The following is a 64415-nucleotide window of genomic DNA, read 5'->3' on the forward strand; positions in this document are numbered from 1 at the left end:
GTCTTGAAGGGATGGGAATGGGTACGAAAAGAACTCAGATATTGATGACATTGTGGATTCACTACAATATCCCTGCACTTTCTACTGGACTGAATCATGGGGGAGCAGGGAGAAGACTCATTATCTGATTTAAATCAGTATACTGGGGAATGTGGGGAGGGGTCCCTGTTACTTATAGCCAGATACAGTTCCTAATTGATGTGACTTCTATGTACGAGCTATTGACCTGCGCATCAGAAAAGTAAATTTGAGTGAGAAAAAGGTCCCCATCCTCTGGTTCAACAGGGATAAATGGTGGGCAGCCTATGACAGAAAAAGAACCCTTTCTCCTACAAACCAACAGCACTCAAACGAGGTTGTAGAGGAAACTCACCAAATGGAAAGTAAGCCCCACGGAGCTGTGATCTTGGTCTGTTATGTTTCCTGCTTTATCTCTTGTGCTTAGAACAGAAGCAAAGGTATTCCAATAATATGGACTCAATGAATAAAATGGAAACAGAGCGTGTCTTCAAATTAGAAGAAAATGTCTTCTGTAGGGAGAAATGATGATGAAGGAACTTCTTGGATTTCTGGCTGGGCTGGAAGACAAAGCCAGTTGGGCGGGGCACTTAGGAATTGGGTTCACACAAGGACCCTCGGGAGGTGGAGGCGAGCTGGGCACCTGCATCCTACACAGTTACCTTTGTAAATCGCTTTCCAAGCATATGGGGCTTATTGTGACATTGATTACGGGAGGCTCTGGGTGCTCAATTTGCCTTGAAAATGCTTCTCCTGAAAATCAGAATAGCAATTAAGGAAAGCATGGGAGAGTATTAACCCATTTAATTAATGAGGTCATTTGTTTTCCTGAGAATCTCGCCAAGGTCTTTGAGGAGGACTCTTGCAATGGATTACACCCCCAAAGGATGGACATTTTCTGTGTATCCCATAGAGTCACCATCCTATCCTGCAAAGCCAATTGCTGATTTTAATTGACATTCACTTGTCCTTTTATACTAATTTCTCTGTGGGCCTGTTGGACTCAAGCTGTCCTCCCTGGTGAGGTTCTCAAAATGGATTACACAATTTCAGTCAGTCTTTGTAACATCCTGGACCCCTGTCCTAAGAATAAGTATGAAATTAAAGAGCTATGCTGTGCTGCTTCCCCGCCCCCACACTCCAATGTCACAGAGGACACAACCTTGGAGTATGACCCCTGCATTTGCCAAGCTAGCAACTTTTGAACACTGTCTCTTTCCATCCAATCCAGATGGGTGGACTCAGCATTGTAGATGCATGCCCAGGGCCTTCTCCTGGGTCAGGGCCCTACAAGTTTCACCAGGGCTTACAGAAATAATTGGAGTTAAAAAAAAAAATGTCTCCAAAACACAGAAAGAAAAGATTAATTAAATCTTTGCCAAGGTAACATTAAATCATTGAGTCTACTAAAATACAACTCGACACTTACATCATTATATGTGAATTATGTTCAGTGTGGGCATAGCTTAATATGATGTAAAATCAGGAGCATCCAAACAGGAAGATAGCCAGTGCCTTTGGAGGTCCTCAAATGTCCTTGGGTCTCCTCGCTCCTTGAAATCCAGGTGAGATTATTCTAGAACGCTGTGGAAACCCAGAGCCCTCCCTATGATTGCTGCTATCAACTGTGGTTCTGCTGTGGGTGTGATTTATGATCTTGCATGCCCCCGCCCCCCCCACCCCCAGCTCTTGGAGTTGCTTTAGCAGATTTAATGCAGCTTAGTGGTCTCTCTTATTCTCCCTATACCAACTCAGCTGCCAAACTCAGCTTGCCCCTCAGTGTCCACAAATCCCCCACCTAAAGAATAACCTTAGAGAAGCAAAGGCAAGATATTACAGAACAGCAATGCTGACAACTTCAGACCATGCTCATAAATCCCTTAGCTACCCATAACTTAGCTCAAAATGCTTCTGAATCAACTGTGGGATATAAATAAGTATATAAATTACCCCTGGGATCATGCAGATTAAAGTTAACCTTTGAGGAGCACCCTCTGAGGTGTTTTGCAACACCAATAGCCAATTCTCCAATTCTCTGGACATCCAACTGGGTGTCCGAAAATTCAATTCAATTCTGACGCTGAGTACCTAGAGTTGGTGTCAGATTCCATAGATTTAAGAGCTCAGTCCCACTAGACTGACCCCACCTCAGACACCAGTGACAGGTCTGGTGCCTCTCATACCTCTGACCAACCAGTTATAAATGGTGGGTTCCCATGACACCCTCCTCGGGTTCAAAATTTGTTAGAATGGGTCACAGAGCTCACGGAAACACTGTACTTTCATTTACTGGTTAAAGGTTGCAATTCAGGAATAGCAGGATGGAAGAGATGCACAGGGCAAGGTGCGGGCATGTGGGTTGGGGGCAAGCAGAGCTTCCATACCTCTCTGGGTGCACTATACTCCCAAACCTTGGTGTGTTCACCAACCCAGAAGCCCACTGAACCTCTTTGTTTCAGGGTTTCTAGGAGGCTCCATCACACAGATGTGATAGATTTAATCATCCGGCATTGGTAATTGAACTCAACCTCTAGCCCCTCTTCTGTTCTGAAGCTATCTGGGGGTTCTTTTTTTTAAGATTTTATTTATTTATTTGAGAGAGAGAGTGAGTGAGAGAGAGAGAGAGAGAGCACGAGCAGGGGGAGGTGCAGAAGGAGAGGGAGAAGCAGACTCCCTGCTGAGCAGGGAACCCAATGCGGGACTCGATCCCAGGACCCTGAGATCATGACCCGAGCTGAAGGCAGACGCCCAACTGACTGAGCCACCCAGGCGCCCCTATATGAGGGTTCTCAACCATTAGCTAACTCAATGACATACAAAAGACACTCTTACCACTCCAGAGTTTTCAAGAGTTTGGGGAGCTGGGTGCCAGAAACTATGATCAAAGACCAAATATGTATTTCTTATTATGCCACACACCCTAACTAGGAATCTATACCCCAGAGGTAGTAGGTAAAATGCTTCATATATTGCTGTATAAATCTACACCAAAAGGTTGACTGATTGAGCATAAAGGGATATTTTATATTTATATGTAGATCTATACAGACATATATGTATTTATACAGGCACACACTTGTGTGTGTCTGTGTGAAATGCATGGAACCCAAGAATGTGGCTGACTACTAAAACTCCTGGCTTGATTGCCCTCAAGTAAACAAGGTCTAAGAGCCTGCTGAGCCCACAGACTGGGTGTCCTGCACCCCAGTATCTTCCCAATATCTGGTCAGGAAGGGTCCCGGTCCTGGGCTTCATGCTTGAAAGCAAGGCTCTGCAAACTTTTTTCTGTAAATATTTTAGGCTTTGGGGGCCTTAATGTCAGCGTCACAACCACGCACGTCTGCCATTGTGGCATGCAGCCAGCCATAGGCAACACTTAAAATGGATGGGTGTGGCTGTTTCCAATTAAACTCTGAAAACAGGCCTGGGAGGGGGGTGGGTTTGGTCCCTGGACTCCAACTTGCTACCCTAACTAGTGGCGCCAGATCTACTCACGAATTATTCAATAGCATAAGCTAATAAATCCCCTTTCCCCCTTTAAACCAATAATGTTTGGGTTTCTGTCATTTGGATAGAAACAGCCCTTACTAATAATAATACACAGGGAAGCAGGGAAGAAAGGTGAAGGAGCCCCTACATGAGAGCAGTTCTATTCAAACTTTCGTGCACATAAGAATCACGTGGAGAGGACATCCAAACATATGGCTGGGTTCTGCCCTCATCAATTCTGATGCGGGTCTGTAGTGGGGCCCAGAATTTGCATTTCTAACAAGCTCCCAGGTGGAGCACACTTGTGTAGCAAGATCTGTGTCCCAGATCAGTGGTTCTTGAGGCATAGCGAGTGTCCGGATCACTGGAGAGCTTGCTAAGACACAGGTTGCTAGGGACCATGTTCAGCATTTGTCTGGGTCTAGATCTAGGCTGGGGCCTGAGAATTTGCATGTCTAACAGCTTCCCTGGGGATGTTGGTGATGCTGGTACTTGGACCCCACTTTGAGTAATGAATCTTTGGAGGACCCTCCCTTGACCCTTTTCCAGCTGTGCCCCTCCCCAACGAGGAGGAAGTCTATGGGGTCAAGGGCTCATGCTCCCTGCCCCTAAACCATACTCTTGGTACTCAGGATCCCAGAATTCCATATCAAGCAGCCTTGAGCCGGATTCCAGAGCCTGAATGGGGTCTTTTATGGGGAGTAGAAGAGACAGTTGGAGGAACAGGTTGGGGTGTCCACACACTGTGTGAGGCCCTTGCAGTTTAGGATGGAGCCAAGTCTGGGAAGAATTGGAGGGAGTGTCAGACCAAGGCCCAAACATTCTTTCCCCAAAGGAACAAGTGAAATTTCTTCCTTCATTTGGAGCCATCCTGATCAGGGACAAGGGGTTTGAGCAATTAGGAGCATGGGCTCTGGAGTCAGGCATACTTAAGTTCAATCTTTGAGTCTGATACTTAGTGACTAATGACCTCAGGCAAATGATTTAAGCTCTTGGAGCCTAGTCTCTGCATCCATAAGAATTGGAATGATGCCGAATGCTTACTTCGTTGGTATTTTGGCAACAGTAAATGCAGGAAGGTGCATAAAGCATTTAGCGTGAGCCTTGACACATAACACATACTGTTCCTGTTGTCGTTATTGTCGGTTGCAGTTTTAAGTCCTTGGGGGCTATGTGTTATTCATGACTGTCCTTTTCTTGTATCACACCAAAGCCTGCCAGGCACCTCCGAGCAGGGGACTAGCTGCTGCAGCCATCCTAGAGCTACCCCCCACTCTCTCGGGCTCACAGTTTTGAGTCCTCGTCTTACAGAACACGAGTAAAGGATATTAGAATCCAGAAGATTACATGCCTTTTCATAAATGGCTAGTCTGAATGAGTCATCCTATAGAAAAATAAGGCTCTCTCTCTCTTTCTTTTTTTTTTTGCCACTGTAATTACAAGGTTCACGAAGCTGTCTACTGTGGTCCAGACAATGATGTTTGCCAAAAGCAGTGCACGCATGATTATTTGACCCTTGCTCTTATTTTTTTCAAGGGTTTAATTATGTTTTCATTGCTTTCGCGATGGCCTTAGATGCAGCCCCATACTCGGATGCTTGTTGGAGCGTGGCTGGGGGCCCCTCCTTGTGTGTGTATGAGAGTTCCAAATTCCAGTAACAGCAATCATAACATAACTTGTTTTTTGTGTACCAGGCTTTATCCTTGAAAACAGGGCTGTCAGTAGAGCTTTTATCAATGAGAATGGAAATGTCCTCTACGGGTGCTGTCCCACACACAGCCACCAGCCACATGTAGTTAGGAGTTCTTGAAAGGTGGCTAATGTGGCCGAAGAACTAAAGTCTTAATTTTCTTTCATTTTAATGAATTTAAATGGAAAATGCGGGTTAAGGCAGCACATGTTTATTTGATCTTCACAACCCCTCCGAGAGAGGAATAAAGAAAGGTATCATCTTATGGACAATGAAACCGCACACCAGATACTCACCTGTGTAGGTAAAGCAGGTAGTCATCACGTCGTGTGATTTAAAATATGAGTCATATAGGGCCCCTGGGTGGTGCTGTCGGTTAAGCGTCTGACTCTTGGTTTCAGCTCAGGTCATGATCTCAGGGTCATGGGATCGAGCCCCACGTCAGACTCCACACTGAGCGAGGAGTCTGCTTGGGTTTCTCTCTCTCCCTCTGCCAAACCCCCGCTCTCTCTCTCTCAAATAAGTAAATAAATCTTTAAAAAATAAATAAAATACGAATCATAGAGGGCCTTCCCCACATTCCCTCAAAATTATTCTGTAATCAGGCTACCCCAGGGGATACAGTTTTAAATGATTTGAGTAAAGACAATGGCAAGAATTTGGTTTTTTTCCTGTTAGAGGTCACTGGTCTGCTTGACCTTTCCAAATAGCTGATTGTTCCCTAGGTAAAAAGTAATCATATTAAGTAAAGATTGTATTCTTCTTGCCTTTGGAAAGGAATAACCTTTGGACTAATGCACTATTGAGGCAGAAGGTAGATCATCAAAAAGGGGGACATAATCTGAAATGCATATGATAAGCAAGAGCTGAAATATTCCACGTGGAAAGAGTTCTCTTACATTACTCCAGACAGGCCAAGCAAGTTGCATGCTGGACACTCGATCCTCATTTCAGAATGTCCGTCACACTTGAAGCCCCTCTCAATGGTGTGTCTTAACTTTTACTTCATTATGCTCTCAGCCAATGGGGCGGGGTGGGGGGAGGTTGCTCCCCAGAGGACATCTGGCAACCCTAGCAGATAGTTTAGTTGTCACAACTTGGGGTAGAGAGGTGACTGGCAGCTAGTGGGTAGAGACCAGGGACGCTGCTAACCATCCTACAATACACAGGACAGCTCCCTATAACAAAGAATTATCTGGCCCCGAAAGCCTGATTAATACATGAACCAATAAGAAAAAGACAAAGACTCCATTAGGGGGAAAAAAGGACAAAAAAGCAACATTCAAAAATTCAAAAGTGTTGGGGCTCCTGGGTGGCTCAGTCGTTAAGCGTCTGCCTTCGGCTCAGGTCATGATCCCGGGGTCCTGGGATGGAGCCCCGCATCGGGCTCCCTGCTCCGCGGGGAGTCTGCTTCTCCCTCTCCCTCTCCCCCTGCTTGTGTTCCCTCTCTCGCTGTGTCTCTCTGTCAAAAAAATAAATAAAATCTTAAAAAAAAAATTCAAAAGTGCTCCTTATATATACTATATAGTATATAGATACTAGGAGTGATCAATTAGAAAAAGTCAGACTTTTAATATGAAGAAAAGCTATATAATTGTCTAGAAGGACCAAAAGGAAGACATGAATGAACAAAGGCATGTTATATTGCTGGTGGGAAATCCCATCCTTAATACATTGATTCTATGCAAATTAACCCATAAACACAAAGCCATTTCTTTTTTTTTATGTTATGTTAATCACCATACATTACATCATTAGTTTGTGATGTAGTGTTCTACGATTCATTGTTTGTGCATAACACCCAGTGCTCCGTGCAGAACGTGCCCTCCTTAATACCCATCACCAGGCTAACCCATCCCCCCACCCCCCTCCCCTCTAGAACCCTCAGTTTGTTTTTCAGAGTCCCTCGTCTCTCAGACACAAAGCCATTTCAGTAAGAGCTCACGGGATTTTTCACGGAATTTTTCAAACTGAGGGGAAATAACCCATCTGAAATAGAAAATGTACAAGAACAGCCTGGACATTTTAAAATAAGAATTAGGGGTTTGGAGTGGTAGAGATATGTAACAAAGTTATGATAAGTAAAACAATATGGGATTGATGTATAAATAGCTGGAGAGATGAACGGAACAGAACGGAGTCTAGAACAAACCCATGTTATCTACGGGAATGTAGTATGTGATAGCAAATGCATATCAGAGCAGAAGACAGATGTTCAGCCCATAGCAAAAATTTGAAACATATGCCCCACCATAGAAGATTAATGGCATACCTTTCAAGACTGTGCATGCACTGGATGGCCAAACAAAAAAACGTCGGGACAGAGAAGCTCATGATATACTGTTAAATGAAAGAAAACACAACTACAGAATGGTAAAAGGTATAGGAATGATTAGCATTTTCTAAACATGCACATATCGATGTACATTTGTATTTACAAAAGCCACAAATGCAAATGTCCAATGCCATCCCATTTTTAAAAAAAGATTTTATTTATTTATTTATTTTAGAGAGAGAGAGAGAGACAGAGAGGGTGCAAGTAGGGGGAGGGGCAGAGGGAGAGAGACAGAGAGAATCCCAAGCTGACTCCCCATTGAGTGTGGAGCCCAACATGGGGCTCGATCTCACAACCCTCAGATCAGGACCTGAGCTGAAATCAAGAGTCGGACACTCAACCAACTGAGCCACCCAGGCACGCCCCCCATCCCATTTTTTTTAAACCAACGTTAACTGAGGTACTAAATATATCAGCAATGGCTGCATGCCTCCACCTTTCCTCCCAATCTTGGCTTCAGTGTCCAGTCTTGCAGACTGGGCTCCACATGGCTCCGGGAACCACCTATGAAGCTGACCACATTCCCATTCTCCAGGGAAGAGCCCCACGGTCTATTTTCCCTGGGTCACAACTCCGTGATGCCCCTTCTTTCCTTCCATCATCATGTGCTAGGTTTAGCACTCATAAATCAGAGAAGTATCGCAGCAAGTAAACTCCACCATCATCCTGAGCGAAATGGAGTGGCCTTGCCTGAGAAGTAAGACCATGGAAAACTCTAGAAAGGCAATAGGAGAGGAAAATGAACCATTGAAACCATCCGCATTCCCATCTCTTAAATGGGCAGTCGAGAAAAATCCCCCCAATCCAAGCAAATTATTCACCCTTTCCATCGTCCCCCCAAATATCTGGAACTGAGGTTGAGTTCACCTCATTGTACGAACCCTGTGCTTGACACACCCAGCCTTACCTTCACGGCCGGTCCCCACCTGGACCAATTCTGCCTCATCCTACTGCAGCCAAATCATGACAGTTTACCAAGATTCACTGCCTCATTCCTGACCACCCTCCAACCCATTCCTGCCGCAAAATTTTAGGAACATGAGGTTAGGGACCCAGGGAGGTGGGACCGTGTTGTAGCTGGATACATTCTAGAACAAATTCCTTACATTGTTTCTGAAGAGCTCCCCAGCCTGGTGGTGAGGAAGCAAGAATTAACTGGCAGCAAAGGAGCTAAATTACCACCTATTGCTCTGCTCTTATAATTGGGTTATTAATTAAAACATAACCAGCAGCAGCCTCATCCACATAAGGAAACATTATGTGAGTCTTTTTCAGACCATTGTCACAAAATATGAAAACTACATCTTGTAAGGTGAGTGTTCTCAGAACTGCTTAGCAACCTCAGCTTTAATTGTCACCCAGTTTATAAAAAACATGCAGTTAATTATCACGTCTCGTAGCTAGACTATCAGGTGCATGAAAAAGTCACCGAGGTGGGTCCTCCTTGTCGTGAAACAGACAGATCACCCTCAGTGGGGTTCACCCTGGGAGGATAGGTCAGAATTTGTCTCTTGGGAGATCCTTGAAATGGTCTTCATGAGGACGCATATTCTATAATAAAAAGAATTCCAAGTGGGTTTTCCATGAAGGAAAACACCTCTTGCTAGCCATATGGTACAATTGGTACAATTGTTATAATGGTATAATTATAATGGTTATAATGGTACAATTGCTGAACAAAGCCCAGTTTAGTATACCCCTCAGTGACAAGTGTTTGTGTCCCATAACAGTCATAGGGAAAATTTAGAGGTGATGACAAAGAATCAAGCTTTGGGTTTGAGAATAAGGAGACTTGAGTTTAATGCCAGGTCTCCTGCCACTGGCTTATGAACCTTGGTTCCAACTTTTCCTCTTTGAACCTTAGTTTCTTTATCTGTGAAACAGTTGGGATTTTCAAAGAATGAGTTGGTAGGCTTTGGGCAGTGGTCAGCGAGTACAAGGAGATACAGACATCATGGTCTTTTGATAAAATGCAGGAAAGTGGGGCATCTGGGTGGCTCAGTCGGTGGAGCGTCCAACTCTTAGTTTCAGCTCTGGGATCATGGGATCGAGCCCGGAGTCTGGCTCCGGGCTCAGTGTGGAGTCTACTTGTCACTCTCCCTCTGTTTCCTCCCCCCCCGCTCCCTCTCTCTCTTTCTAAAATAATTAAAAAAATAAAATCTAAAAAAAAAATGCAGGAACGCTTTTGTACAAGTGGGGTTACCCACCACTCAAAGCCCTCCTGCCAACACCCCTCACCCACAGTCTCTCCACTGCTCTGACTGCGGGTTCCCTCACCTGGATCTCCCCATCATGCATCCAGTAAGGTTTAATATCTGGTCCAGCAGGGACCTCCTGACATGACACATCGTTGTCAGGGTCTTTACTTGAGTCCTCTGTACCTCCACCATGCCCATGGCTAAATAACTTACATATTATCTCTGATGGTAGCGACGTACTCAGAGAAGAGCATTACCCACGTTATGAATCAGTGGCTGTTTGCATTTCCAGCAAACAGAAAGAAAAGTGATTTTCAGAGTTTTCCAACTGTCTCTTTGGTTTGAGCCAGCTGGGGTTGAGCATTGATTTCCGGCTGTGTCTATTGATACACACAGTTGTACCTGCACCTCATAAAGAGAAGAACATCCTATTAATGGCAGAGTTTGGATAATTCAAGCAAGGATTAGAATGAAGATGACCTTGACTTTGGAGATAATTAGATTTAATTATGCAAATACAATTTGAATCCTAAAAGCTGATAAATAAGATTTTTTTCAAGCATCCAAGTCGCTCTTTAGAGGTGGCCATCGAAGTGATGATGATGATAGCTAGACAGTTCCCCGCAAGCTATACTTTATCCATGTAAAGGGCAGGGTAACACTACACTTCTTTTCACAAATCCTATTGGCAGCCCTGTTTATTAATGGTGCATTACTGAAGACTCGTGATAGGTTTTCTCTCTCACCCAGAAATGATTTTTTAATATCTTTGAATGCCTAGGACATACTCGTCATTCATTCAACAGTTATTGAGACTCTACTCTTGTGCCAGGCGTCTGGGCTAAGGGCTGGAATAAAGGCATAAAAGCCTCTTCACTAAAGGAGCTTCCAGTCTAGGAAAGAAAGAGACACACTAACAAAAAATAGGATGCAGTAAGCAAGCTGTATTAAGGGACACTTTTCGGTCACTTCCCCTGGCCTCTTGCATTTCCATTCTTCCCGAAACCCACTTAGCAGGACCCCACTGCTTTTCCTTGTGTCTCTTGGCTGCTCCTTCTTAGTCTATTCTGTGGGCTCCTTTTCCTCTCCTCGGACAATTAGAAGCTGGAGACCCTTGGCACCTGTCCTTAGCCCCTTTCTCTCCTCGTGCTCTGTGCTCTTCCCAGATCGTTTCTTTCACTTTTGTCATTCTAATTACCACCTCTCTGCCAGTCTCTTAAGGGCAGCCCTTTCTTCTGGACCTACATATCCAACAGCTCATGGCCATCCCCACTTGGATGTCTCAAACTCAGCATGTCCCAAACAGCATTCATTGTTCTTCAAACTGTGCCCACCCCAACCTGCTTCTGTTCCAATGTCCCCCATGTTTTATAAATGACGTGACTGTCCATCCAGTTGGTCAAGCTGGGAACCTGACAATCACCTGGCAATCTTCTCCCTTGCACTTCAGGTCCCACAATTTACCCATACCCTCTCAGCATTTCTTGAGCATTTTCCCAGTTCCGCAGCCACCACCTGAAGTCGGTCCTCACCTTCTCTTGCCTGGATGGGGTAACTTGTTGGTGTCTCTAGCACCACCAGCACACCTCTGCAGGGCGGATGTGGTGATCTGTGTCCGATTTGGATCCGAGTGGGTCTATAATAGCCACCATGTGAGGTCTGCTGTGCCTATGAGTCAGCGTGCCTCCTTCTCAAAGACCCCCGTCCCATCTCCCAGAAGCCACGTTTGTATAATGAGATCAACACCTGTTTTTTTTCTCTTTCCCTTTCTCTTCTCCTTTTTCTCCAGTTTTTCTCCAGTTCTCTTCTCCTAATTCAACCCCGCTCATTGAATTAGGAGTAAACGCTCTGATCCAAGCTGACTCAGTTGAATTCCTTCTCTGGGAATTGTGAATTGGGATGAACAAGCACCATTTTGTGTCTCTCTATAGGGCTAGGACGATAATTTATAACCTGAGGGCTGTAAGGGGGCTGTTGTCTACCCTATTTTTGGAGAAGCAGAGAAAGCAAAGCGTGGGTTGTTACTGCAGCCTCACCCCCTTTGGGGGAAGGCCGGGGTCAATCAGGGACATCACTGCACTAGTGCAGACCAGGTGACTCCCGATCGACTGGTTTAAGATTCCATTTCTGGCAGAGCCGAGACAGTAATTAAGTCTTGGTTTGGTGATGTGGGCTTAGCATCAGCGATGCCATTTTGGGGATTTTTGTCTTGTTTATCATGCATGTAAGCTGCCTTGAGCCCATTTCTATTCCTCCAGCTGAACAGTTTTAGCTCATACCGTCATGTCAATGCCCTCCACCCCCTAGGCTCCCCTTGACTTTAAGATACAACCCCAATTCCTAAGCCAGCCCAAAGGCTTGGACTATCATTCCAACCTTCTTTTGGCCTCAAACCCCTTTGTTCCCCATGCTCCAGGCACCCCAGAAAACTCCCAGTTCCCGGTCATGCCATCCTCTCTTCTGTCTCCGTCCCACCACACTCCTGCCTGGAATGCCCCCTGGCCTTCTCCCCACCTACTAGTGCTATGCTCCTCCTTCAGGCCTCACCATAAAAGCAGACTCCTCAGGAAGCCAGCTGTCTGGCCTTCCAAGCTGGGCTTCTGCCTCTCTGTATTTCTTTGTACTGCTCCCTACACCTCCCCCCGCCTTCCACGCTTTAGCGCTGAGGGCAGGAGCCATGTCTGCTTCATTCCATCATCCAGCTATATGCTCCTCTACCAGTGTGGGGCCTGGCACGTGGATGGCCATCAAAATATGTCTGTGAGTGAATTGATCACTGGCGGGACTTTGGAGAAGGAGCTGCAAAGACTGCATATGGATCGCTGGGGAAGGTTTTACAAAGGGGCTGGTGTCTGATGTGAGCTTTGAAGGATGGAATAGGAGGCTCTCATCTGAGACACTCACTCCTTAGGGATTTAGGGACATGGATGGGACCCTTGGGGATGGGCCTGGGCTTTTAAGTCAGATGCTCCTATAACTGTGGGACTCTACCTGGAAGGACTAGAGTGAAGATTAGAAATAGCAAATATCAAGTGGCCGGCATTACTTTCCAATAAATGAAAACAATCTTTTTTTTTTTTTAAGATCAATTCCACAATGCTATGGGGCCTTGCATAAATCATTTCAACTCTTAGAACCTCATTTTCATGATCTGTGTTATCACTTACCTTCTCTCCCACATTTAATTATTGTCAGGAGTGCATTTCTGGACCTCTGAAATTTATCATCATCATCATCATCATCATTGCTAATTATTGTAATCATCAGATCTTGGGGTCCACAGCGAGGTGGCTCCTTCCTTCAAGAATCAGGCAATCATTCTTTGCCTTTGAGAGTTAAATGGTGCTGTATGCAAAGTCACCAGAAATATACAGAATGGTTCCCAGGCCAGCAGCATCTGAATGTAACTTGGCTGAATATATTAACATATTTAAAAAGAGTACGTCAATCACAGAATGGAGGAACTGGAAAAGTTGTCACATGGGCAAATGGGGGCTTAGCCAACAGAAGTGCCGCATCTCTGTTTCCAAAGATAAGGCCATCCCTAGAGTGCGTCAATGTCCTGAAGATGCCAATCATTTCCTCCCTGCTCCCCGATGCCTTCTTAAAGATGCCACCCAAATCGGCAGCCCGAGATGTGGCAGGCCTTTGTACGAACGCACTTGCTCCCAGCCCCTCCACGCTGACCATGACTGATCGAGTTGGAAGTGAAGCCCAGATTAGAGCCCAGCTTATCAGTTGATTGTTCTGACCATATGGAGCACGGATGGGGAGACTGAATCAGTTGGCTGTGGGGTGCCCCGAGCTGGAAGTTGGGAAGGTCACCAGGATAGAGGCTGTCCTCTTGGGATGGCCATGCTGAAGCCTTGTGCAAACAGAGGATTTAGCAAAGATGTGTCTGCAAAAAGAGAAAAACTATGATGTGTGGAAGAGCGGAGAGAGGTGGGGTGGAGAGATGTGGGGCAGAGAAAGAGACAGAGACGGAGAGAAAGCCACTGATTTTTCTGGCTCTATGAGCCTACCTCTGCTTCTAAATAGCCTTCCTTTCTAACTTAAGCCTCAGTGGGCAGGGATAGGTCCATGCAACCAAACCGTCCTAACTAAGATGGAACTTTAGCTAACAGACTTGCCTATTTCAGTTCTCTCTGGCAAGGTCATCCTGCTGTGGGTGGGGTGGGTGGATAGAGAGAGCATGAGCAGGAGGGAGAGGGAGAGAGAATCTGAAGCCGACTCCGCGCTGAGCGCGTAGCCTGATGCAGAACTTGATCCCATGACTGCGAGATCATGACCTGAGCCAAAACCAAGAGTTGGATGCTTAACCGACTGAGCCACCCAGGCGCCCCAAGCAAGCCCTGCTCTGCTTCTAAGATGGACAGCCCGCCGTTGCTCTCCCGCACCACGAAAGCTAGCACCCCACCGCACAATGATCTGGTTTTCATGTGCTCTATTGTTTTTCCGTTGCTGCTGGACAAAAATTAACACAGATGTAGTGACTTAAAACAATACACCTTTTTTACCTGCAGTTCTGTAGAAAATGTGAATCCACACTTTGGTGGAAGGAAAATGGGTTTTCCAGTCCTCCGGGGCTGGACTCCCTCCTACCACGTCTAGGACTTGGGTGCATCTAGCTTCTTCCTCCATAAAATGCAGATAGTAGTATTGTTTCGGGGATTAAATGAAATCAATTTTTTTTTTCAAAACTTGATCAACACCTGTTTTTTTTCTCTTTCCCTTTCTCTTCTCCTTTTCGTTCCTGTCATGGTGGCCTGGAAGCCTGAACTCGATATACTAGGGATTCTTCTAAACGAGGGAGCGCTCACTGAGTCTTGGCTGCGGAAGTGCCCTGGGGCCAGGACTCTGAAACAAGCCTTGTGCCATGATGGCAACCCATAATCATCTCTTGCTTCTTTCCCTCCCCCATATATGGGATCTTTTTATATCTGAGAGTGGGAACCCCTGCAGGGTTTCTTTCTGTCTTTCTTTTCTTGCAACATAAAATGACAAGGGTCAGAGAGCCAAGTATGGGATGTGTTGGGGGCTGCCAAGTAGGCAGCCATTGGGTGCAAAGGACCCACAAAGGAACGATGAATATGAACTCCCAAATGCTTAATAAGGGAGCTGCCAGGACAGTGATCCTCAGGGCCTGAGTGATGGGGGTATTGGAGAATTCCCAATGGATTGCTTCCTGGCCGTGACCTAGAACAAGCTTCGTCCTTGTACCCTTTGAGCAGCTTATTATTTCTTTAAAGTATTCGCTGTCTACCAGTGTGGGCAAACTCTGTGCTTGGCTATAATGACAGTCACGGGCTTCTCACGGGGACATTTTCTTCTTTTATGTTTGAAGGAGCTTGGAAGCCTTTGGCTTCATCGCCTTAGTCTTTCAGGATGGAGTTAAGTGAAGGACGTGCTAAGCTGGTTTGTAGTAGGGAGACTCAATCTGGCTGGATTTAAATGATGCCCTTATGGAAATGCAGCCCACTCAGATATCAGAGACTCTTTGCAAAACATTCTGGAAAGTTACTCCTGTTTTAGCTGAAAAAGCAGTGTGCTAATTGGGAAGTGTGGTTCCTTTCAAACCTTCCTTTCCTTTCGATTTCAGACACAGTACCCATGTAGACCTCTGTGACAGCTCACAAAACATCGTCACGCAGGTTGGCACTTTTGCTGACTTTTGAGTTCCGCGTGGAATCTCTCAGATTCAGACAAGGCCAGTGTAGAAATCCCAGCTTTCGTGAAACTATCAGTCACTTGGTCTGAGTCTCCTTTCTCTCAACTGTGACATGGGAGCATTGATACTATTTCACAGGATTGTCCTGCTGATTAAAAGCCCCTCACACAGAACCAGATCATTATTAAGCATTTGGGAGTTCATATTCACCGTTCCTTTGTGGGTCCTTTGCACCCAATGGTTGTATGTGCTTTAATTGAAACTAGCTCTGTCTGGGGGTGCGTGGGTGGTTCAGTCAATTAAATGTCCGACTCTTGATTTTGGCTCAGGTCACGATCTCAGGGTTGTGAGATCAAACCCCACGTCGGGCTCTGTGCTCAGCATGGAGTCTGCTTGTCCCTCGCCTACTCTTCCTCCCCCCACTTTTGTGTGGTCCCCCCAAAACTAGCTCTGTCTCTCAAAAGTCTAATATTCAGGAATGGAAGATGCTTCAGAGACAGAGACCGTACCCACCTCTCCCTCCATCATTCTTCCCGGAGGGGGTAGGCATTTGCCTTTCCAGATCTGGAAATGAAGGAAGTAAGACTGCCCCGTGGGAGTCAAACTGTGGGATAACAGAAAAGATATGCAAAGTCAGCTGCAAGAGAGGGCACAGTTCCCAGGCGGGCAAGCCCCCATGGTCACCAGATGAAGGCATTACCACAAAGAAAGGATGTGTCCATCAGAGGAAGGACTGGTTAACATTGAAAGCAAAGAGCAGCAGAGGCAAATGTTGGCAGGGTCCATCCTAGGAAACAGGGAGACTTAACCAGTGTCCGGAAGAGTTCTGGTTCCATGGAGGCAGACTGTGGAGCTCACACACTTTAAATATCTCTGGTCCCATGGACAAGGCCTCTTGTGAGATGGAAACATCAAGCTAGGTCAACTGGATGCCTTAAGCACTGAATTATCAAACTCCCCTTGTTCTGATTCTGGGCTCTCCAGAAACTTCCAGATGGTGGTTTGGCTCCTCTGGGAGTCTGTCTGGGAGGTGAGGATGGACTAATTCCATGGAATTCGAGAGTTTAGGTCTTGATGTCAATCATTTCATACTGTGAATGAAGGAATTGGCATTTGGGTTTTTATAGGTCAGTGTTCTGTGCTTGGTTCAAGTGTCTCCACTGAGAGGTGAATCCCTCTTCAGAATGTTGCATCTCAGCGTCAGATGTCAGACCCAGGATCATGGGAAATTCCCCAAGGTAAGAAACACCTGTTTAGGAGACGTCTTGGAAGACAGTCTGTTGGCCTCTCCTCTTGGTGACAACCCTTTGGCATTTCAGAAGAGACAGAGTTTTGAATTTCAGTACTAACTGTACTCCCCCCTGTCACTCAGTAATAGCTCACAGTGGCAGTGTTACCTGGCGGAAGGAATCTGGGATTTGGAGCCGGACAGTCCTGGGTTTGATTCCATCCCTTCTGGTTTCTGTCTACGTGAACGTGGGCATATAATTTAACATTTCTGAACACCAGCTTCTCCATCTGTAATATAGGCTACGTCCCAGGGCTGTTGCAAGGGAGGAAGTGACAAGACTCTTAGGTACGATTGTCCTGGGCATCGAGAGGGACTTACCAGATGGGGAATGGTGATCAAGTATGGATCTTTCATTCCATTATAGACCGAGAATCTATTTTGTGCAAAATCGAATCCAGTCTAATCTGTAAACCCCAGACTGTCCCTTCCATCACCTTGGCCTATTCCAGGTTTGGAAATCAGCAGTGGGGGATAATCTGGACACTCTTGCCATGTTCTAAACAGTCTTGACCTTCCACGGAATGCTTGGTGATACAGAGAGGCTTTGTCCATGGCCTTGAGTTGAGCCCCTGAAGGTATCAAGAGATGACTTCCAGCAAAGCAGGTTTGCTTTTAAGCTATGAGCATGCGTGTGTATGCCCACATTTTGATCTTCCTGAGAGAAGAAATTGTGGCCTCCTGGTACCATTTGGTAAGAACTTGGCAACTGGTTTCTTGAATGAGCTAGACTCAAGCAGAAGGCAGCTTCACTCTTACATCTTTCCATGCTTTTTTTTAACGATTTTATTCATTTATTTTATTTGAGAGAGAGTGAGAAAGCAGGGGAAAGGGCAGAAGGAGAGAAAGAGAATCCCAAGCAGATGTCTTGCTGAGCATGGAGCCCTAAGCTGGGCTCAATCTCATTGCCCTGAGATCATGACCTGAGCCGAAACCGAGAGTCGGACACTCAACCAAGTTATCCAGGTGCCCCACATCTTTCTATGTTTTCCCTGCTCTCTGCCCCTGGATAACATTTTAGGTCAATGCAATAGCTTTCTGGTCACTCTTAGACAACAATAAGGAAAAAAGTTATTAGGCTAGTTTCAGGTCGTAGAAAACCTAATCCAGGCTAATAAATAAACCCCCTACTTTCCTTCCATCCCTTTGGCCTATTTGGTGTCCAGAAATCAGCATTGGGGGCAAGCATTGTCATTGCTTCTTCTCTCATTCCCACCTTACCTCCCCCGACCTCTGAGCAGGCAATGCAGGAGCATCCTGTGTGGGGGCTAGAGGCCGGGAGGAGAAGAAGAAAGAATAGGTCTATCATGACAGTTGCAGCTGGGGGCTGGAGGTGTGCACAGATGACGTTCTCCAAAGGACACTTTTGTGAGTTCCTCAGCGAGCCCTCTGACTGCAGCCCCCTCGAAAGCTGGTGAAGCCACCACAGATGGCTGCTTGGGAATCACTTCCCTCAACATCTCTGTGCCTCTTGGTACACCCTCAGCTCCTCAACTGAGGTCACCACCCCTGCCAGGTAGCCCTTGTGGCAGAGCTGACTTTCTTCCTCTTCACTTAAAAAAAAAAAAATTTACTTGTGCCCCCGATTACAAAAGCAATACACTCGACAACAGACTATTTCTAAAAACCATGGAGCGGAAGATAATTAGTCAAACTCCTTCAACCTACAACCCAAATCGATGAATGGAGACACAAATTGTGGGACTGGAGTACGCTCCACCGTAAGAAGGAAGCACACAGCAACACGAATGAATCTAAAGATAATTATGCCGAGTGAGAGAAGGCAGGCAAAATAAAAAGGGTGCATACTGTATGATTCTGTTTATATAAAATACTTGAAAGTACAAACTACTTCATGGTGACAGAAAGCAGATCAGTGATTGTTTTTCAGGAGGGAGGTAGGGAGGGCAGGAGGGTTGGACTCCAATTGAGCAGAAGGAGACATTTGGGGGTGATGGATATGTTCATTGTCTTGACTGTGGAGGCGGTTTCCTGTGTGTAACCAGTTGTATCCTTAAATATGTGCAGCTTACTGAGGTCACTTACATCTCAGTAAAACTGAAAAATTCTTACCATCTGACATAATGAGACAGGGTCTCCTTCGAGAAGGTCCATGGCTGGCTCCTTCCTCCAGGCTTCCGTGTGGACCGCTCAACGGTCACAGGCTTTTTGTTTCACCCTCAATGAAAGTGCAGTTTGCCCTTTGATTCGGCTGTAGCCTCCTGACTGTAGACTCTTTTATTGTGAGCCTGGCTCCCGTCCAGCCATCTGGAAGCTTGAAGTGCCGTGAGTAGCTCTTCCAAAGCCCGCACCCTTTGTCCGTCTTGAGGAGGTGGCCGCGAAGCACCTTTCAACTTTGTCCCACCCACAGGTGGGAAGCAGCCCACGCAGAACGTCCATACCTCTCCTCAGAGACCCCCATCACTTCTCGTCCCCTCACCTCCCGTGACTCTTGACTTCCTCCCACATAGCTTGGAGACAAATGATGGCCTAACGGAAGTAGCTCTGGGCGGTAGGCACCAGGCCTGCGTAGATAGCCCAGCACCTCCATGTGGGTCTACCTGGCACCCATTGTTCTCAGCTCTGGGGCCTCAGCTAGAACTCTGAGACAGGAAAAGTCTCATTTTAATCCCCTCCTATACTTCGTTTTGCTTCATTAAGGTACAAAGAAATTAATTTCTTCCCAACGTATGTGTAGAGGCATATTTATCGGAAGAGACAACAAGCAGCCTCTCTGAGCACCGAGGCCCTCAGCAGGGACTTGCAGGTGATACATATGCTCCTCTCCCTGGAGGATGCACAGTGTGCCTTTTGGAAGATGCACTTGTCCCTTTCATTACTTTGTTTAAGAACACCAGTCAGTGGTCACAGATACGGATCCCATCTGTTTCCTGTTCCGGAGAAGGGAAAAATATGACACACACCGTGTAGACCCACATATGCCAGGCACTGTGTCCAGAACTGATACCACACCGGTGACCATAGTAACCTCTGCCAGAGGGCACCCCGTGGTCTAGCAGACCAGGTGATAAGAAGCAACCTGGAGAAGGAGGTGGGATGTGAACTGGGGCCAACAGGCTTCGTGGCTCGCTCTCAGAGACATCCTTCGGGAAGGAGTTGGGAGTAGACAGTGTGAGGCTTTCCATGGCAGCCGGGAACACGACCTGTGCCGAGACCCTGCCTTCACAGAGACCACCAGCATCTCGACGATTCAGATATAATCCCTTTTAGGATTTCGAGTCACACAGGGTGATGGAGGAGCAAATTCCAGGAGATAAGAAAGAAACAAGCTGACCAGATGCCCCCTTCTACCCACCCCCTTCCCAGTTCCTAGTGCCCTAAATGGTTGGGGAAGGCTGAATTAGATATTAGAGTGAAGTTTTAAATGGGGTTGGACCGAACTTTAATAATGAAAAATGCCCCAAAGCCCGCAAAATTGGACCCGGATCTCATGAAGAGTAAAACAGTAAAAACATGGAGGGTTTGAAGTGCCTTATATAATAAACTCACTCAACCATTGCAACAGCCCCACGGGGCAGGTGTGGTTGTTAACAGTTTCCTTCTCTCCCATGAGGGAAATAAGACACAGAGAGGTCAAGTACCTTGCCCAAGGTCATCCAGCTTGCACCTTGACTCCAGAAACAGTGCTCCCAACCCTGTCTGGCCATCTGCCTCTCCTGTAACTCCATGAATCATCCCATCACCCACTGGAGGCCAGGAGCTCTCCAAGGCTCTGGAGAGAGCCTCAGAAGCCCTGGATAGAGGCAGCTGGGGCCAGACAGCATAGGATCACCCTACAGACCACGATTTTATTCCGAGTTAAGGGAAACCACAGGCGTCCAAATGAATCTTTGCTACTTTTGTGCATTCGTAGCCAGCGCTCCAGCTGTGCCTACGCTTAGTGCATGAGAGCTGCCTACGTACGTGCCCACCTCTCCTTCAGCCTGGGAGTCGATGACAGTAGGGACCACATCTCAGCCGTTTTTATGTCTTCCTTACTCTGTCCCGGTTACGTGGCATGGTTCTGGCAGCTGTTAAACATTTAGTACGTGTTCATTGAATGAAAGTAAAGGGGGAGTGGATTCTTAATTATCTTCAAAAATTTCATTTTCCCACAGCCCAATTAATTTTAAAGAGACTCAAGTATTTCTACAGCATCATGGCAATAATAATGATATTATTAATAATTGCAGTGGCTATGCGTGGAGCGTAATGCGCCAGGCTCTGGGCCAGGGACTTTATGTTGACTCTGATGTACCTATGATACAGAAACTGTACATCCTGTCAGTTCCCAGCAGTTTTTCCCCACGCGAACACCCAACCCGGTCTGGGCTCACAAATCCCAGAGGTGAAGAAGATGGTTTCTCAGGAGTGGCCACGAGGTGGCGGTGCGACACCATCCTCACCTCTGTACCTCGCCTTGGGGTAGTGAGCAACGAGGGGCTGGCCAGATGGTTGGGAGCCTCTTGGGGACCACCATGGCCAAGGTGGGGCCCAGGCACTGAGCCCTGAAAGTTGGCGTTTCCAGTGTATGCCCACGAGGGGGCCTTTTGAAAGGACCCCCGCTGAGCCGGAGAGCATCTTCTTGCTGACATCTGAAATTGAGTCCCTTCATTTTAATTCATCATTTTAATTCAGTTTATCAAGGAACTATGGAGTCTCATCTCTGGCCAACAGCTCTCCGTTTCCCTCTCTCTATTTCAGACAAGGTTGGGCAGGAGGGCAGGAAGGCCACTGGGCTCCACTCATGTCCAAGGAAGGCCTGCTTAGGCATTTAATGTTACATCCAAATTAGGCTGTACCTAGGATCGTTGTATTTCTCCTGGTGTCAAAACTGTTCATCTGTTCCATGAGAAATACTTCAATTATACCATTATTTTGTACTCTCTTTTAGCGTACCTTCTTCTTCTTCTTCTTCTTCTTTTTTAAATTATATCAGCATCTTCAAGACTTGGAAGTGTCCAGTGCTGTTCTCTCAATCTTTGAAGAACTTCAACTAAAATGCTTGCAGTCCCAGCAGAATGACTGACTGGTCATGTTTTCACTCATCCTGTGGTTTTTGTCCTCACAAATTCCCTCTTCTGAAACTCTTTCCTCCCCCCTGGGCTGGCTAACTCCTGTCTGTTCTTCTGATCTCGGACTGGACATCAGCTCTTCTGCAAAGCAAGCCCTTGGGTGCTCCTAAAGCACCCAAATTTACCCCCATTGTAGTGTTTAATACGTTATGCTGTTATTCCTGTGTCTTTCCCTGTGTCCCCTAAGGGATGAAAGTTCCTTAATTTGAGATCTACAGACCTGTAGGCCATCCATCAAGCCCCTAACATTTTGAAATATTTACCAACTGCCACAATAATAGTAGATCCAAACAACCACAATACCTCAATGGCCTCCCATGCTAAGTGATTATTACTAGGGGTTCTTTCAAGGGTTCTGCTTAACTTGATTGGGCTTGTTTAAATCTTGGGCTGCCTGGCTGTTGGCTGATCTAGGTTGGCCTTTGCTGGGGAAGCTGGGCTCCGTTCCCCATGTTTCTCATCTCCCTTCTGGGCGAGACAGCTAGCCCAGGCTTGTCCTTCTCGCAGTGACAGTGGAAGGACGAGATATAAAGCCCCAAAGTGCAGGCTCGTTTCAACCTTCAGCCTCAGTCATTCCTACTAATACCCCACTCACAAAGCAAGTTCTGCAAATAAGCTAGCTCAAAGCAAAGTGGTAGGGGCAGGTCTTGCCAAGCTACATGGCCGAGGGCATGACGCAGGAAAAAAAAAAGGGGAAGGATTAGGGCCGGTGCTGCTGTCTACCAAGGATTAGATGCCAAAATACCGTATAATTTCTGGGAAAGATGATCTAAGGTTTTCGCTAATTTTTCGCTGTGACCCACATCCCCTGGATTTCGAGAACTTCCAGTATCTACTCATCCTCGAATTCAGGATTCTCATTGACTTAATTTTTGTCTTTAAAGCCTAGAGTAAAACCTGGAGCATAGTAGGTACCGAACAGCTATTTGTTGAATGAATGAGTAGTGAATGAATGAATGAATGAATGAGTAAGTGCCTTCTGTATGCACACCCTATACGAAATTCAAGGGATAGAGAATTGAACCATAGGAGGCTTTTACCCTCAAGGAGCTTCTGAGAGAGCCTTTGGACGGGATTTGAAGTCAGGAGGTGGGTGGACAGCCCCTCAGCCTCAGCCAGAATAAAGCGTGCATCATTAGGAGACCTTAGGGGTGGAAGTCAAGGAAAGATTATTATTCCTGGAGGAGACAGAATAAATGAATACACTTGACTTCTTCGGGCGCCAGCATGGGTTATCATACAGAAACCATACACTAGGCAAATAAACATATACATGGGCTTAAAAAAATGCAAGTGGAGACCTTATATTTATTGGTGTCAAAAGTGAATAATGAATTTTCTTAGCAGCTCCTTCTAGACTCCTGACTCTCAGAGGAGGAAATTGGCTCAGTCCAGGAAAATATCTTGATATGCTGCTCAGGGCAGAAGGTGAGACCCCCCTCACCCAAAGTCATGGCTGTCCAGTACAATGAATTGTTTGTTTTCTCCTCACACAGAAGGAGAGAGAAAAAGGGATAGACGAGCATGGGGTAAGGGAGGAGATAAAATCTGGGGTGGTAATTCACAGCTGAGACCCACATAGGAGAAAAGCGTAAGAAAACTGGTAAACAATGCCTGGGTCTTTGCAGAAAATGTCTAATAAGTGTTTTTCAGGGTATGGCTGGGACATGTTCTGTGTTTTGTGACCCCGAGTTTATGGCACTCTCAAATGCCTCCTGCATTTTGCTTGTCCTAGCTTTGTTGGTTGTTTTTGTTATGCTGCTGTAGGAATTGGGGAAAAGATTGAGTTACTCGGTAGGATCAGTGTGGTCCCAAAGAGATACAGCAGACTTGGAAGCAGGAGCTTTGAGGCGGACGTGCCTAGGCTCCTCTTTGGAACCTGGGGATGGCTTAGGACACCCAGACACTGTGGAGCCCAGGACTGGCCCAAGCTCAGCTAGATGGTGTGTCAGTCTGTGTCTGATGGACGCTCTATGACATTCTCTGCTTGCATAACTGTGGGCTGACTTCTTCAATTCTCTGCCTCTGTTTTCTCTCCTCTAAGCTGGGGATAAGAGTAGTGCCTCCCCGAGGTCCTAGGAAGAGTTTAGCAAGAAGGCAAAGCATAGCACCGGGCACATATACTCATGCATGTCAGCTATCCCTGGTTTATTAAGTATAATAATAATAATACTATTATTATATAATAACACTATTATTATTATCATTGCTTTTCTTGTTATTAATAGCCGACATCTGAGGAGCACTGGCTCGGTGGGCTGGAAGTCACACAGGACTGGGAATCAGAAAGCCGGTGTCTAGTCTCGGCTGTGCCCCGGGGGCCATGTGCCCTTGAGAAAGTCACCAGGCTTCCTTCCTTTTCTCTATTAACTGGGGGGAGCATTTGATAAGGCTCTTTCCAAGAGTTGATTTTTCTCCTTTCAACCTGCAGGAGGCGCCATGGCCCCACAGCTCAGCCCCTGACTCCCCACCCAACAAAGCCCAACTTGACATTGAAGGAGGAACCTTAGGTTGCAGTCCACTCGGAAATCCATTTTCCCCACTCAGCACAACACCGAAATGGGACTGACTTGGTGTGTTTGTTTACACCCCTTGGGAACTTATTTCCTGTTCACTTAATTACCTGATACTCAGACATTGCTGTGCAAAATTCGCCTCAGATAGATTTTGTAAAGTCATCTAGAAGCGCTCATTTGGTGCTTTGATTAAAATGTGCAATCTTCCCCAGGCTTTGGCACGTCGTTAAATAATTGCACCTCCAGTGAAAAAGTAAACAGCACACTCTGGGGCACAGAGAACAAGATAAATGTGGTGAGCATCCAGCAGATATTTTATACTCCATCCCCCAGACAAACAGAACGAAAGCTGGGTCAAGTGCTGTGCGGATGGATGCTGCCTTTCGGTTGCTTCCTTCTTGCTATCTTGTTGGGAAGAAGCATGATCCAAAAGCAGAGCAGAATCCCCCCTGCTCGACCTTTCCTGCTTCCATATCTGCTTGACTTGGACCCAGTCTTGGAGAGCGAATGACCAAGGTTTGATCGCCCACTGGAAACCTGGCTCAGCCCCAGGCTCTTCCGTAACTGCTTGGCACTCACTGTGCAGGGGTCAGGGGGCTGGACGCGGGACCCCCTGCTTAGAGGGCAGATGATGCCCTTGAGAAGTTGCCAACTTTGAGCCAAGCCCCCGCCTTTCTCAGTAATTAGTGATATTGACCTTCAGCATTTCACTTTACATTTCTTCCTTCTTTTTCTTTCTTTTTTTAAAAAGATTTATTTATTTATTTTAGAGAGAGAGAGATCAAGTCGGAGAGGGGCAGAGGGAAAGACTCTTCAAACAAACACCCCGCTGAGTGCAGAGTCCCATGTGGGGCTCTATCCCATGACCCATGAGCTATGACCCGAGCTGAAACCAGGAGTCGGACACTCAACTGATTGAGCCACCCAGGTGCCCCTCTTCTTCTTCTTCTTCTTTTTTAAATAAAATGAGGAAGTTTGGCATTGCAGATAGCCCTAGGTGAGATTCACTTGCACAATGACCTTGAGTAGGTAATTTATAAATACCTCCCTGAGACTCAGTTTTTTCATCTGGAAAAAGTGGCTGAGAGTTGACATGAGAATTAAACCACTTGAGATAATGTGTTTAATGCATGGCACACAGTATCAGGCACAGAGATTATGCTTGTTGGGGTGATAGTGTGCTGGTTTGGAATGAGTAAAGGTCAGATTTGGGTTTGAATCTAGGTTCTGTCAATTTTTAGCTGTGACTTTGGGCAATTTGCTTATTTTCTGTGGGTCTCTGTTTCCTAATCTGTAAACAGAAGTGATAAATACTCATAAGGCAAGAGGAAGATGACATTAAATTAAATGAGATGATCTATATTACATACACATCCACCTGTCTGTGTAGAGTAAACGCTCCATAAGCACTATATCATCAAAGTGATGATGATGACCAGCGGCATAATGAGCTGATTCTGCACTCCAGAACCTTTGGGAAGTCTATCCAAGATGATGTTCCAACCACTGTGGTTTAAGAAGAAGCTGAAGGAAGCTGGCTGATGAGGGTGTTTGTGGAAAATTCTTTTCCCTAGTGTTCTGACTCCAAGGTATGGGAATTGAGAGTCTAATCACCAAACTGACATAGGTCCTTCTTGAATTTTCCTTCTTGTTCCACAGGGCATAACAAGGAACCTAAGGAAGTAGGGGGGAAAGAGGAAGACCATCTGATGCCTTCCCAATTTGCTATATCTATCTATCTATCTATCTATCTATCTATCTATCTATCTATCTATCTATCTATCATCTATCTATCTATCTATCATCAATCATCTATCCATCCATCCATCCATCCATCCATCCATCCATCCTTGATCAAGCTCTCACTATGTGCTGTACTGTACAAGGCACATACTTTCTAGTTTTGAGGTTTTAATTTAGACAAATGGCATGGGATTTGCATTTCTCCTCTCCCATGTGTCTACTTGCATCTCCAAGCTGACACAGGAAAGATTTATTCCAGGCCCAGGATGCTGGAAGCTTTCCTGTCCCAGCCTCCCTAGGTCTGGGGGAGACATGGTTGTATCAGGGCAAACTGAAAGTGGATCTCCCCTGCCCTTCACCATCTACCCTGAGGTTGCCTTACATGTAGGTAAAAGCAGAGGCAAAGCGATTTGAGAAAGAGAATGCTTGAGAATATGAAATTCCGAGGACAAATTAATTTGGGCATGACTACAACATATTTTTTCCCCAGAGCTAAGTAAGACATAAATCTGATCCTTAAGGAGTTAACATAACTTAGGATCTAGAAGCCATGTTCCTTCTTATCTTGGGACCTTGAACATGCTAGTAATACACCCTTAATTCATCCTTACTCTTTGCAACTTTTATCAACAATGTAACAGATGATATATCATGAATTGCTCAATGTTTGTCTGTTCAATGGAGTGTAAGCTCTAGGAGGGCAGGGATCATTCATACTACAAATAGCTTCAATCCACCTATATACATTCCAGGCACTGTTCTGAGCCCTGAAGATGCACTTTGCCTCATAGAACTTTCCGTCTCATTCCAAGGATGGGAATAAATGGTATTACTACTACTTAATATGGTGGTTGGGTGGCATTCAAGAAGATTTCTGAAAGATGTGAGGGACCGTGTCATGAGGATATCTGGAGGAAGAGCATTTGGGGAGAGGGAATGGAAAGTGCAAAGGCCTTGAGGCTGGAACATGCTTGGTATGTCCAAGAAATAGCAGGGAGACCAATGTGGTTGATGCAGAATGACCCAGTTCTAGAGTGGTAGAAGATGAAATCATAAAAGTAGCAGGTGGCCCTGGCTATTATTCTGAGCCAGAGGGGAAGCTGTTTTTGAGCAGAATTGGTAGCATGATCTGATGAACATTTCAAGGATTCCTTTGGCTGCCATGTGAACAGACTGCCATGAGTGGAGGCAGGGACTTATTTCCTATTACACAATCCAGGTAAGCGTGGCTCAGACTAGGATGGTAAGAAGCAGATGGTCTACGTATCCTGCAGGAAGAATGTTGAGCAGAGTACCATGTACCAGTTATCAATCCCGGGGAAGAACTCCAAACACTTCTGCCCACTTGGGCATCTTGGTTTTGAAATCACCAAGGAAGACACAACACAGTCTAGCACTGCGTGGAATGATGCTTTACTTATGGAGACAAGAGGCAGAGCAAAATCAGCTCCAATAGTGTGGATCAGTCCCTCATGGCAAGCAGGGCCCCCCAACAGCCAGCGCAGGACAATTGCCTATGCACACCCATGTAGTGCTGCATTGGAAGGACCTCAACCTCTCTCCCATGGAGCTGGAAATAATGGAAGCTGGGGGCATGCCTGAGGACCATTGATATACACACTTAAGCAGAATAAGGGAACACTCACTGTGCCTGAAACAGGGAAAGCTATGCCCACATGAGAAATGGTAAGCCTGCCCAGGCTGTGTGGACTCTGTAATCTCTTGGTAAGGAAGCATTCCAGACCCAAAGCCCATTCTTTGAGACCAAGTGGGGGTAGAAAGACTGCATGAACTTGCCTTTCCCAACAGTCTGTAGGACTGGTTGCTTGAGTGTTGGGACCGAGGGGGAGGAGGTAAGAAGGACTCCAAGGCTTTTAGTTGGAAAACTTGAGGTACTAGTTACTGAAGACTGTGGAGGGGTGCATGTGTGTGCATGTGTGTGTGTGCGTGGGGGTGATCAGGAGCTGGGTTTTGTTCCTGTGAAGTTTGAGGTGCCTATTAGAAATCTCACTGAGATGCAAAGCTGAGTTTTGCAAAGTTGAGTTGTCTGGAATTCAGAGGAGAGGTCTAGCTGGACGTGAGTTTTAATGCCCCTAGACTAGATGAGATCCCTCGACAAGAAGGCAAATAGGTACAAGGAAGCTGAGGGCTGAGTCTGGGTCCCTCCAAAGTTTAGAAGTCTGGGATACGAGCCAGGACCAGGAGAAAAGACCACAAAGCAGTAGCCAGTCATGTAGAAGGAAAAGTTAGAGAGGAAAAAAAACAACATTCTGGAGGCAAATCATAGGAGGGTTTCAGAAAGGAGGGACAAACTTTGTTGAATGTTTCTGGGATTAAGTAAGATGAAGACTGAGAACAGACCATGGGATTTGGCAACCCAGAAGTTATTGAGGACCTGGATAAGAACTGTTTTGGTGGAGCAATGGGCAAGCCAGTCTGGGAAGATTGGGTTCAAGAGGAAAGGGGAGCAGAGAAATGGTAGGAAATGGAAGGGAGTGAAGAGTCAGGAAGGCTCTCCCCCCGCCCCCCATCTGATAGGAATGATCAAGAAGAGAGGGGAAAATGTGGTGATGCAATGGGAGGGAGTGATTGGCTGATCAATGACTTGGGTATTGAAAAAGAGAATGAGGATGATACAGGTTTAAGCAGAGGGGTTGGCTTTAGACAGGAGCTTTTTGGTTCATCTATGGTAGTGGGAGGGAAGGCAGAGTATATAGGCCAGATGCCCCGAGGCTAGTAGATGTGTTGTTGGGAGTCTGCAGAATTCTCTTCTGATTGCTTTTACTTTCTTAGCTGAGAGTGAGGAGCAGGCAAGAGAAGTTATAACACGATTGTTTAGTTCTCAGATCGGATTTCCTCAAAATTATACCGGGCAGGAAAGTTGATGAATGAATGACTTGGGAAATGTAGTAGGATCGCAGAGAGTGTTTGGGCCCATTGAGCTTGGTTGTCACGCATTCCAAGGGAGCCAGTCAGAATGCTTGCGTATTTTTCTCCCACCAGGTTCAGCCGCTTGGATGAAGGCTTAGAATGGTTAAGAAAGTGAGATTTGGTAAGGGTTGTGTTTTTCTCCAGATGTGTGTTAGGGAAAGAGGAAGAAAGGATTTGGAGCATATACTAGAGAGTAGTAATAACAATACATATCTAATATAAGCAGGGTAAGAAGAAAAACAAGGAAATAAAGGGATTAAGGGATAGTAAGCAAGGGGTAATCACCATTGTATTTAGATTACAGAGGGGTCAGTAACTTTTGGAACTGACTAACTAAAGATAAAAGACAGTGGTTGGAGAGTAGGATCTTCCAAATTAAGATAATGGCGTAGTGAATTACCCGTATGAAGAGGTCTAGAGTATGGCCATGGGAGGGAGTGGCTGAGTTAGGATGAGTTAGAAAGGGACTGAAGGCAGTCATGGAACTGTGCATCCAGGACATTACAGGGGTTTTCTCTGTGGAAAGAGAATTCACTGAGAACCCAACCTGAAAAACTACTGGAGAAGGAGACAATGAGCCAGGTGCTCAGCTCTTATTAAGAATGAGGGGAATGTCCGAGGGGTCTATAGATGGCTCCCTAACCAGAGAGTTTGGTCTGGCAGCATGACCTTGGAAGCCAAGAGTGTTGTGGGGTTAGGGGTAGAGGTATGGGAGATTGATAAAGAGCAGGGAAGATTCCTACCCCACCTCTAAGCCCAGTGGAACAAGGGGTAGGAGAATGAAAAGAACCGCGAGTTCTTGAGAGGACAGCAGAGGTAGAGCTTTGAGATTTTTTTTTTTTTTTTTTTTAAGGTGGGTTCTAGACCCATAGGGATCTGGCCTCCTCCAAGAGCTGCCTCCCTGCTGCAGTCATGTGGCCCCTTCCTGGAGCTGTCTTCTCTTTGGCCACAAACCCTTCTATGACGCAATATATTACAGTGGTTAGCATCACACAGGCTTTGAAGTCCGACTGCCTTGATTCAAACCAAACCTGCATTCTTGCTCCACTCCTTATTAACTCTGTGAACTTAGGCTAATTGATTAAACTTTCTGTGCTTCAGTTTCGTCATCAGAAACACAGGGGTAATAATGGGCTTAATTATGGGGTTGTTGTGAAGATTAATGGAATCAATATAAGCACAGTGCTTGGAATGGTGCCTAGAACATGGTAAGTGCGCATATTAGTTCCTGCTATTAATATTATTATTTTTAAAATTAATATTCCGCTCCTGGTGGGTTCCTTATTCTGTTGGGACAGAAAGGGGAAGGGACCATTTAGGGATGCAACTGAAGGTATAGGGATTTTGCTGATAATGGACTATGGGTTCCAGAGGATCCAATCGGAGGATCTGAGTAGTTAAGGGTAGCCAGGTTAGGTCTAAGGGATGATATGAGATGAGCTGAGGGAGTCTTAAGGCTTCTTAAGCAGAAATGAGCAGAGATGAAGAGCAAGATGGAATCAGTCCTGTTGGTATCTCAGGTAAGAAGGGAAGGGAGGACAGTGTTGTGAGGGGCAGGGAGCCCTGCATTTCCCTTCAGGTCTGCTGCTGGAAAGGCAAGGCTGGGTGAAGGGCCATCTTGCCTGGAACTTGGGGGCTCCCTCTTCACGTCTGCCAATGGACATGGTTAGTGTGGTTTGCAGCTATATCCCTGGTGTCTAGCATGGTGCTTGGCACAAGGAGAGCCCCACAACATCCTTGCTAAAGTAATGAAAGATGCTTCTGGAGATGAACACACTGTCATGAGCTCCCCATCATCTCGGCCTCTGCTAACACTTCACACTACCTTTTTTGGAAATCTGTCTAATCCCTTGGTCAGATTCTTTCTGAACTGCACCAGGCATCCTGGTACACCTCTGTACCTGTGATGGTCTTGCCTGTAAAATAGTTGTCCTTGCAGCTCACCTCACCCAGAGTTGAGATAAAAGGTGTCATACAATGTTCCCAAAGCTGGGTTTCACATTGCCTGAGCAGATGCTACTGCTGCGGAATAACCAAAAATGTTGAAATTGAAACCAGAAGGACTTGTTGAGCCTTGCCTTTTTCTGATGGGACAGATAGTTTCTTTTTTCCTTGGCTCAGTGCTCAAGATTTTGTGACATGAAGCCATCCTACTGCTGTCCCCCATGGCTGCCCATCCTTACCTGCTGTGGCCGTCTGCTCTTGGGTTATGGGCTGTGCTGATGAGCTCTGATGAGCTCATCGAGGACCTGGGTCCTAGGAGACAACACGTTGCAGACAGTAATCTGGGGGTCGTAGACTGGATGGAAAATTACCCACAGGCATATGCTGTTTGGCTCACATACTGTCTTAGAAATCAGAACATTTTGTGTAAAATTCCAGATTTATGGCTTTTTGGGGAAATCAAAAGGCTCAGCCACACTGACTCTGGGATCCTACATGGCAACTCTTAGCTGGAGGTGAGTCATGACGCCCCCTGCAGGCAGAGCACTGGCTCTCTGAGTCAGTAGAGACCCCTCCATGCATGCTCCTTGTGACTCTAACATTTATATTGTGTGTCTGCTTCTCATTGGGCACTGGCATTTAAAACTTGAGCTGCCCAACCTAAATAGAGGGGCATTTGAGGGCACTTGCAGAGTGTAAAGTAATCCGTGAAGGATTAATGACTATATGGAATATTGATGTGCCGGCCACAGAACGGCACTTGGACCCTTTCTGGCTGTTTGTGAGAGTAAACAACTTATATAATCTCTAGAAAGAAAAAAAAAAGCAAAGACCTAACTAATTGACACATTCTGCTCTTCCTGGAAATTTTAAACTTAAATCAGGAGCATGGGAAACGATTGCGTAATATGTTTGAGAACACCGTGGTTATCAAAGTAGAAAAATGCCTGATTCCTTCCCAGCATAGTGGAGAATTTCACAGTTCTCTTTACTCCTTCGTATTGAAACAACACCAATTATCACCTGCTGGACTCTTCATGGATTTTGTCACTTCGGAAACAAGTCGTGGAGTACTGCATTTTTTGTGTGTGTGAGCAGTGCAAAAAAAAAAAAACTGAACAATCTCGTGACCGAGGTTATTTATTTTTTTCCCCCAAGAACAACTCAGCCCCTGACTAGCTGTGATCTTGGGTGAGTTGTTTAACCTCCACAAACCTCGGTTTTCACCTCTATAAATCTGAAAGTAACAGTTTTATCTTACAGTGTTTTTGTGAGGATTAAATCAACGGTCTACATAAAAGTGCCTGGCACAGAGCTTGCCACTGAGAAGCTTTCCACTGAATCTTTCTGTTCATGGCATTCATAAGGAAAGACCCCTAGCCAAGGGAGAACCCCTGGGAGGCCCACACAAGGAATCTCTGAGAAAGATGGGGAGAAGGGGGCTGAAGTCCTGCCTCATGGAACCAACCCAGTCTGGAGAGAGGGTGGCTGTTCATCTGCTGGTCTGAGTTACCAGCTCTGGGAGACTTCTCTTCCTTCAAGAACCAGGTTTATAACATTTCTGCTCAAAACAATACTTGCCCCTGGGGAACATGCAAGGAAAAATTCTTTGGCCACAACTCTCTGGCTCTGATGTCTATTTCTTGGGGCCATTTCCCCAGGGAGGCAGGCAGGCCAGTCAGCCTGGATTTTCTAAAACAGCCCAAAGCTAAGCTATTCCTTCTCCATTGGTCATTAACCTTGTTGAGGTAACAAGCATTCACTGTGCACCTTTTAATTGCCAGGCACTGCATTAGGTTTTTGGGATACAACGATCAAAGACGTGCCTCTGCCCTCAAGTAGCTGACGGTCTAGGGGAGGATGTGGATAAGTAAACAGATGCTAAATATAGTGTGACAAGCACTACAACTGGGGTATACTCAGGATGCCACGGGAGTTCATGGGAAGGGCAACAAAATCACTTTGGAGAGATTTGGGAAGTCTTTCTGGAAGAGGTAAGTTCAAATTGAGACCTGAAGGATAAATAGGGGTTTTCAGGCCAACAAGGAGGGAGAGGACAATTCAGAAAGAGGGAGCAGCTTGTGCAAAGAGCCAGGGGCAAGGCAATATGGCAGGCTTAAGAGTCCACCAGTGCTCATCAAGACCAGAGTGCTGTTGGGAACTCCCACCATCACGTAGGGCTTTGTTTGCTGTACTGAGGAGTTTGAACTTGATCCTTAAATTATTTCAGATACCCCAACATTTTGGGGCCCAGCCTGCATCTCTGAGACAACTTTGCATACCCAGAATTGACCACATAGCTCCCCTTTTGAAATGCACGGTCAACGTAGTTGTTACCTGGATGACATAGTCCATGTTCCTTAGCACACACACTTTACATTTTCAGGGACAGTCCCTTTTACACGTGTTCCATGGTCAGAACAATGTAACCCAAATTTTTGTTTGGACAAATTAGAATTCACGTATATAACATAAAAATGGCCCACTGCTTCTGCTCCTAGTGCTGCCACCACCAATGAACCCATCCTCATATCTCTGAGCTTTTAGGGATTTCAAATATGTCAAGTGCCCATTTCATAGACTTACAACTCAGGTTTGCAAAATCATGGGTAATGTGCTTTGTTTTGCCAAAACTCAATTTGATTTCTATCTTCAGCTCATGCCACTGGCAGGGGAAACTTAATCTTGGTTACATCAGGATTAACTGAACCAATTCAAGGGTTTCTCAGTCAGTTCCCCCTCTCCTATTCCCTCCATGATTGCACCTAACTTCCAGGAGGCTCGAGGGCTGTCCGTCAAGCTTTGGGAGTGGCATCTGGCTCTTCGTCATCACATCCTCTCTTAGCTTCTACCACTACTGCTCAGTTGTTTCTGCCCTCCTTTGCTGGCCTCCTTTGGGTTGTCTGATCCCTCATCTTTTCCCTGGTGGTTGGTTCATAAAGCCCACTCTTATCTCCACAAGAGGACCTGGAGACACCAAATATTGAATGGAAAGCATTTGACCTCTTACCTCACCACATGGTAAGACCCTTGACTCAATTTCTCTATCACTCTGGCTCCATGGTGGGTGGAGAACCCTAAGGCCTTATTCACTTTCCTAGGCCCTGCTTAGCAGGTGAACTATGATTCCTTCTTGGAATGAGAGAAGGAAGGCTCTTGGCCTTATGATTCTCCCCCAGCCCTACAGACCTGACCCCAAAGGAACAGGACACAGAGCAGACCACTCATAGGACCACTCATCACTTCACCCTTTTTCCATTTTAGGAGATTTTAATCTAATATAAGTGTTCATTAAAACCAGCTCTAACTGATCATGGGTTCTTTTTGCCTACTTTTTTTGGAAATAAACTTTCTGCTTGGGGTCTTTATGGGTTTTGCTTTGGGAACTCCAGTACCCCTTTCTCTCAAACTACCCCTTGGCCACAGGTTCGAACATTCATTTTGAAATACAAAAGCTGAGCATGACTTTATTTATTTATTTATTTATTTATTTTATTGCTGTAACAAGAAACAACCTTCCCCAAGGGCAGTTGGAACAGAACAGTCTCATTGTTGGTTGATGGAAGGTGGGAATAAAGGAGTATCCAGGCAAAATTCTCAGGGATAGAATATTCTTCCCCCCAAAATGTTACTCATTTTGAGTAATAAACAGGCAGCACTGTTGGGTCTCAGAGTGGGCTGTAGTAGAAAGAGGGGGAGTAGAGTCCATAGTCCATGTGACCATGACATATGTCCATAAATATAGTCCATGCTGCCCATAGTTTAGAGTACTAGGTGGTACTAGTCTAGAAACTAGGGCCTGTTTACTTTCTTCCCTACTGAGAAGCTTTATCAGAATGCAAGTGAGTGATGGAAATGTTCGGCTAACAAAAACATCCACTTTAATCTCCCTCCCCTCCCCTCCCTTCCCCTCTCCCTCCCTCTCTCTCTCCCCCCCCCCCATATATATACTCTTTACAAGCCTGTGCACCCAGGAGAAAGTGATGGCTGTTGCTTACCGTGTCCTCAAAGTGCAAAAGGATGGTAACCTAAGTTCTGTCCAGTGAACTCACTGCAAAGTTAGACCAAAGCACACTAGTAGCTTCCTGGTTGTTTGGATCTGGAAGATTCAAGCCATGGAGCTCCCAGGAACACGATTCCAACATATGGCATAAAGAGGAAATCTCTGGTCCTTATTGCGCTGTGTTTATAAAGGCCTAATGGGTATCAGGGACTTCTGATCTCTCTTTCCAAGGTTGGGCATTAAAGTTGTCTGTTTATTTGTTGGCTTGCTTCTTCTAATGTTAACTGGGAGAGTTGAGCTGCCTTGAGCAGAGATAGCATAGACTGTCCACAGTATCTATATCCTTCGATTAGCCTCAGAGACTGAGCTCATCATGAGCCCCAAACTCAAAGGATGACATTCTAGCTTTGAATGAAAAGTTTGAAAAATTTAAAAGTTTGAATGAAAAGTCACCTTCAAGTGACTAGGACATCCTTGGTCCTTGGAAGTCTCTCTGATGTTTCGCATCAGAATGGCTCTTAGGCATTACAAATCTATTTATTCAGGTCTCTGGCATGGGTTAGCTCAGAGGTCTTGGGACACTCAAACCCTACACATTTGAAAGAAAGGACTGACCCTCTGATCAGGGAGAACTTCTAAGCCCTCAGAGTTTTCTGCTTGATAAGAGAGTCTTTGTATATCTCAGGCCTTGGGCCACCTCAAATAGTTTATGGCCACAGTGTAATTTATGGTGAATGCCTGCTTTTGTTCACCTGGAGCCCTGGGCCATGCTATATCCGCTTCAATTCTGGAGGGGCCTAAGTGTGAGTAGCTAAGGTCAGTCATATGGAGGCTCCATGCCCATGTGTCTGACCTCCAATGAAAACCCGGGACACAAGGGTTCAGGTAAGCTTCCCTGTTTACCAACACTTCCTATGTGTTGTTATGCATCATTACTGGGAGAATTTTGTCTTGTCTGTGCTCCTCTATGGAGAGAGGGCAGCTGGATGCTCACACCTGGTCTCCCTTGACTCTTCCCTATACACCATATTCCTTTGCAAATTTGAATCTGTATTCTTTCACTGTCATAAACCATAACCATTTGTATGACAGCTTCACTGAGTTTTGAGTCCTTTTGGTGAATCACTGAACCTGAGGGTGTTCTTGGGGACCCCTGACCCAATTGGAAACACTACAAAGTGCCACCTCTTGCCAAATTTTGGAGTTTGCCTGGCTATTACAATTTCTGCCCCAGTGTTGGCTTAGGGCTGGTTCTTCTTCACATAAACCCTTCTGGAAAGTTAAACTTTCTTTGTGATCTTTGAGGTCCCTGACCCCTTCTCTCCCCCCAAACTTCAGCATCCTTGTTCTGAGACTATCCAATGCTCCAGTCACAGAATGCTCTGACTTCCTCAGTGCCAGTTACTCTACTTCCATTTACTTTGGCAATCCTCACCCACTGTTTCCTCCTATACCTTGTTCCTCACTTGGGATAGCTCAACCTACAAAACCATATGCTCAGAAATCGAGCCCTACAACCCCACAGAGCCAGATGTTTAGGAGCATGAGCCTTACAGTCAGAGAAGTCCAGAGTAATTTAATTTAAATTTAAATTTAAATTAATTTAAAAGTAACTGCAGTTACTTTTCAGTAAAACGAGAGAGGACTGAATGAAACCTTATGTGTAAAGCTCTTAGCATAATGCCCAGGGCATACATGCCAGGGATTGTGGTAAGGGCTACTATTACCAAGCTTGTAATGGATAATTTTATGTGCCAACTTGACTGGGCCATGGGATGCCCAGATATCTGGTTAAACATCATTTCTGTCTGTGAGGGTGTTTCCAGAAAAGATTAGCATTTGAATTGGTGGACTCAGGAAAGCAGATGGCTCTCCCAATGTGGGTGGGCATCATCTAATCCACTGAGGGTCTGGATAGAACAAAAAGGCAGAGGAAGACTCAGTTTTTTTTTTTTTTCTTTCTCTGCCTGTCTACTTAAGCTGAGACACTGGTCTTCTCCTGCCCTTGGACTGGGGTTTACAACATCAGCTCTCCTGGGTCTCAGGCTTTCAGACTTGGACCCGAACTACCAGCTTTCCTAACTCTCCAGCTTGAAGATGGCAGATCATGGGACTCCCCACCCTCCACAGTTGCTATCACATGAGTCGATTCCTTATAGTGAGATTTACAAAGAATTGGTTCTTTTTCTCTGGAGCACCTTGACAAATACAAAGCCTTATGCTTAAATCCAGACTCTCTATATTTGACACCTGATTCTGCAGACTGTCAGACCTCTCTTGACCTTGCCCTTCTCCCCTCCCAAGGCTAGATTAATCACCCATCTCTGTAAGGGCACTCTCACCCAAGCCCTCATCTCCCTCATCTCCTTGTTGTCCTTCCATGGTTATGCCTCCCTTCCATTCCCAGAGCTGTGTGGGTCCCACTGCTTGTTTCCTCTCTCCCTGTTCCGAGGCTGCTGGACAGCGCTAGAGAAAAATCACAGAACCATGCTGAATTGGCTCCATTACACGTTTATGAGTTTCCCGACCTCTGCTGGGCTGCCAGGGCTGCTCAGCCACCTTTTAATGAGCTCTAGTTGACTTTTTCCCACTTTCCCTTCAGCAGCTACCCCTGACCCTGACTCGCCCCATCCAACCCACCATCACCCTCCTAATTCCCAGCCCGTGGCCAGCAGAAGCTCTACAGAGAAAACAGAGAACATCAGAGGTGACTGATCTCACGTGTACCCCTTGTTCTTCTAAAGCTAGCTAGATGTTCACCTATATTTACTTCTTCCCTGATTCTATCCGAAGAAGTTGTTACTCATTGTGCAAGTTAACCTTCTCGTCAGTGACTCCTGGCTCTCTTGTTTCCTGTTTTCTTCTCTAGGTAAAATTTAACTCCTTCCTTCATCTCTTTCTCTCTCCCTCCAGGCTTTTCTTCCCAGTATATCTATATTCTCTCTCTCCTCCATCCTTTTTCCTCTTTTTTCTACTTTGCTTCCCTTTCAAGACCTGCCCTCTGGGTCTTCACTGCCTAAGGAGTACCTGTTTGCTCCTGTCAAGTGGTCCTTCCTTTTGCTGACCAGTGAAATCTTTTGGGGGAGCTTTTAATTCCCCACATTCATTTCTCATCCTAGACGAACGTTGACCACCACTCTCCTAGCTCTGTTGGCATACCCGTACCTCTGCCCTTATCCATTTGATTCCTCTGTATACATTATTCAGTGGTAATATCATTCACTCACATCTCCCCCTCTCTTTTTTTTTTTTGTCTTCTCTGGTCCTTCTCCATCAATGTGGCCAACATCCTCCTGTACCCATTAAATTGGCCAAACTACATTGATATATCTCCCCTTGTCATACCTTCATCTAACTGGCTAATAACATTTGTCAACAGTCTCACTCTGCTAGGTCTCGGTTGGCAACAAGGTAAAGTCTAAACTCCTTGGCCTGCATTTGAAGACCCATCACAACTTGGTTGTAATTGCTTTTCAGCCCCATTTCCAGCCACACCCTGCATTTCAATTTCACCACAGAGATGCACACTGTTCCCTGAACGTATTTTTATCCCTCTGTGCCTTGATACTTGCTCGTTCCTGGACTCCGGTCTATTCTTCTATCTGTCTTGTGACCTTCTCACTCACCTTCAAGGCCCGGATGAAATATCAGGTCTCCCTGGCATGCTGCACTCATTCGTATTCTCATAGAGCTTTATAGTAAACTCTAATTGAGCATTTACCCAAGAGTTTAATGGTTGTTGATGTATTTTCTGCCTCCCTTACATAATGGTAAACCGCTTGAGGCCAAGGGGTGTGGCTCATGCATCTTTTCATCTCTAGTACCCAACATAGGGAACATTTGTAGGGATGGGTGAGTAAATCTAGCCTGGGAAGGGGACGAGGGACATCTGCCAATGTGCATGTGGTCCAGAGAGAAGGGAAGAACAGGAAGCCGGGATGCAATGAGACTTTGTGGAGAGACATTGAGCAGGATTTGGCATGGTGTTCCATGCAACACTTACTAGATGTGCTCACAAACTATTCCCTGCTCTTGGTGTCAGGGACAGAATGCTGAGCTGGAGAGAGCCTGCGTCTGACATAATATGTTATACATTATGTTTTTATGCCCGTCTGCTGGGAAGGAGGTGAATTGGATTATCTCCCTGCCCCAGGAAATAGCCATGTAGTAAGGATAATGAGATCAACGTGCCCTGACTGAAATTCTTCACAGCCTCCCAGGAGGAGATCAAGGAGAGTCCTGTGGGCCCCAAACTTGGGGATGAGAAGAGACCTGTCAGGTCAGGTGACAGTCTGGGGAGCTGCAGGGCAGAAGGTGGTGCCAGAGGCCCCAGGTTAGATTACATCCTCACACACCTCACTGGCCAATTATGGTAAATAAGACTCCACCTTGGGTAAGAAAGACATTCACAGCCCTTTCTTCAAGGCACAAAGCTACTCAACATTCTTTCCTCTTCTCTTCCCCCTTCTTTGTACCCACTGGCATTTCTTTGACCTTGATTTTTTTTTTTTTTGCCCCCATCACCATGATAGCAAGTTTCAATCCTATAATGTTGTGGATATTTGGCATTGAGGATTTAGCATGAATGCTTTCTACTTTATGCATCATATCCCAAAGACCCATAGCAAGTAGGAATTTGTCATCCGGTTAAGGTATGAATGGGCACGACTCATCCTATGAGGGGAGGGAGGGCAGGGCTTAGTGAGCAAATTAACAAGCGTGGTCACCCGCCCGGCCTCTGCATTTCACTGTGGCTTTCTCCACACATTCTACAAATAGATATTTCAAGGATCTACTATATGCCTGCCCCTGTGTTGGGATGCCAGGTTGGAGAAAAAGTGGTGAAGGCAAGGGTTCTCCACTGTGGATTGTGATTTGGTGGGGGGGGAGGGGGGCAGATGGGATATAAATAAGTGAAAAAATTAATTTTATGTGGTGATATCTTTGATAAAAAAATAAATAAAGCAGGTGACGTGAAAGGAAGAGAGAGGTCAACATTAGAACCACCACAGACCTACTCACGGTAGCCACAAGATGGAAACAACCCATGTGTCCATCCACAGACGACTGGAAAAACAAAGTGTAGTGTATTCATGAAGTGGACTATTATTCTGCCATAAAAAAGGAACGGAATTTGGACACACATTACAACGTGAGTGAATCTTGAAAATGTTATGCCACATGAAATAAGCCAACACAAGAGGGTAAATATTGTATAACACCACTTCCACAAAGTCTCTAGAATGGGCACATTCGTGGAGGAAGAAAGTGGATCAGAGGTTACAGGGGAGGGGTGCTGTAAGAGGTGGCAATGGAGAGTCGTTGCTTAATGGGTAGAGTTTCCCTTTGGGGTGACAAAAAAGTTTTGGAAAGAGATCTCGTGGAGGGTTTGCACGACATTGTGAATGCACTGAAGGTCACTGAATGGTATGCTAAAAAAAAGGTAAAAATGGCAAATTGCAAGTTATGTATATTTTACCACAATTTTAAAAAAGAAGGGAGATGTGTAATAAAAAGGAGTCAGCACACCAGAAGCGGGGGGGGGGGGGATTCCTGCCAGAGGGAATAGTAAGTGCAGACGCTATAAGGTAGGAAAGAGCTCTGGTTATGTTTGGTCCCCTCTATAACTACCATGAAGTGTTAAAAATATGCTTCTTGGGGCACCTGGGTGGCTCAGTTGGTTAGGCATCTGCCCTGGCTCATGATCCCAGGGTCCTGGGATTGAGTCCCACGTCCAGCTCCCTGCTCAGCGGGGAGTCTGTTTCTCTATTTGCCTCTACCCCGACTCATTCTCTCTCTCTCTCAAATAAATATATCTTTAAAAATATATGTTTCTTTGTTTTTGTTTTTTTTTTTTTAAAAACCTTCAGAAAGGAAGGGGACTGTCAGTGCTGGTCGGGGTAGTGAACAGGTCTAATTAATAGCAAGTGTCTGTGTGAGTTTGGGGGTTTGAAAAACCTGCCCATGCATTCCTCAAGAAAGCCGAGTCCTCTGTGGTTGGTTTGCATAGCTTCCTGTTAGGCTGTGGGCATCTTGACACTAGTATGTTTATAGAGAAATGGCTCGATCTCTCCGGGCTCCAGTTTCCTCCCCCATAAAATGAATGCTTTAGGCAAGATTAGAGGTCACAAATGTATGATATGCATATTTCTTTTTGCATGTCAGGCAGCCAAGCCAGGTGGTGATGTATGGACATCCCAGGCCTAATAGGCCCTCACCCAAACCAATATTCTTTACACATTTTTTTCCCAATATTTATTGGCTGGGGAGGAGGGAGAAGTCAAAAGCAACTGTTTTTATTATTATTATTATTATTATTATTATTAACACTAACAAAAATTGTTTGCTAATTTACTTCAACAAGGCAAAGCAGAACCACTGAAACATTCTCTAAAACATTCCCTTTTTTTGCGTGTTCTTGTCTTCTCTTCAGGCTTCTTTAGTCCACTTAACAACATCTATAATAAAATAAATTTCCTCTTCTGAGAAGAAGGCACTATATCACGAGATACTTCGGTGGAGAATTTTCGCTCACTGGGACCTCATGAGAAAGTTGTAAAAAGCCCCCAGCAGAGACAGGTTTTTAAATTTTTCATTTCAGAGTGTGGCCCACTGGGAGTGGGACAAATGACATTTGTTGGTTCATCCCAGTGATGTTTCCATGTTCCTTTTGGGTCAGCCTTTCCAAGCATCCCCCAGAAAGGCCTGGAGTTCCCGCAGTGGTCCAGGGCAGACATTGCTAATGGATCACCATGCTCCTTCCTGCAGAGCCCACACGGGACTCCAGCTTCCCTGACACCTTGTGCCTGGTGGCCGCTTCCAGCTATGGATGCTACTGGTCATCTTTGGGTGGGGTGAATGCTGTGATTCCTTCCAACTTCAGTGTTTTAGGATTCCACGAACTTAAATTTTACCTGATGTAACAAAAATCACCATGTGCCTAGGACTTGAGTAACTGACATGTAATTTGGCAGGAGACATGTTGACGTTTGTCTAAGTGTTTGTTCAGAAGACGATGTGCAGAAGAAAATGATGTAGAAAAATCCCTCTTAGACATTTTTCCTGCTTTTACAGCATTTAAAAGAAGCAACAATTGAAGAATATTTTATGGGAGCATTCTGGCCACTGTCAAACAGTATTGACAGCAATTTAAGACCCAGAACTGAGGGGACATGGGTGGCCAAGTTGGTTAAGCATCTGCCTTCAGCTCAGGTCATGATCTCAGGGTCCTGGGATCGAGTCCCAGGGAGTCTGCTTCTCTCTCTCCCTCTGCACCTAATCCCACTCTTGCTATCTCTCTCTCAAATAAAATTTTTAAATCTTTAAAAAAAATAAGACCCAGAATTGAGAGGGAGGACCTAGAACCTGAGTGGGAAGGAAGATCTTGCGATTTGGGGATGAAACAGCTTTTGAACTGGATTGACGTGGAAGATGGTCTAAACAGGTCTGCAGGTGACTATGGAGCTTTATTTATGGGAACTATGGTAAGTGCCGACCTGAATTTTTGGTTGAACTTTGAAATAGCCAACCCTATAGCAGGGTAGCTTTTGCTCCTAAAATCTGACAACAGGAATATTTAAGGGAGATGAGCACAGGCTTCAGAAACCCACAGACATGGGTTTGAGTCCCCGCCTCTGGGATTATGTGCTATGGGAACTTGAAATAAGTAATTTATCTTTTTTTTTTTTTTTTTTAGTCTTTTTGATTATCTGCACAATGAAGATACTTTCTACTTACCTTTCAGCATGTGGTGGGGTCTACATAAGATACTGGTGGTGAATCACCCGATCCGGCCCAGAGCAGGAATTAAATACAAACTGGGTGATTGAATCATGCACTCCTTCCAGGAAGGACTCTGCAGTCAGAGCACTGCGGGGACACTAAGAAACTTGGAGCCAGAAACTGGGTGTGTCAAGGAGAACTATGAATCAGCTGGACAACCTAATAGAAAACTAACACCAAGAGGCAAATCACAAATTAATCAAGGAAATGAAAATTGATATAATATTTTTCACCAATGAAGTGGGGTTGGCGGAGGGAGAGATCATCCTACTGTGGGTGGGATTATAAATCAGTATGGCCACGTGGAAAGGCAGTTGGCAAGTTTGTCAAAATGCCACCCAGCAACACACCTCTCCCCTGCCCCAAATATGGTGGTTCTGCCCTGTGCAAATCACCAGAAGCTTGGCCACAGCCTTGGGAAAAGGGGGGCTCCCTTGCTATGATTTATTCTTTCTAAGTCATAAGTTCCTGTCCATGTTACATATGTATTCATTTATTTGTTGTTTACTTCCCATTGGAATGTAAGCTCAGTGAGGTCAGGATCTTTGTCTCTCATGTTCATAAGACATATTATCAGGAAATTCAGAACATGAGTGTACAGACAAAAATCCTACAAAGTGCTCGAGAGAGGAAAAAAAGATACTTTCATCTGAGGGACCGGGAATCAGAAAATATGTTGTATTTAAATATGCATAAATAATATCCTAGGTATGGATTATTCTGCACCCTGTTTTTTTTTTTTTTTTTTTTTTTTTTTAGATTTTGTTTATTTAAGAGAGAGAGATAGCAAGAGCAGGTGGGAGAGGAAAAAGTAGGCTCAGGGAGCCTGATGTGGGGATCATGACCTGAGCTGAAGGCAGACGCTTAACCGACTGCACAACCCAAGGTGCATCCCTGCACCTTGCTTTTTCAGTCTACGGTGGGCTTGGAGGTCTAGCCATATTGGTACTTATAGATAGATCTACAGCATTCTATTTAACTTCAGTAATCACTGCTTTCTTGCAGGAGTAGCAGACTCAAATTCTACAGAAGTTATGCAGAGCGTGAGGCAGCTCTGGAGGGAGATGCGTTGTAAGCGAATATTATACCTGCGTAATTATGCTGCCGTACAAAGCACCGTATATGCCAAATAAAGTCACCCAACAATACCTATACCTGGGCTATATTTTACCTAAAAACTAGCAGTTTGTGGGCTTTACCATTGTCTTCTTGAATTTAATGTGATGGGTGGTCTTTTGTGGGTCACCACTGGTATTTTAATTTATGCTCTCTTCCCCTCAAGTTATGGCTCACGTAGGCTAAAAACTTTGGGATTATCTTGAGAACGGAAAGATAGGAAAAGCAAGATCAAAATGTCAGTTGTATTGTTTTGAGGCTGATTGGAGAAGGTGGGTTTTAGCTCTGCCGCCAAAGGGGCTTGTTAATTTCTACCTTTCAATTTTGGCAGAACCATGGACAGAGTCAGGTTACAACTGTGTGTCTCCACCTTGAGGGCTGGATCCCCAACACCTAGCAGGTTAGGAGATAAGATGTTTGCTTTTTATGGCTGATGGATTTGGCAAGAGGGACAGGAGTAGGGGCCTGGGCCAGGCATGCTCGTTTCCTTCTCTCAAATACAAATACCAGATAAATCACTGCTCCTTTTATGGGGAGAAATTAGTAGAGGTGGAGAGAAAAGGTAGGAGTGTTGTTCTCATGGAAGTTTCTCTTCATGGAAGCATGAGACTAGCAAGGAGTTTGGTTCCCTTAATAGTAACCAGCATTTTCTATCTGGTAATTTGTTTCTCTCTCTCTAATATAACAAACTTAACTAAGACAGCTCTTGACCTTGGTCTCTTTTCATTAATTTTTCCAGCTACATGGGAAAAACCTTTTCTTTGGTAGCTTTTGGTATTTCTACAAGACATGGATTCTTTCTTGCGACACAGCTTTGATTACTGTTTCTATTTTTTTTTTTTTAGATTTTATTTATTTATTTAGAGAGAGAGCATGCGGATGAGCAGGGGGAAGGGCAGAGGTAGAGAGAATCTCAAGCACAGAGCCTGAGGCAGGGCTCGAACTCAGGACCCTGAGATCATGACCTGAGCTGCAATCAAGAGTCAGACACTTAACTGACTAAGCCACCCAGGCTCCCCTAGTGTTTCTATTCTAATTGTTTTGGTCTGTTCTCTTATGTCAACTCTTTGCTTTTTAAAATATGTTGACTTCCATAGGTGATTTCATCCCTTCCCATAATTTCATTTTCCCCTTAGAATCTGTATCTCCAGCCCAGACTTTCTGTCCTAAGCTTCAGATCCATATATCCAACTGTCGTCAAGTTCAACGTATCAAAAATAGGTTCTTACCTTCCCAGAACTTGTTCCTTCCCCTGACATATAGCCTATCTAGCCTTTAACCGTGCGAAGTTAAAAATCATATCTACTTTGTAGGGTTCGTTGGGAAGGCAAGAGGAGACAACGCAAGTGTTTGCTGCTTAGAAGTCAAGAGAAATAAGGACATCAAAGCCCATTTGCAGAATTTGAGTCTGCATTAGACTATAAAGCACAGCTGCTGTCTTGGAAATTCTTCCTTTCACATTTACTGTTTACCTTCTATTCTGGGTAGGTTCCTAAGAGAAATTGAACAGCAAGAAAAAGTTCTGAGTCCTTATATATACCCTAAAACATCTGTATTTTTTCTCACACTCAACTTATAGTTTATATAGGTATAAAGTTCCAGGTTGGCAATGAGTTTTCCCCTAGAATGCTGAAGGTTTCGCTCTATTATATTCCAGTATCTACTGTTGTTTATAAATGGCTTGTGTTTCTGATTTCTTATCCTTAGCGTATGACCTATTGTTTTTTCCTCTCTGGATATTTTTAGAACCCTTTCTTTATCCCTAGGGTTCTGAAAATTCAAAATGATGTGCCTTATTTGGCTTTTTATTATTCATCTTGCAGGGTACTTTATGGGCCCCTTCAATCTAGACACTTATGCCTTTCAGTTCTGAAAAAATGTTTTCCTATTATTTCCTTTGATGATTTCCTTTTCTTTATTTTCTCTGTCGTTTGGAAGTCCAATTATTCTGATATTGTAATTTCTGAAAAAAATACTCTTTTGTTCTTCTGCTATTTTCTACCTCTTGATCTTTTGGTCCATTTCTGGAATGTTTCCTCATCTTTATATTCTATTACTGAATTTTTGTTATCAGATGTTTTAATTTCCAAATGTTCTTTCTTTTTGAAATGATCATTTGTATAGTATGCTGTTCTTTTTGTAATTTGTGTTCTGTAGGGGCAATATCTTCTTTCACTCCACTGAACATTCTATTTATACATTTTTCTTCTGCTCCTTGAGTCATCTCTGTATAATCCAGGCCCCTTATTTATATTGACTTGTTTTGCTCTTTTTCTGTTAGAGGCCTTTCTCAAGTGTCTGGTTATCATCTGCTGGGCATTTTTTATTGTGGTAAAATATACAGAATATAAAATACACCATTTTAACTATTTTTTTTTCAGTATACAATTCAGTAGAACTTAATATCTTCATAGGGTCAGGCAACCATCACCACTGTCTGTCTCCAGGACTTTCCCATCATCCCAAACTAAAATTCCATAACTCTTAAACCATAACTCCCCATTTCCCTCTTCACCCAGACCATGGTGACCGTTATTCTGTTTTCTTGGTCTACGAATCTGGCTCTTCTGAGTGCTTCCTGTAAGTGGAATCAGACAATGTCTGTCCTGCATGTCTGGCTTATTTCCCTTAGCACAATGTCTTCCTGGTTGACCCATGTTGTAGCAGGTGTTGGAATGTACTACCTTGTCAAGGCTGAAAAATAGTCCATTGTGTGTCTCCAACCACATTTTGTTTATCCATTCCTCCATCAATGGGCGCCTGGGTTACTTCCATGTTTGACTACGTGAATACCACTGCTGTGAATGTGGGTGTAGAAATATCCGATTGAGTCCCACCTTTCAATTATTTTCATTTATTTTTTAAAACGAGACAGGAAAAACATTAGTAGAGACCACGTAGGCATGTGTGCTCACAGTGCTTCCTGGGGAGGTCATGGTGGATGAAAGGGTGTCAGACTAGCTGTTCATTAGAGGGTCTCAGGAAGACTGTTTTCATTTCAAAGGCATATCCATCAAGCTCATGCATCATTCTCTATATCTAGCAGAAATATCTAACATTTATAATACATGGCACAGCACCTAGTATAGTGCCTGGAACTTACGGAGTGAAGGGCATGTGGGTGACATTCTTTCTCAACTTCCACAGGTGATTTCCATGTACTTTAATATCTCCTTGTTAATTGTAGTTGTGATTTGGGAGGTCAGAAATGTGGTGGGGAGGAGAGGAGCTATACAGTTAGATGTTTATGCTCAAGCTGCCTTGGTTCTTAGAAATTCCTCGAGTATATGTACTTTAGTCAGCCTTCAGAGCCGGGACCGGGTTTTATTTTTTATTTTTTTCCCTTTAAATTTTTTATTGTTATGTGAATCACCATACATTACATCAGTAGTTCTTGATGTAGTGTTCCATGATTCATTGTTTGTGCATAACACCCAGTGCTCCACGCAGAACGTGCCCTCTTTAATACCCATCACCAGGCTAACCCATCCCCCCACCCTCCTCCCCTCTAGAACCCTCAGTTTGTTTTTCAGAGTCCATCGTCTCTCATGGTTCATCTCCCCCTCTGATTTCCCCCCTTCATTCTTCCCTCCTGCTAGCTTCTTCTTTTTTTTTTCTTAACATATATTTGTTTGTTTCAGAAGTACTGATCTGTGATTCAACAGTCTTGTACAATTCACAGCGCTCACCGTAGCACATACCCTCCCCAATGTCTATCACCCAGCCACTCCATCCCTCCCAGCCCCCCCACTCTAGCAACCCTCAGTTTGTTTCCTGAGATTAAGATTTCCTCATATCAGTGAGGTCATATGATACATGTCTTTCTCTGATTGACTTATTTCACTCAGCATAACACCCTCCAGTTCCATCCACGTCGTTGCAAATGGCAAGATCTCATTCCTTTTGATGGCTGCATAATATTCCATTGTGTATATATACCACATCTTCTTTATCCATTCATCTCCGAGACTGTGATTTATAAGCAGCAGTTACCTATATAACATTGGAAGATAGTTCAGGAATAAGGAATGAAGGCTTCATCTTGGAATGTCGTGGAGACTCCTGTAGGATGTGAAGGTGACACAGGAGACTGGGGCCTCAGAGGGAAGAGATCCCTTACCGTCTTCTGTCTTCAGATGCTCTGCTCCGGCCGATTCACTGAGCAAGCTCACCAGGTCAGTAGGTTTCCTAGGGACAAAGTGCACGTTTATACTTTTCTCAAAATGTTCTTTTTGTTTGTTTGTTTTTTAAAGTAAGATTAATTTCCATCTGAGCTTGGCTTACGGACAGGGTCATGGTATCATTATCCCAATTCCAGCCTTTGAGCACGGCACCGGGATGAGGCCAGGATGCGGAGCAGAGCCCGAGCAGCGGGCGTTTGGTTCAGTCTTCCTGAGCCGCTCCGGAGCCATGGGAGAATAGGAAGGAGCCCCTGCCCTTCCCCGCCCAGGGTCCTCGGGGCGAGGCGTGGGCTGTGCTGTGTAGATATGGAGGTGCATTTGCACTGGCTTTTAAATCATCTTCTTTCTCGTCTCACTTCCCTGCTGCCAGGGAATTACTGTAAAAAACAAGGCATGTCTACTTAAATTTTGTTCTATTGATGTTGTTGTTGCTCATTTATTTACTTTACAAATTCCTGGACAGATTATATACAATGTGGCAGTTTCTGTCTTGACGCCTTCCACTTTGATCAGCCGAATGCCATCTGCCATCATTAGGCAGTAGTGGTGTGGATGTGTCTCAGGAATTGGTTGATGCCCCGTGAACCAGATTTGCATAAGCCTCTAACAGTTCCTGCTAATCAGTGCAGGATGGTTACCAGGAAAGCGATTATTACAGAGCTCCAAGAGCCTTCCCCTTACACAGAACTGAAACAAACTAGGCAGACAGGCAGGGAAATTCTCCAGTGTCTCTGCCTCTCCAGCTACTGTAACTAACTAGAAATCTTGACATTTCTTCAAGGAAATGTCAAATATTTCCCCATCACGTAGATCTTCACAATTCTTTTTTTATTTTATGTTTGATGGAGATGAAATTTAATGACTGAGATGAAATTTACAGTGAATGCACAGATCTTAACCTTACACTTTGATAGATTTTAACAAATGTATCTACTCATGTAACCAACACCCCAGCAAGACAGAACATTTCCTTCTTGCCAGCCAGTTCTTTGTGCCCCATTTCATTCAATCTCCATGCCTCGAAAGCAATCACCGCTCTGATTTCTATCAGCAGAGATCTGTGTGGCCGGTTAGAGAGCTCTGCATAAAAGCAATCGTCCTTTGTAATCCTGCCTCGTGCATTCCTTTGTGCCTGGCTTCTTCTGCTCACTCATGTCATTGTGTATGTGAGTGGTTTGTTCTCTTTATTGTGAAGTGCTATTCTACAATATTTTTATCGTGGAATACTACTTAAACAGAGAACTCTCTCTACCCACGAACTGCTTCTTTCACCAAATGTGTGGGCTTTCCCCCTACATTAAGCAATTCTGACGCCAAGCACCCAGTGTTAGTACAAACCACAGAGCTCAGTCCCACAGGGACACCCCCCTTCCCCCTGCCCTGTTCAGACACCAGTCACAAGTCCTGGTTGTCACCGATACTTTTGATCAACCAGCTATAAAATCAGGGGTTCCCATGACCCCCTGCTTGGGTCTGGTAATTTGCTAGAGTGGCTCACAGAACTCAGGGAAACGCTTACTTACGTTCACTGGTTTATTATTTTAAATTGTTATAAAAGATTCAGATGAACAGTGAGATGAATAGGTACATGGGGAGAGTTCTGGAAGCCTTGAGGTTCTGTCCCCTTGGAGTTGGGGTGCACCACCCTTTTGTCATGTGGATGTTCAAAACCCAGAAGCTCTCAGAACGCTGTAGTTCAGAGATTTTTGTGGAGGCTTCCATCAGGGAGACACAATAAATTATTAACTCAATCCCCAGCCCCACCCCTCTCCCCCAGAGAATGGGGAGGGTGGGCTGAAAGTTTCTATCATGGCTTCTAATCATGGCTTGGTCTTTCTGGTGACCAGCTCCCATCCTGAAACTATTCAGAAGCTCACCAACTGTTGCCTCATTTCCTGGTGGTCCTATCACCCAGAAAATTCCAAGGGATTTAGGAGCTCTCTGTAGGGAATCCGGGTCAAACCCCAAATATTAGAACAAAAGATGGTCTGAGCACCCCTACCACTCAGGAGGCTACAAGGGTTTTAGGAACTCTGCGTCAGGAAGGTGGGGTAAAGACCAAATATATATTTCTTATGATGTCACATTATGACTATTCCACAATATTTTTTGTACATTCTCCTGCGGATGGATATTTGGGTTCTTTCATTTTGTGAATAAAGTTGCTATAAACGTACTGATGCAAGTTTTTTTGAGGACACATGTTTTCACTTTCCTTGAGTAAACACCTACTAACCAAGTAACTGCATAGTAGGGTAGGGGTCTGATCAAAGTTCCTGTTATGTTTATTTCCAATTTTATAACTGTTGTTACCGTCATATATAGGGTGGATTTCCATTCCATTTTCTAAATATTTATTTCTGATTTATAAGAAAGAAGACAATTTTAAAAATATTTAACTAGAGTCTTTGTTAATAATTTTTACTGATTCTTTTAAATTGCCTTTTGTTTTATCCAAGCAACACATCATAAAAGATTCAAACAATAAAAATACAGAGAGAAGGTAACCTGTGAATGCCGTCCCTTAACTTCACTCCACCTCTGACTTTTTCCTTCAGAGATACGGGATGCTGATGGTTCTGTGGGTTGCTTCCAGACTTTTTTCTAAGCATTGACATGTGTGGTTTTGCAGGCAATCAACTGCACAGTGTGACACAATGTAGATATCGTAGATTTGTGTAGTTATCATGGCAGTTAGTTAGCAGATGGTTAGAAATGTCTTGTGCTAACAAAATCAGAATGTTATTAGAATTTTCTGACAGCTGGAAGTAAACTATCTTGAAGAAAGGGCACCTTTTGTAATTTGCAAAGTCTTGTGGATCTTCCATTAAATATATATGGCACACATATACAGATACATCTTTTTTTATAAAAAATATCCTTTTTAAAAAAGTAGAATCATACAATATTTATTGCCCTATGATTTTCTTTTTTCAGTTATCAATATACCTTAAATATTTTTGCATTACAATACTTGACATAGATTTAGCTTATTTTTCTTAATTGCTGCCTATTTTCGTATACTCTATGCATTAAAATTTAACTTGGACATTTAGATTGATTTCAAATTTTCATTATTTCAAAGATTCTTAAGCATGCACATTTGTACACATATGTAAGCATTTGTTGAGGGAGGATTCTTAAAAGAAGAATTTCTGAACTTAAAGGTATGTACACTAAAAAATAAAAATAAAGTACACATTTATGATTGTTTAGGTACTACCATTTATGCTTCCAACAATCTTTACAGAAGTACACTTCTATTACCTATTTATGAAAAGTACCTATTTCCATCCATTTTGTATAATGCAGGACATTACTTATCATCTTTAATTTTTATAGAATATTATTTATCTCTTTAACTTTTGGCCAAACAACGATACTGCATTATTGTTTCAATTTTCATTTTATACACTTACTCATTAAAGAATGAGCAATGTTTCAGATATTTATTGGTTGTCATTTACATTTATCTTCATGAATGTCCCTTCCATATTTTCTGCTTATTTTTATTCTGGGTGGGTTTTTTTTTTCCTTTTTCTTATTGATTTATGGGGACTCTTTATGTATTGTGGTTAGTAATCTTAAGTCCACTCTTGGAAATATTTTTGCCAGTTCATTTGTTGGTATTTTACTATGTGGAGAATTTTGAAAAATATATTTTTTATAGTTAAATATTTTGTTATGCTCAAGATTTTTTTTTTTTTCATTTTGTTCAAGAAAGTCTTTCTGAATTCAAAGTTATCAGTGTGCTGTGGGTAGGGGTTGAGGTTGGGGGGATCCTTTGGGGGATGCCAAAGAAGTAGATGGTAGAGACATCATTCCAAGCAGATGAAGCAGCAGGGGGCATGAATGTGAAAGAGAATGGAGCACAAGTAGAAAGGCAGCAACAAGTTGATTTAGAAGTAGGATGGGGTGAGGTTGTCAGCTCGCTTAGGTTGGGAACTTTGTGCATCTAACTCAGGGGGTTGGCAAACTATAGCCCAGGAGCCAGATGTTTTTGTAAATAAAGTTTTATTGGAACACAACCACACCCATTTGATGATCCATTGTCTACAGCTGCTTTTGCACGACTGCAGAGTTGAAACTATGGCGAGCAAAGCCAAAAATGTTTACGATCCAAAATTCCCAGAAAAGCTCACTGATTCTTAATCTAATTCATTAGCATGGCCCCAAACATATAGATTCTAGTGTAATGCCTGGCCCATAACTGATGCTCAATATACAGTGATTTACATGGAATTGAAGCAATTACTGGAATTCAGGTAATGAAGGAGCCCGTCTTTGTTCCTTCTGGTTAAGGAGGTGGGATATTACCTTAAAGGTAAAACATTTTTGATCCATTCATTCGTATATTCATACATCCATTCTCATTGAGACTAACCTCAAACTTGAATGGGCCTCCCTCTGGTGTGTTTCTATAGCAAACTGGACAGAACATTCATCATGATGTTTTCCCACATGTTCATTGGTTTTTATCCTTTAGACTATGATCTACTTGAAGGTAGAGAGTATTTCCTTTGTCTCCACAAAGCATGGCATAATGCCTGGAACATTGGGATCCCTTGATACATACTTTCTGAATGAATTAAACAAGCATTTATCAAATGTTACTTTGAAAGAATTAAGAAATCCGGAAATAATACCGATTTGAAGAGACACTTGTGTTCATAAGAATTACGTGGAGGTGCTTTGTAATCGGAAAAGAATTACACAAATGGAAAAATTCTCTTATCGCTTAAAAATTCTTTCTACTTGCGTGCATATATTAAGTGTACAAGCTCCTTCAGGAATTGCTGACAAGAAGATGTGTGAAGTTTGGGTCCAGGTAGATCTGAATTCAAACCCCACCTTTTCTTCATGAATTCCTTCACCAATGAACAACCTGTTGGCACAGGCCCGACTCAGCGGCCACATTTAAAAAAAAAGCAATGAAAAATGAAAACTTTTATTAAGACCCATGGAAAAATACCCATTCTTATGATTCGGATGACCCAGATTTTTCCATAGATTTCCTGGAGATCTCTGTTCTTCTAGTTCTTATTCTCTTAGAAGAACTGCAAAGTTGCCTCTGATATTAGACCACCTGACGTGAAAGAAGACTGGAGGTTGGGTGGGCATTTGGCCAACCGTGGACATCCATGGCTCAATGCCATCTGTCCTGAAAGCTTTTGTGGCCCACTATCCCCTCTTCCAATCTTTTGGACCCAGTTACTTAATTGTTCTGGAGTTTGGTCTTCTGAAGTTTTGTCCCCAACATCCTTGACTCCTAGAGCCTTGAGAAGCTATGAATAAATGGGAATCCCACAGAAAGGAAGCAAAAAGACAGATGACACAGTTGGAATAGTTAAGACTGAATCACCAACTCCCACCTTCCATTCAGTCCCAGCTCATTCCCCGGTCATAGAGTCTGGAGTTTCCTGCCATCACTGCTCTCCCACCCCCTTTCTCTGGATCTGCAAAATTGTCCCCAAGGGTTGTACTCAGCATGAGAAGGTGGGGAGCTAGGATTTACCTCTAAGTGACCATTCTACATTTGAAGGTCAAAGAGTCTTTCAACTGGGACAGAGAGGAAGGGCCTTGGGAAGGGTACCATATACAGTCCTGGATGGGGGGGTCACATTCACATTGTCCCAACATACAGAGACTCAGCAAAAGAAGAAATTTTGTGCAGCACGGTCTCTGTCTCCAAGAGGACCTCCACTGGGCAAGATGCATTTACACGTCTGCTAGTCTAGATATTGGACCTACTGGTCCAATGGCTCCTATGGGAGAAGATCTGGATATGTCCTCCTCTGTCCAGAGAAACCAGAATGACCTGATAGCGGCAAAATAACAGACTTACAGAGTTTTAACAGGAGGAGAAGTGTGAGGTTGACTAGTTTTTTACAGACTAATGCAGAGACCAAAGCTGACAGACTGTATGTGCAAAGCGTCCAGGCCAATCCCAGCCATTAGCTCACACTCAATAATGCTGGTCCCTTCCTCTATTTATTTCTCAATAGGCTGATTGATTTGATCAATGCTAGGCAGACAGAAGCTGGCTCTGCTCAGGGGAAAATCCCATGGGTTAATTTATTTCCACTTGACCCAGAAAGAGGGAATCTCTGGAGCCAGGGGCTGCATTTTGCACATCCTAGTTTCCTGGCTCCAGGAGGCCAAACCATCACCGAGGGCTTTCTGAAGGTGACTTCTTTGCTCTTTCCCAAAATGCTCAAGCCACATGGGCTGCTGGACTCCTCTCGGGTTTCTTGGTGAGGGGTGAGCTGCTCTGAGGATGAACCCTGGCACCCTACTCAGCACATGAAAATTTGATGTGTGCTATAAAGCCTTTCTTGCTTAATGCAGTCAGCCCCTTTGTCCACAAGAGCTAATACCCTTTTGGGAAATGCTGTGATTTAAGCTGAAATGTTGGAGAAGGGGAGGGTGCAGAGGGAATGTGGGACTCTGCCATATAACCCCCTATCTCCAACCACTTAATAACTTGGCTAAAAGCTGCGATCAATAGAGAACCATCAGCCGGGCTCCAGCCCCTCACTGCCTTCCCAATCAATCAACAAGATTTAGTAAGCTACCAGTTAGAATTTATGTCACTTAAAAAGTGTGGGTTCTTAGACCAGTCCTATGGAGACTGATTAATTCCTCCTGGGCCCTTTGATTAGTTTCCATTTGGAGAACAGTAGCCTGTTGATAGAGACCCAGCTGTTAGGCTTTCCAAATGTATACCTAGGAAAAGTAGGCAATTAGCACAGTCTCTACTCAGCTCTGCATTTTCCTCACTAAACATAACTCTGCCCTCCATGAATAGCACATCCTTGTGGTGGAGTTGTGGTTGGGAAGAAAGAGAACCACTGGAATCTTCAACACGTGCCAAGCTTTTTATATTCATTCTCTTTTGCATTTATCCTTACAACAGCTTTAGGGGGGTGGTTCTAATTATGCCTCGTTTTTCACGCAAGGAAGCTGGGGCAAGGCCATTCTCTTCCTGGACAGGGGTCAAGAGTGAACCCCATGCAAGTATGTCTAAGACCTCACCTTGCCAGGAAACCCATCAGCATCGACAGGAATCAGAAAGGAGCCTGCAGATGCTCCAGACTGTTGGAGGAGTACTTAGCTTCCCCACACCTCCTCACCTCCAGTGACAGAATCCAGAGGAAGCCCCAAACACCCACTTTTCTCTCTTTCAACACTTTTGGCCCCATGGGACTGCTAAGTGCCTTGAGTCCTTCATGACAAATCTTGTTTTTCCCTTTATCTCTGTTCATTTCCCCTGCCTACAAAGCCCCAGATTCCCAGATCACCTTGGCTCTGGTTCATTAAATACTGAAAGGCACCCCACATCCCTACTGTATCTCCTACTCCTTCCCCAACTCATGGAAACTGGCTACTGTGACTTCCGGAATTCTTGGTCGGCATCATCAGCAAAATCCTCTATGACCTCAGCAACTTCTCTGCCTTTCCTTTTTCCTTCTTTCTCTAATGGGAACCTGGCTGTCCCTGAGAACGGTTTCCTCTGCGGCCCTCTTGCATGATGACTTGTCTTTTTTCCCCTAGCTCCTGCTTCCAGACTACCCTTCCTCCTGCCTTCACGGAAACCACCATTTCACTTCACATCATCAGGCCATCGGTCCCTGCTCTATAGTCCCACTTTACTTTGGCCCTTCATTTGCATGTTTTTATCCTAGACTGTCTCATTAACCAGTAATTGCAACTCTCCCAAATCCCTATTCTGTGCAGGTGTCTCTGACCACCACCTCCTGTCTCTGCTCACTCCATCTAGGATGCAGCTCTAGCAATTCATTGGTCTCACTCGGACACCCCATGCCTTGATCCAGTCACCTTTCCCTGATGCTACTGTTTCCCTCCTCATCCAGCTTCAATTCTGCAGCTGGGCATTATTTTGACGCCCTCATGTGTGCCCCCCAACCCCCTTTGTCATGTCACTTGGTTTCACTCTTCACTGCTCCATGCCAGCAACCACACCGTTGAACGTGGCTGTTGAAGAAAAGCCCCAAATCACAACCAAGCTGGATCTCTTGTTGTTTCTTTGCATTCTTGAGTCCCCCACCTGGTGTCTTTTTTAACCTCACCTGAGCTGGACAGGATCTCAGGCAGACCATGGGTGGGACTCACCTGGGGGTAGACCTGCACCTGTGTGAGGTGGAGCAACCCGCTTCATCCAGCCACCAGGGCTCCAATCATGTGTTCCTAGCTTGCCTCCGGAGGCCTCCCGTGGGGGACCAACCAATCAACTCTGCCTGTCCTCCAAGGTTGTCTCTTGGATTTGTGGGGTATTTTTCTCCATCCAAGGAGTGGGGCCAGCTGTCTACACCCATAGGTCTCAACCCTGCTCCTTCTGCAACACAGACAGATGATGTTCACACACCCATGCCCAGCCTACATCCCGGCTTTACCTCTCCACCCGCCTCCCCACCCCGGTGCAGAACGCATATCAGAATATAAATAACTGATAAGAACACAAAGTTATTCCAAGGATAACTTTGGTGCTGCTCTGATTAGTTTTTTGAAGTCAATCACTTGCAAATATCGATGATCTAACCATCATTAGCAACTTATTACTAGCGTCCCCACTTCACAAGGGGTCAGGACACTCCCTGCAGTTGAAAACTGCATTACTGCATTCAAGCTAAGTGTGAGCTGGGGCCGGAACCAATCAGGGGAGGGAAAGAAGGCTGGGTGGGGACTGTAGTGTTTGTCAGCAAGAGGGCAAAAAACCACCTCCGCCCAGCCACGACCCATCTTCTGAGTTTTCCAAAGAAGCTGGGAATTCACATCTTAGGGGAAACTTCTTGATTTTTAAATACTAAAAAGTAATTCAAAACCTTCAGAAACACTTCGCATGATAAACAAAATACAACTGCAAGCTGAGTTCTGTCCCTTGGCAGACATGGTGCTGACTGGCTCTCCTACCTCTGGATGAGTGATTCCCCAGATGGCTTCCTCCCTGTCTTTCCAGCTCTGTGTGTCTATGTGACCCCACTCTGCTTCTCTTCCAGGGAGTGTTTCAGCCGCATGCCCTTAAAAACAGGTCTCACCCGGGGCATCTGGCTGGCTCAGTTGGGGGAGAGCGTGCGATTCTTGATCTCGGGGTTGTGAGTTTGAGCCCCACATTGGGTATAGATTACATAAAAAGTAATAAAATCTTAAAAATTTTTTAAAAAGCAGGCTTCACTCTCACTATCAGAGGTGCTTGGGAGGGAAAGTTTCCTACATTGCCAAGAGGTGGCCTTCAGGTCGGAGGAGGGAAGAAGGGACTGAGAATGGGAAGATGCTGAAGGAGGCAGGGAGTCCAGCTGCCAGCTTCAGCCAGGATCTGAAGACCAACAAGGGCCAACTCACTTCAGCTAGAGTCACAGAAACAGAGAATGGGGTTGGGGGACATTGGACATTTACCTGGCTTCCCTCCCCTTCTCCACACCTCTGCTCTCCTGTCACCATCACATCAGCTGGGACTCAGGACTCAACCTGCCCTTGAGAGTTTGCTTTAACTTGTGGGAGGAAACTGATTGCACACTGGTTTTCGGCGAGGGGGTGGGGGTGCCCCTAGTCTCCAAACTGCTCTTCTCTTTTAAGGAAAGAGAACCGTAAGGCATTGATGGATTTGCTGAGAAGCTGCGTCTCTGGTCCCAAAATGGAACCTCCACGAGGTCAGGAATAGTGTCTGTGAAATCACGAGGTCCAGCAGGGTGGCTGGCACATAGTAGGGGTGCAAAAGTATTGTTGAATGGACGGAAGAAAGAAAGGAAAAAGGAGGGAAAGGAGAGCAGGAGGGGAGGAGAAAGAGGGGTGTCTGCGGGAGTGGACCCTGTATGTGAAGCCTTGTGCTGTGTATGATAAAGACAATTTCATTTTGGGGGGGGGAGTGGGGTGTATGGAAGACCTGGTCAGGCCTTTCTCTTATGCAGATGACCCAGAGAAAGGAGGAGGGGGAAACCTTCACAGCACAGGTTTATTTTTTAATTTTTTAATTATTTCTTATTTTTTTTTTACTGCTGGGCAATTAGGCAGTTTTCTTTCCGCTAAAATATAAAGCTTTCCCTCCCATCTGGAGAGAAATGGCTTTAGCAATGTGGCAGTTTCCATTTGCAGCCAGAGAAGTAATTTATGAACAGAAACATGAAACAATTTGGTAAGAATGACCGTGTAATTTAAGGCCCCAAATGATCATATTAAGGGCGTAGTTAATATTATGCCAGCTTTTAAACGCAGAGAAGGAGGCAGAACTGCTAGTGACCAGTCGTACCGAACTGCCAACCAGTGGGTGCTGTGAAGTTGGGTTTCTCTGAATTGCAGTGGACATTGGTTCCCCAGGGTTACCGCAGCTCCCCAAAGGTGATGTTTCTGGAGCTGAATGAACAAAGGGCATGCATTGCCCTGGCTGCTGACCTCAAAGCACAGTGAAGACCAGGTTCCCTCCACTTCATCTCACTAAGATGGGTACAGCATCTCCGGAAACATTGATTGCGTGGTTGCTAGTCTGATGCATCCTCTCCATCTGGAGAAGGGGCCGCCATTTTGCCCCAGGAAGGAGAGTGTCAAGATCTTTTCTTCTCATGTAAATCCTTCAGTAATTTGCTCTTTCTGTTCATCCAGTGAGGCTTTTGGGGGTATCTTCCATAGGCTCCCCCAAGCAGTCCTCTGGGCAAACCACAATGAACACAACACATGCTGTAGAGAGGGACCATTACTCCCTCTTCTCTGAGGAGGAAAACTTCCATCTTTCTTTCCAACCTTATTGCAGTGTCTTCTTCAGGGAGGAGGAGTGACTAACCCAAATGCTAAAACTGGAGAAAGGTATCTTGCCCATGTAGCCCTTCCTGCTTCCCGCATGGATCCTGATTTGTGCGCGTTCTCATTTCTCCATGTAGTAAATGCCTTGCTCTGCTTCCCTCCCTGGTGCGTGTGGAGGTGAGTGGGAAAGAGGGAGATCTGAAGTTGAATCAGAAGGTAACTAACCATTGAGCATTAACCATCAGCATGGTTGGAATACGTGTGGCGGGAGGTGGGGAACAGCAGGAGACAAGCAGAGACCAGGGAATAGAGGACCATATGGGTCTTTGTGGAGGAGTTTGGATTTTATCTTGAGAACGATGGGGGCCGGGTGAGGGTTTTAAGGAAGGGAGTGAATGAGTGAATTGATCATATTTAGAAAGATTGCTCTGACCTGTAATGTGAAGAGGTTGGAGGGGGATGGGAATGTTTGGAAGACGGGAATGTTTTAGGAGACTGTTGAAATTATTCTGGGTGTGACAATGGTGGCCTGAAGTAGGATATCGGCATAGATAAAAGTTGTTGCATTTGAGCGACTTTTAGCTGGTAAAATCCAGAGAGCTTGGTGAGTGAGTAACTAGGCAGGGGAAGCCTAATAAAGGAGTCTTTGATGACCCCCAGGGTTCTAGCTTGGGTCCTGGGTGGATGGGGTACCTTTCATCAAAGTAGGAAACCTGAAGGAAACAAGCTTTGACAGGAAGATGATGAGTTCCATTGGCACTACTGAATATAAGCATCGGTGGGATTTCCAAATGATGATGCTTGCTTGGTAGTTAAGCTAAGGGGATGTGGATCTTGAAGACAGATCCAGGCTGGAGGTAATGGATATTGGGAGTCGTCAACTTCATCTGAAGGGTGAGATGTCCAAGGAAGAACATGTAGTATGGGAGAAGGAGATCATGGAAGACAGAACTCCAGAGAACACAACACGGAAGGTTCAGGAAGAGAAAAGAAAAACAACAGAGTTGGAGAAAGTATAGCCAAGGGAGTAGAAGGAAGACCAGGAGAAGCTGTTTGAACTAGTCTATGTGGACTATAGGAGAGCTTGCTGCCTAAGGGAACTTGGAAGTTTTCTTGGTAAGTATGGAGGCGCCGTTTGTATTTTGAGCCCACTAATGCAGCTGGGCTGGGCGCGGGTCTACTTAGTGAATCTCTCCAACCTACAAGTCTATGGCATTCCTTTCTGACGCTCCTTCCTCTGTGGTCAGTCTTTACCTTAGGCCACACGCTTAAAGTAGCACTAGTTGGTTCTGAGTAGATGGGGACACTCAGGGCTTCCAAGTAAGAATTTCAGGGAATGTCTATTTGCCTTCATTAGCTGCAAAATAAACTGATCTCCATGACTCTGCAGTTCAGGGACTTCTGGGCTAGTGTTTATACATGTGTCTAGAAATGCTCCCCTCCTTGTCCTTCTAAAAGCTCTCTAGCAACTCACTGCACATCAGAAACACCTGCAGAGCTTTCAAAAGCAGCAGATGCCCTGGACCCCGCCTCAGTCCATCTAAATTAGAATCTCCAGTGGTGGACCACCGCAGGCACTGACATTTTTAAAAAGCTCCCCCAGGAGTTTCTAATGGATAGTCAGGACTGTGAACTACTCATCTAGGCACACTCCAGCCTTGTGAGCCATTAACCTTCACCGAGTTAAATAACCAATCCTCCATAAACAGGAAATACCTGTCAATCTAGAGATGTTTTCAATAGTGTTGTAGAAAGTAACTTTTTCTTAAATTCCGGATTCTTCCAGCTGTAGGATAAGCTGACACATCCTTTGCCAGAATGGACAAACTCAGGGAGGACTGGGGTGATGATTATCTGGCCTTGTCTGGTGGGCCCCCTTGGCCTCTGGCTGCTTAGGAGCATATCCCCCCACCCCTAAAAAGGGCAGTATTGCTCCCTATAGAGTTAGGGTGGAGATTCCAGTAAATGTCTGGCAGTGAGTTCCCAGAGGATTGGGTTCTGCCATGTGCAAGTCTCTGCGAAGAGTGTTCTGAGCCAATATTCCCAATGTCTGCCTACATCCTGGTCCTCACTTAGACATCATCGGGAGAGAGGCTGAAGGTGATGTCCTGGGGATTGGGAATTGGCTTCAATCCTACTGGGTTAAGGTTCCCTGGGAGAAGATATAAAGGTTCAGCATTATCCTATACAACCTAACCAATTCTAAGCCCCAGTGAATCAAAGAACTGTTGACCTGGGCCCCCACCTGTGCCCTACAGTCACTCAAAGTCAAGGATCAGACATTTGTCTTTCTTCCTTCGGCTTAAACAGGACAGTCCCCACTTTCTTCTCCTGCAGGCACCTGTCCTGGTGAGCACTGGAGCCCACAGGCAGGGTTCTCAAGGCTTCAGAGAGCAAGAGGGAAAGCATACCTGTTTTCCTAAGCTCCACCAGCTTTTTCACTCATAGGAGTTGCCAATTTTCTGCTTTTGCAATAGCCAAATGAGCTTTGTCCTATGCCCAAGACAAGTTGTAATTCATCAAATCCCCTCATACTCTTTTCCCTTGCTTTTTACCCAGACAAAGAACGCAGCAGAGAGGTTATTAAATCCTTTTCTAGGGGTGAAATACATAGAAAGGCTGTGTGATTCAGTTATGCACTCCAAGAATTTAAGTAAATTTGCCATGCTTGATCTCACTGTTATAAGCCAAATTTGCTGCTCTTTACAAGATAATATGTAAAAAATATATTCAGGACACACAGCCCCTATAATTCCCTGCTGTTCTCAACAATGGGAGCTAAGCTTCCTGCTTTAGCTCATATTTTTCTGAATAAAAGGAAATGTAAGGACAATTTTCTGTCCCTTCCTCCTGTGCCTGGAATTTCAAACATATCCCCAGAAGGTTTTTCTACATTTCTTCCCCATGGTTCAGTGTTTCTACTGGGCCATCATATTTATCCACATTTTTTAAAATAATTTTTTATTGTTATGTTAATCATCATACATTACATCATTAGTTTTTTTTTAATTTTTTATTGTTATGTTAATCACCATATATTACATCATTAGTTTTTGATGCAGTGTTCCATGATTCATTGTTTGTTCATAACACCCAGTGCACCATGCAAAACGTGCCCTCCTCAATACCCATCACCAGGCTAACCCATCCCCCCACCCCCCTACCCTCTAGAACCCTCAGTTTGTTTTTCAGAGTCCATCATCTCTCATGGTTCGTCTCCCCCTCTGACATACTCCCCTTTTCTTCCTCTCCTGTTATCTTCTTCTTTTCCTTTTTTCTTAAAATATGTTGCGTTATTTGTTTCAGAAGTACAGATCTGTGATTCAACAGTCTTGCACAATTCACAGCGCTCACCGTAGCACATACCCTCCCCAATGTCTATCACCCAGCCATCCCATCCCTCCCACCCCAACCACTCCAGTAACACTCAGTTTGTTTCCTGAGATTAAGAATTCCTCATATCAGTGAGGTCATGTGATACATGTCTTTCTCTGATTGACTTATTTCACTCAGCATAACACCCTCCAGTTCCATCCACGTCGTTGCAAATGGCAAGATCTCATTCCTTTTGATGGCTGCATAATATTCCATTGTGTATATATACCACATCTTCTTTATCCATTCATCTGTCGATGGACATCTTAGCTCTTTCCACAGTTTGGCTATTGTGGACATTGCTGCTATACACATTGGGGTGCACGTACCCCTTCGGATCCCTACATTTGTATCTTTGGGGTAAATACCCAGTAGTGCAATTGCTGGATCGAACGGTAGCTCTAATTTCAACTGTTTGAGGAACCTCCATACTGTTTTCCAGAGGGGTTGCACCAGCTTGCATTCCCACCAACAGTGTAGGAGGGTTCCCCTTTCTCCACATCCCCGCCAACATCTGTCGTTCCCTGACTTGTTAATTTTAGCCATTCTGACGGGTGTGAGGTGGTATCTCGTTGAGGTTTTGATTTGGATTTCCCTGATGCCGAGCGATGTTGAGCACTTTTTCATGTGTCCGTTGGCCATTTGGATGTCTTCTTTGGAAAAATGTCTGTTCATGTCTTCTGCCCATTTCTTGATTGGATTATTTGTTCTTTGGGTGTTGAGTTTGATAAGTTCTTTATAGATTTTGGATACTAGCCCTTTATCTGATATGTCATTTGCAAATATTTTCTCCCATTCTGTCGGTTGTCTTTTGGTTTTGTGGACTGTTTCTTTTGCTGTGCAAAAGCTTTTTATCTTGATGAAATCCCAATAGTTCATTTTTGCCCTGGCTTCCCTTGCCTTTGGCGATGTTTCTAGGAAGAAGTTGCTGCGGCTGAGGTCGAAGAGGTTGCTGCCTGTGTTCCCCTTTAGGATTTTGATGGACTCCTGTCTCACGTTTAGGTCTTTCAACCATTTGGAGTCTATTTTTGTGTGTGGTGTAAGGAAATGGCCCAGTTTCATTCTTCTGCATGTGGCTGTCCAATTTTCCCAACACCATTTGTTGAAGAGACTGTCTTTTTTCCATTGGACATTCTTTCCTGTTTTGTCAAAGATGAGTTGACCATAGAGTTGAGGGTCCATTTCTGGGCTCTCGATTCTGTTCCATTGATCTATGTGTCTGTTTTTGTGCCAGAACCATACTGTCTTGATGATGCCAGCTTTGTAATAGAGCTGGAAGTCCAGAATTGTGATGCCGCCGGCTTTGCTTTTCTCTTTCAATATTCCTCTGGCTATTCGGGGTCTCTTCTGGTTCCATACAAATTTTAGGATTATTTGTTCCCTTTCTTTGAAAAAGGTGGATGGTATTTTGATGGGGATTGCATTGAATGTGTAGATTGCTCTAGGTAGCACTGACATCTTCACAATGTTTGTTCTCCCAATCCATGAGCATGGAACGTTTTTCCATTTCTTTGTGTCTTCTTCAATTTCTTTTATGAGTATTTTCTAGTTTTCTGAGTACAGATCCTTTGCCTTTTTGGTTAAATTTATTCCTAGGTATCTTATGGTTTTGGGTGCAATTATAAATGGGATCGACTCCGTGATTTGTCTCTCTTCTGTCTTGTTGTTGGTGTATAGGAATGCCACTGATTTCTGTGCATTGACTTTATATCCTGCCACTTGACTGAATTCCTGTATGAGTTCTAGTAGTTTTGGGGTGGAGTCTTTTGGGTTTTCCACATACAGTATCACATCATCTGCAAAGAGTGAGAGTTTGACTTCCTCTTTGCCGATTTGGATGCCTTTGATTTCTTTTTGTTGTCTGATTGCTGTGGCTAGGACTTCTAATACTATGGTGAATAGCAGTGGTGAGAGTGGACATCCCTGCCGCATTCCTGACCTTAGGGGAAAAGCTCTCAGCTTTTCCCCATTGAGAATGATATTTGCTGTAGGTTTTTCGTAGATGGCTTTTATGATATTGAGGTAGGTATCCCTACACTCTGAAGAGTTTTGATCAAGAAAGGATGCTGTACTTTGTCAAATGCTTTTTCTGCATCTATTGAGAGGATCATATGATTCTTGTTCTTTCTTTTGTTAATGTATTGTATCACGTTGATTGATTTGCGGATGTTGAACCAGCCTTGCAGCCCAGGAATAAATCCCACTTGGTCATGGTGAATAATCCTTTTAATGTACTGTTGGATCCTATTGGCTAGTATTTTGGTGAGAATTTTTGCATCCATGTTCATCAAGGATATTGGTCTGTAATTCT

At 44.7% G+C, this 64415-nt stretch overlaps 1 long non-coding RNA gene across 2 annotated transcripts; it reads left to right on the plus strand.

The window, feature by feature from the left end:
* The first annotated feature begins 29884 nt into the window (after positions 1 to 29884).
* Positions 29885 to 43828, plus strand: LOC112817289 (uncharacterized). 2 transcript variants are annotated; one of them, XR_012374970.1, is made up of 4 exons: positions 29885 to 30159; positions 39864 to 40050; positions 41332 to 41477; positions 43686 to 43828. It is a non-coding gene; the product is annotated as an uncharacterized lncRNA (long non-coding RNA). The 2 variants fall into 2 exon arrangements; XR_003206354.1 differs by lacking the exon at positions 39864 to 40050.
* Positions 43829 to 64415: the final 20587 nt, after the last annotated feature.

This window comes from Callorhinus ursinus, unplaced genomic scaffold (assembly GCF_003265705.2).
Source record: "Callorhinus ursinus isolate GAN/ISIS: 27379988/994484 unplaced genomic scaffold, GSC_fseal_2.0 scaffold43, whole genome shotgun sequence".
NCBI lineage: Eukaryota > Metazoa > Chordata > Mammalia > Carnivora > Otariidae > Callorhinus > Callorhinus ursinus.